This window comes from Myotis myotis, unplaced genomic scaffold, assembly GCF_014108235.1.
Source record: "Myotis myotis isolate mMyoMyo1 unplaced genomic scaffold, mMyoMyo1.p scaffold_m19_p_33, whole genome shotgun sequence".
NCBI classification, from domain to species: Eukaryota; Metazoa; Chordata; class Mammalia; order Chiroptera; family Vespertilionidae; genus Myotis; species Myotis myotis.
In genome coordinates, this window is record NW_023416339.1 from 1,676,271 (window position 1) to 1,745,795 (window position 69,525).

General features: G+C 53.9%; 2 protein-coding genes and 1 non-coding gene across 8 annotated transcripts in view; 2 read left to right on the forward strand and 1 right to left on the reverse strand.

Moving 5' to 3' along the window:
• The first annotated feature begins 3,913 nt into the window (after positions 1-3,913).
• ADGRL1 (adhesion G protein-coupled receptor L1) lies at positions 3,914-47,602 on the forward strand. 6 transcript variants are annotated; one of them, XM_036302742.1, is made up of 24 exons: positions 3,917-4,119; positions 18,133-18,297; positions 21,802-22,015; positions 26,246-26,355; positions 29,844-29,858; positions 33,206-34,006; positions 34,887-35,201; positions 35,935-36,038; positions 36,330-36,515; positions 36,814-36,852; positions 37,035-37,218; positions 37,371-37,493; positions 37,926-38,140; positions 38,436-38,606; positions 39,059-39,268; positions 39,358-39,578; positions 39,719-39,785; positions 40,184-40,275; positions 40,828-40,996; positions 42,466-42,594; positions 42,775-42,871; positions 42,964-43,092; positions 43,265-43,282; positions 43,799-47,602. In XM_036302742.1, the coding sequence occupies exons 2-24, from the start codon at positions 18,228-18,230 to the stop codon at positions 44,539-44,541; spliced, it is 4,422 nt and encodes a 1,473-aa protein (XP_036158635.1). In that variant the 5' UTR covers positions 3,917-4,119; positions 18,133-18,227; the 3' UTR covers positions 44,542-47,602. The 6 variants fall into 6 exon arrangements, with proteins under 6 accessions (XP_036158639.1, XP_036158640.1, XP_036158635.1 ...); XM_036302743.1 differs by lacking the exon at positions 3,917-4,119 and adding an exon at positions 16,258-16,434; XM_036302746.1 differs by lacking the exon at positions 36,814-36,852 and having other exon boundaries at positions 3,914-4,119.
• On the reverse strand, positions 24,912-25,014 carry LOC118652747. The gene has a single exon (XR_004966694.1). It is a non-coding gene; the product is annotated as a U6 spliceosomal RNA (small nuclear RNA).
• A 15,290-nt stretch (positions 47,603-62,892) lies between the features above and the next one.
• ASF1B (anti-silencing function 1B histone chaperone) overlaps positions 62,893-69,525 on the forward strand; it is an 8,202-nt gene continuing 1,569 nt past the window's right edge. The window contains exons 1-3 of the mRNA XM_036302833.1: positions 62,893-63,134; positions 68,865-68,980; positions 69,426-69,525. The exon at positions 69,426-69,525 is cut by the window's right edge and continues 77 nt beyond it. Of these exons, the coding sequence (XP_036158726.1) occupies positions 63,026-63,134; positions 68,865-68,980; positions 69,426-69,525 (325 nt within the window). The 5' untranslated portion in view covers positions 62,893-63,025. The remainder of the gene's footprint in view (positions 63,135-68,864; positions 68,981-69,425) is intronic.

Genomic DNA, 69,525 nt, shown 5'->3' on the forward strand with positions numbered 1-69,525 from the left:
ACCAGGGAGCCCCGCCTGAGGCAAAGGATTCGGAGCAACGGGGAGGGGAGGGTGGAGCCCAGCAGCCGGGATGGTCCGTGTAGGGGATGGGATGGTCAGTGCAGGGGACGAGGCAGTGGGCGAACACAGCGACAGCCAGAAAGCACAGGTGAGCGGAGTGGTGTCTGAGGTGAGGGTGTCAGAGGTGCTAGGTGCACAGCATATAGGGGCCCCAAGACACGGGGGATCCGAACGCGGGGTGTCCTAGGCGCGGAACATCCTGGCTGTGGGGACACCGGGTGCACAGAAGGTGGACGGGACATGGGTATCCAAAGGCTCGAGGCGCTCTGGGCGGGAGAGTCCGGAGACACAAGGTAGGGTGCGCCCTGGAGTAGGGAACAGGGCGTCCGGGGCACGGTACCAACCCGCGCGGTGAGGGGCCCCGGGCGCCCGCGCGCGCGCAAGGACGCGGTAGTTCCAGGAGCCCAGCTGCTGGCGAGGCTTCCACTGCGGCTGCGCAGCCAAGGGTCTGGGCGCAGGGGTGCCGGCTCTTCCGCACCCCAGCTTCTCCCCATCCTTCGCCTCCTGAGCCCCTGGCCCACGAGGTCAGAGACCAGGCTGGCGAACAGATCCCAGTCGCGACCAGGGGTGCTCGGAGAAAGAGGCGGGGCTGGGAGGGGATTTTTCCAAATTGAGCCAGGGGTTCCTTAAAGCATGCCACCTCTTTCCCTCATATAAATAACAGCCATCCCTTCTCGCAGCCTCTGGAGAATGCAAGTTAGAACCACCTCCTAGGCAAGCTCATAGGTTCCTGGGGTCCGCAGGGGGAGGTGGACGGGCTGAGTAGGGATGGAGGGTGGGATGGTGGGGGGAGGCTTAGAGCCAGAGGATGCTGGAGGCGCCCAGTCCCCCACCCCGCCCCCTTTCAGTCCTGCTGGTTTATAGGAAGCTGGCTGTCTGGATGTGGGTGGGTGTCCTGGTTGCCCCTGAAGCACTGTACTCACTCCCCAGCATCCATGAGGCCTTTCATGGATCCTACCAGGTGCTGTTGATATATCTCCAAGTGCGGAATCAAGGCGCCCCAACCTACCCCATAATAGATAGATTTGCTGCCAAACATAGACGGATGGGATCATTTCTGCAAGCATCAACCTTTGTTTCATTCCCATCCGGTCCCTCAGATTCCGCTGTCTGGCCTGGCCACCCAGAATCCAGGCCGGAGCTTTGGAGCCACGGAGGGGGGCATGAAGGTGGCCCATCTACACCCTCCACCTCGAAGTTTGGGGCACAATTGTGACCCAGGTTCCAGGCTATGAGAATCCCTACCCAGTCCTGAAGTTGAAGGCTGTTCATAAAAGAGGGTGGAGGGTGGGGGTTTGCCACAGGGGTTACTCCTGGTCACCCAGCCAGCTTGCAAGTCTAGTGGCTCTGCCTTTCCCTAAGTTCAGCTACCAGGGCATGTTTCTCAGAAGCGATTCTTAGAGGCCATGTTAATACACTTCGGCTTTCTTAGACACTCATAGTTCCCAAGCAATTCTGCCCCAAATTGTGTGTATTTGCTATCCAACCCCTCCCACTGCCTTTTCCACACTCTCCCTATTCCTCCCCTATTATGCAGAACCAAGCTTGGTTGATAATGCATTCTCTTCTCTGGAGACAGACTGGGTTTGTCCTCCTCCCCATCCTTAGCTCACCCCCTTCCTCTGTCATTCAAATCTGGATTTGTCTGCCGGACTCCTCACACCCCACTAATGGCCACCCTGGGTCCGCCAGGATTCAGCCCTTGCTTTGGACTTCGCTTTACTATTTAGGCTTCACTTGGATGGGCTCCTTTCCCCAAGGATCAAAGCCAGGTGTTTGCTCCTCCCCATCCATCAGTCGTCTTTAGTTGCACCCATCTTTCATAAAATGGAGCCAGCAGCCAGACTTCCAGGTCTGTCTCCCCAGACCCTCACCGGATCTTATTGCTCAGGACTTTTGGCTACTCCCCTCTCCAGGACTCTTCTCCCTTCTAATTTCCTCCCAGCCCCCACCGTGCACTGAGTTGTCTATTCTGCTGAAGTGTCTATTTTTGGCCTGGGTCCCGGTTTTATAGCCCCCACTCTGAGTCTTGGCAGTCACTGCGATGGCTCCAGGGATCCAAGCCAGATCGGACTGGAAAGGGGGTGCGGGGCTCCCTCTGCAGCCTCAGCCCAAAACCTGCCCCTCGTCTCACTCAGCCAGATGCCTAGGACCTCGCCGGTTCCTCGCCTTACTTCTTCAAGTCGAGTTAGCTGCAGTGTAGTTGTTAGGCTGTGTAAATCCATACCGGGTTTTTGCTCTTGCCAAGAACCTAAAATTCCCTTTTTTTCCTCTCATCATTCGGCCCCCCACCCCCAAAGTGAGACGTTTGAGGCGTTTCTAGATACTAACCTCCCCCTAACACTTCCCTCTGCTCCAGGTGCTCGGTCAGCTCCAAGCCCTTGTCCCGTCGCCCGGGATCTTCTGCTGGGGTCTTGTCCCGTCCCGGTGACTCCAGTCCTGGCTTTGCGGTCTTTCCTCGCCTTTCACTGTAGGTCTATAGTCCCAGAGTGGCAGCCTCCTCAACGCACGCCGGCGCATTGCCCCTGGATCCTGAAACCGCTTTTACCTTCCCGCTCCGGTGCAGCCAGCGCTCCAGGTCCCTTCTTGCCGGGGTCCAGACTTCCTTTTGCCCCTCCCGCTTGCACGTCGCAGCCAAAAAGCTGGGGGTAGCTTACGCCTCCTCAGCAACCGAACGGCCCCCTCCTGGAGCCCCCTGCAAGCACAGGTCCGGGAACACAACACCAGGTCTTACTCGTTTCCACTGCATTAGGCATGACGCATTACTCCGTCTCCCCGAGGAAGGATCCGGCCCCAAATTTTCGTGCCCTGCGTGCATTTGGCCGTGTCGCAGCTCCCCATCTCCCTGTTCCTCCCGTCTCTGCCTAATCCGACCCGGGTTTTGCATACCCATTCCTGATCCCTCATCTCTCCCCGCGCTGGGCTCTTGGCCTCTCCTTTACTTCCCTGCCTGCATAATCCGCTCCGGGTCGTACTTGCGCCTTTCTCTCCCCAGCCCCCCGCCACCCTCCCCACACACTCCCCGTTCCAACGCTGGGATCCAGCGCCTCGCCTTTCCTCTCACCGCTTTCCCAGGGGGGGCCCGGGAAAGGCGAAGGGGAGAAAACTCCAGCCCGGGCTTTCCGGCCGGCCCTCGGTGCGCCCGGGGAGGTTGCAGAGGCTGGTCCCGGGCTGTGGCTCCGGGCCGGGTTTTGCTTGCTCCCGCCGTCCCCCTCCCCGAGCTGGTGCGCCGGGGAGCGGGGCGAACAGGCGGCTTGTCATTGCTGGTGCCCGGCGCCGGCTCGGTCCGCGCGTCCTGCGGTGCCCACGGGCCCGGCCCGGCGCCCCCCTTCCGGCCGCCCCGGGGGCGCGACGCCGCCGCGCCCGCTTCCAGCCGCGCCCCCGCCAGGCTCCGCGCCGCCCGCCCCCCACCTGAGCCCCCCACGGCCACTGCGGGGAGCCCGAGCCGTCGGCGCGGGAGCTGTTGGCGCTGCGGCGCCCCCGCCCCGCTGTCTGCCGAGGAGGCCCCGGCGGATGGGGCAGCGCGGGACCCGGAGCTGCGCCGCCGGGCGGCGGGGGGCTGCAGGGGCGCCCCTGCTGCCCCGTTAACCCCGCGGCGGCCGCCGCCGCCCCCGTCCGGGGGGGCTGGGAAGTCTCCTGGGCGCACACGTGCCACCTCCGTCGGAGCCGCGAAGCTGCGGGGGAGATGCAGGCCGCGGCCGGCACCGCCTCGGGGGGCTCCGCCTCGCCCCAGCCCCTGGAGCTCTGACGCCGCCCCCGCCCCGCCGCCTCCCTCCGCTGGAGGGGCGCGGACCCGTTCGCCCCCTACCTCGAGCCGCCACCGCCGCGCGGGGCCCGCCTTTGGAGCTCTGTGATCCTCATTTTTTAATTTTTTTTATTTGGTTGGTGGCGGCGGTGCTGGGCCAGAGGAAGGAGGGGACACGGAGGCCGCCCTCGCCCAGCCACCCCTCATCCGTTTCCCCCCCGCCCCGATTCCGGGAGATGTGCCGGGCGGGGGGTCCGGGTTCGCGGAGCCGCAGGAGAGACGCGCAGGGCCCAGCTCAGAGCGGCGCTGGACAGGTGAGTGTTTGCGGGCCCCGGGCAAGAGGGACGCCGCACCTGGGCCAGGTGTGCGGGCCAGGAGGGAGAGGATGGGAACCTGGGTCTGTCTGGGCCGCGAAGGGGGAGGGGATTCTGGAGCCGCTGGTCACCACACCGGCGCCGGAGGGAATCCGGAGCGGCCCGCACCTCACCCCCACCGGCGATGGGCCCGGGGGGAGCGGCCCCCACGGAGCGCCGGGCGCTCCGGGGTGCAGATGGCCGGCCGCGGGGACCCTGCGGGGGGAGGGGACGGCAAGTGTGCCCGCGCGTGGCTGCGTGTGCCCGCGCGCGCACCAGCCTTTGTGGGGAAGCGGCGCGGCGGTGCCTGCGTGTCCCCGGTGCGTGTGCGCGCGGGTGCCTGGCGCCCTGTTTGTGTAGGTGTCTGGGTGGGAGCCGGAGGGTGCGTGTGCGCGCCGCGCGCGGGCCCGGGCCCCGGAGGAGCCTGGCGGAGGGCTAGCACCGCAGGATTTCGGGCCGGGGGTTGTTTTTCTCGGGGAAGCGGAGGCGCGGGGTGTAGGGAGGGGTCTGTCTGGGCGCCGCTGTCGGGAGGAGCGGTGCAGCCGGCAGCGTCGTCTCTCCGTGGTGCTCCGTTGAGCGTGGGAAGCTGTCAGGATGGACCCACTAGGATTCGGGCTTCGAGGACGAGCCCACTCCCGACACCAGGTGTTGGGGTTTCCATCGCCATCCTCCCACCTGAGAGTCCTGGGACTGGAGTCTGGGCCGGAAGGGGGTGGGGAGCGCGGTGTGTGCCCCAGGTGGGGCCAGCAAATGCCTCCCAGCGCGCCCCCCCCCCCCGGCCCCCGCCTAAAGGCAGCACCCGCCTGTACGTGGCCCCGCCAGCATCCCGGTCCCGCTCTCCAGGCTCGGTCAGCACCCGGGCGCATCCTGCCCAGGCCTCGCTGCACCGCACTGGCCGCCTCTTGCCCCCAAGTCCTGGCCGCCGCCTGAGGCAGGGCCCCCTTTCTTCCCGGGTCTGCAGGACCCTGAGCCCGGGCTCGTCTGCCCACATCCAAACATGTGGTGCGAGGGGAGCGGGGGAGGGGCGCAAAATGGCTGCCAAGATGGCTGGTCGCCTCTGCCCGCCTCCCTCCCTCTCCCCTCTCCCTCCATCTCTCTCCCGCTCTCTCTACCTCCTGGCTTGCTCTGCTTCCTCGGCTGCTAAGGAGTCACCGTCCAGAGGGGGTTGGACGATGTGGGCTCAGGTGTGCGGGGCACCTGCGGGGATGTCTGCTCGGGGCCCGCTGACCTCAGATGCTGCTGGGAGAGGCTTCTGGTCTCCCCTCCTCGCTCCTCAGGGGCTGGCGGAGCCTGTAGCCTGACCAGGACCCAACCTCCTCACCCGGGCTGTCACCCGGGCTGTCACCCTGCCCTTCGCGGGTCTCCCAGGCTGGCACCCCGCATTGATCACTGGGTGTCAGGGCGCCCCACAGAGGGACCGGCTGTCACCCTGCCGGCCCAGGGCCAGGGGCTCAGGGCTCCCTCCGGGTGGGCCCGGGTCAGGCCCCAGCTGTGCGGCCAGTTGACTGCTCCTTCCTCCCTACTCCCTTCCTACTAATGTTGAATTTATTACTTAAAAGTGGGATGAAAAGGGGGAGAATAAGAGAAGGAATACAACCTTCATTATCATATCGAGAAAATTATCCGTGATTTTCCTAACTAGCAATTTGCCTGCCATGCTGTTCAGAACTGACTTGCCCATTAATTACAGAGATGAAAAATCATCTGGAAAGAGGAAAAGGGAACTAATTCGATCCCTGGCTGGCGATAATCTCACCCATGCACTGACCCACACGCATGCCTGTGCACATGGCAGTGCCAGCCCCCTTGCTGGCATCCACACCTTCCTCTTCCTCCATCTCAGTGACCTCCTGCAGGGTCTCAGCGCACCCCATGCTTGTCACTCCTGCTCTCCAGTGCCCTGCCAGGCCTGCCCTCCCTCCACTGGGCGCTGGTCCCAAACCCCACTCGTGGAGTGGGGAGTTGGCTTAGGGCTTGATCACTGATGGTGCACTGATGTCTGCCCTTGGGTGTGGATATGGTGCCCAGGATGGGGGGAGGGTGGGGAGCTGGGGACCAGCGCATCTGGGCTGTGGGCCCTGTAGGGAGGAGGTGGAAAGCAGGAGACTCAAAGCCCAGTTCTATTCCCAGCCTGCCCTGGGGAGCCCCTTCTCCTAGGGAGAATCCAAGGAGGACCCCGTGAGTATGTTGGGGAGGGGCTGGCAGGCGCCTGGGCTGCTCCTGAGACTGGTTGCATGAAGGCCTGGGCTTCAGGACAGAAGACCTGTGTGCAGGGCTGTGTGTCACCTGCGTCTTACGTGTCTGCCCTCCCTGCGCGCCCCCGGCTGATGGGAGATGGTGTGGCGCTTCAGCCCCAGCGTGGGCATCTGGAGTTGGGTTTCGGATCCCAGGAAGTTGCATTGCTATGCCCTCGAGTGAGTGCCCTTAATGGGGAATAGGAGTGGGATCCCTGTCCTCCCCCCGATTTGCTGGCCATTGGGAGCTCCATCGGGGTCTCTGCCCCCCTCCTACCTCTCCAGTCAGACGGGTGGCCAAGGACACGGAAGGCTCTGGTTTCTGTGTGGGCTCCTCTCGAGGATCCGATTTCCAGACGCCAGACACTTCCCTCCTCCAGGCCCCTCCGTGGGGAGGTGGAAGGAGTGGCTCCCGAGATGGGGGTTCCCTGGGTCTGGAACCAGACCTGACCGCAGTGACCCTGGAGGTGCGTGCTTGAGCCAGCATCCCTCCTGGGCGGGGTGTTGGCCACCCTAATGAAAGAGAAAAGTGGGGTCCCAGGGAGGGAGAAATCTAGTCCTGTCCGCCGTCCGTCTGTCTGCACCTGTGTACCTGTTCTGTGAGTGATCGGGTGGTGACCTGGCTGAACCAGCGTGGCCACGTGTCATCAAGCTGGTCTGTGTTCATAGGGGTCTCCTGTGTGCTGGTGTTGGGGAGCTTTGCAGAGGGGCTGGCCCTGTGTTTGTGTGTGTGGCTCCACGTGTGAGCAGCTATGTGTATCCTATGTGCACCTGCAGGTAGGTACCCAGGTGTGTGTATCCTGGGCTCCTGGGAATTAGGCCAGGCCGCCTCTTTAGGCAATCTGTGACCGTTTGCCAAGTGCCTCTCCACCAGGTGCCCTGCTGGGAATGCCATGGGGACAGTGGCCTGGTCCTGCCCCATGGAGCTCACAGTCCAGTGACACATAAAGGATTTCAGTCAGTGGCTCATATCATAGGAGTTGGGGAGAAGGCTTGTGTCTCCCCCTTCAGAGCAACCAGGGTCCCACCTGGGGAGGAAAAGCCCCAGACTCGGGCAGCAGCCCCTGCATTCGAGCACTACAGCAATCGCAGGCCTGGGCGTCCTGGGGTCCAACTCCCCAAAATCTTCCCCTTTGCCCCCTCTCTCCTTGCTGCTCCTCCAACGTGCAAAGTATGATTCTACCCCAGGACCTTTGCACTGGCTGTCCTTCCATCTGGGCCCTCACCCAGATATCTGCAAGGCTTTTGCTCCCTCACCTGCTTCAGCGGTCACCTCCCCAGTAAGTTTTACCCCATGCAGCCTGTTTAAAATTGCAGCCTTTCACTCACTCCCTTGACTTTCAATAGCACAGATGGCTTTTCCCACACTCTGTAATTTCCTGATTTGTCCCACCTCTTTGTTTATTGTTTGTCTCCCTGACCAGGATCCCAATGCTCAGGGAGTTTGTTACTTGGTTTTTGTTTCTGGGTCCCAGGTGCCTAGACTACCTGGCCCACAGTAGGTGTTCAAGAAATCTCACCTGAGTGAATGGGAGGTGGCCTCATAATGGACCAGAGACCTCTGGGCAACTCCCTTACTTGTGCATAGCGAGGGTTTCCCATGGCCCTGGACCCCTCAGGGGAATTGAAGGCTGCCTGTCATAGGCCAGGCTAGACCAGCTCTGCACCTGCCCCCTGGCACACCTGAGCAGACTGTCTCCGAGGTGGCTCCATGGTACATGCAGGCGAGGGTGTGTGAGTGGGCAGGTGCTTCCCTGTGGGACTGTGTGTGCTATGGAGTTTAGAGCCCAGAGGAGGATTTTTTTTGGGGGGGGGGGCCTGCCCTTGCCAGGTGTAGGAGCCCCAAGGTCAAAGCCTGAGCAGCCCCTCCCCCACCTCCGGGGGGGGGGCGGTACTGAGCCAGCCTCTCATGAAATGGGACCTGTTTTTTGGGTCTGCTCTGGCCCTGGGGACCTAGCCAAGTAGAGGCCCCTTCCCATCCCCCAACTCCAAAATTTGGGGAAAATAAAAATTTTAATAAATAGATATTGAGGCTAAAAATAACCCTGCCCCCAGCCCCCCAAAGCTAAAAATACCAAGGCCCCTTCCTCAGAGGCTAAGATACCCAGGGCTCCTGTCTGCTGATGGGGAGGTGGTCCAGGCAGGTGAGGGGCCCAAGGCAGTCTCTCAGCCATGGCAGTCCTGACATTGGGGTCACATCATTCTTTGTTGGGGGCTGTCCTGTGCATCATAGGACGTTTAACAGTATCCCTGGCCTCCTCCCATTAAATACCAGTAGCACCCCCCTCCTCCCACACACATGCCCACACCTAACACCCTAAAGACGTCTCCAGACATTGCCAAGTGGCTGAGGGTGGGAGCAAAATTGGTCCCCCTTTCCCCATCACCTCTCCCCCCACCGGGTTGAGAGGCACTGCTCTAGATCAGGGATTCGCAGACTTTCTCTGTGAAGAGCCGAATGTAAGTATTGGAGGCTTTTGTGGGACACTTACCAACTCTTGCCTGTTCTCCTTCTGCCTCTTCTCAACCCTTTAAAAGTGGCAGAACCATTCTTAATTCTCTGGCTGTTCAAAACAGGTTGAAACCGAGCCCTAGGTGGTCAACTCCTGCCATAGATCACCCCCAAACTGCTCTTGGTAATGGAGGTTGGGGCTCCCGGGGGTGCACCCTCAGCAGCAGAGGGGCAGCCTCATTTGGGGTGAGTGCAGTCTCCCTGCCCTCCCCCCTCCCTCCTCTCCTGTGCTCAGTCCCCACTGTCACACGGGTTCCCTCACCAGGACACACACACACACACACACACACACACACACACACACACGGGCTGCTGGCACCCTGGTCCCACCCTTCGTGGTGGGGCCCACAGAGGAGCCTCGCCTGGCCAGCCTGCAGGAAGGATAAAGTGGAGGGAAGGAGAGTGGGAGGGAGGGGCCCACCTTGAGGTCAGAAAGAAGGGGGGTGTCGCAAAGGCAGCAGTTCTCAACCTTTGGGTCGCGACCCCTTTGGGGGTCGAACAACCGTTTCACAGGGGTCGCCTAAGACCATCGGAAAACACATGTATAATTACATATTGTTTTTGTGATTAATCACTATGCTTTAATTATGTTCCATTTGTAACAATGAAATTGGGGGTCACCACAACATGAGGAACTGAATTAAAGGGTCGCGGCATTAGGAAGGTTGAGAACCACTGCTCAAAAGGGAAAAGGAAAGATGTTTCAAGGCTGGGCATGCAAAGAGGAGGCTGGAGGCTGGTCACTGGTGTAAGGGGCCAAAGGACCGAGTGTGTGAGGTTATGCTTCTGTTTGTTCCTGGGGATGAGACCTGTGGAAGGGTTAAGGCCCACGGGACAGGGTCTGAATGCCCAGCATAAGCTACCTTTGGCTGCTGTGTGGAGCACTGCAGAGGGCAGGAAGGGAGGCCAGGAGGCCAGCAGGAAGAGGAGGCAGCCGTCAAGGCAAGGGCTGCAGTGAGGGCCTGGAGACATTAGAGATGGGCTGGTATGAGGTTTTGAAATCTGAGTTGACATGAGTTGGTGGATGCTTGGCCGGAGGGCAGACAAATGGGGGATGGGAGAAACTGCAGGTTTCTGGTTTTGACAGTGGGTAGACTGGAAAGAAGAGGGTGGGAGTGGGGAGCACCCACCACTCTCAGGCCTCCCACCAGCCCCCCCTCCTCCCCCCAGTCTAATCACCCCTCACCGTCAGGAGTCTGTGAACACCTGAGTCAGATGCCATCTCTCTCTACTCAAAACCTCCCTGGCTCCCATCTCACTCAGAAAAAAAACAACACAAAAAAACAAGTCAAGGCCCTGCATGGTCTGCCCTGTAACCTCCCACCCCGCTTTCTTTCCCCTCTTCCCCTCTCACCAGGCGAAGCTACATTCCACATCCTGCCTCAGGGCCTTTGCACATACCATCGCTGCCACTTGGTGGGATGGCTCACCTCCCTGAGACCTCTGCCAAAATGTCACCACCTCAGAGAGGCATTTCCTGTCTATAACCTCCACCTCCATGTCTCCCCTTCAGGCTTATTTTCCCCCAAAGCAATTGTGACTCTGGGTAACTAGTCCCTGAATGGATGACCTGTTCTCTGGGTTTGTTTTGTCTTGGTTCATTAAACAAGTACACCCTCCTGGCCCAGGGCTAGGCATGCAACAGAGCACCAAGCAACCATGATGGTAGTTTCCCTGGAGCAAAAGGTGGAGGCCCAGTGGACTGCAAATGGGGATATAGGGAGAGACCTATGCAGACCCTGTAGGCAGAGCCTGGGGAGGAAAGAGAGTGGGAGGCCCAGCACTGTGTGTGTGTGTGTGTGTGTGTGTGTGTGTGTGTGTGTGTGTGTGAGAGAGAGAGAGAGAGAGAGAGAGAGAGAGAGAGAGAGAGAGAGAGAGATGGGGGTGGGGGTGGGGGGCTGAGAACAGGCACCTTGGGAGGACAGAGTGGAGTAGGTGATGACAAAGTGGCAGGAGATGAGGGCCTGAGACTCTACATTAGGACTGCGAGGCAATGGGGAGCCATGGAGGATTGCAGGCAGGAAGGGACGTGCTTGGGCTTTCATTTTGCAATAGGGTGGAGATTGAATAGAGTGGGAGTGGCAAATAGAGGGGGAGCCCCTGGGGAAAGGGGATACTTTGAACAGTCCCATTCCTTTGCAGCGCAGTGCCACTCAGCAGCCAAAGTTATCTTTTAAAACTTACAAGACAGGCAGACCCCACCCAGTGGTGTTTGCACATAAATAAGATGCATGGCTGGAGTGCGGTGGGATTTTAAAGAGCCAGAACGGGCCCTGGCTGGTTTGGCTCAGTAGATAGAGTATCAGCCTGCGGACTAAAGGGTCCCAGATTCGATTCCGGTCAAGGGCACATGCCCAGGTTGCGGGCTCGATCCCCAGTAGGGGGCGTGCAGGAGGCAGCCAATCAATGATTCTCTCTCATAATTTTTTTTTTTTTAATATATTTTTTATTGATTTTTTACAGAGAGGAAGAGAGAGAGATAGAGAGTTAGAAACATCGATGAGAGAGAAACATCGATCAGCTGCCTCCTGCACATCTCCCACTGGGGATATGCCCGCAACCCAGGTACATGCCCTTGACCGGAATCGAACCCGGGACCTCTCAGTCCGCAGGCCGACGCTCTATCCACTGAGCCAAACCGGTTTCGGCCTCTCTCATAATTGATGTTTCTCTCTTCCCCTCTTCCTTCCTCCCTAAAATCAATAAAAATAATAATAAATAAATAAATAAATAAATAAATAAAAGCCAGAACGGGACGTAGGAGTGCTGGGGCCAGCAGGGCCTCCCTGACCTGGGAGAGGGCCACCAGGCTGGTGCAGGGGGAGAAATGATGGGACTGGACCAGGGAGGTGGCGAAGGGGTGAGGAGAAGTGAACAGACGCTGAAGGGGAGGCCACAGGAGCTGCTGGGGTTGGATGCAGGGGTAAGAGAAGAGGGTTCCGGGATGACTGTACAGTTACTGAGCGCCTGGGAGGATCAGCTGCCTGCTGCTGAAATGTGGGAGGATGGGAAGATGAATGTTCAGCAGGGATCCTGCCTTCCCTGAGCCCACAGTTCCCTTCTGGAAGGAGGGCATGTTCTGGGCACTCTCAGGGCAGTGGTTCTGTCTGTGCGAGGTAGATCTGTTAGCCTGGAATAGGGATGGGGAAATGGTCTCAGAGAGGCCACGAGCCCTGCCCAAGGCAGCACAGCAGATTCAGACCCAGGGCCTGCCCCTTCCCCACTCTATCATGCCTGAAGACTTCCTGGAGGAGGAGGGCCTGTGAGCTGGGCTCTCAGGCGGCTGAGTTTGGGGAGGGCTTAATCTGCCAAGGATGGAACAGGGGATGCTGTGTGGAGCAGGGCACTAAGGGCTGAACACCCCATTGTCATATCCCCCCTCAGGCACTCAGACTCCCACCCACTTGAGCACAGAGGGTTGCTATGGCACCTGCACTCCAGGGCAAGCTGGAGGCGCCCCCTCTGCTCCAGCGTCCCATTCTCCTGTCACCTGACTACCCCATCCCAGGGCACCCGAGGACAGAGCCTGGGCTGCAACACCCACCACTGGGTAGCCCGCTGTACCCCCACTCTTTGATTTGAGACCGATGGGATCAGGTGCTCAGGCACCAGCACTGAGGCAGGTGAGAGGCAGGTGGGCCACCTGCCTGACCTGGTAGCCGGACACGCCTGAGGCCCATTCCCTCCCTCAGCATGAGGGCAGTGAGCCCCATTTCGCTTGGGTTCAGCTGGGGCCACTCAGTCACTGAGGTTCAGGTTGGCGACAGATGCAGATCCAGGCTCACCTGGCCCTGAAGAGAGTGGAACCTCCAGGACTGTCCAGCTCTGAGGACTCTCAGTCACACAAATGCAGTGGGAGCCTGGAGGGGGACTCCTGGCCCCCAGGGTCTCCCCAGTTCTCAGCGCCCAGCCAGCAGGGCCAGCCTGACTTGTTCAAAGCCCCCTTAGCAGTTGGGTCTCCCTGGGACCTCACCTTCCTCATCTGTAAAATGTGGGTTACCCCCCTTTACTCAGTCCTTAGGACGATTAGGTGAGGTACGTGGGCGCGGTGCTCGCACGGCACAGTGCCGGCTGCTATGCCTGGCATCTCGGGTGGCTCAAGCACTGGAGATCCCAGCAGCCCCACCGCCCTGCAGTTTATGAAAGGTTCCCCGAAGTTGCACAGTCCAGGGTCCTGCCCCTGTCTGCCTCCCGCCTCCATGTGTCCTGACCCCTGTGTGACTTTCCTAGGCCGATAGGACAGAGTACCCTAGACTAGGCGGCTTTAATGGCAGAAATGTGTGGTCTGACAGTTCTGGAGGCTGGGAGTCCAAGATCAGGGTGTTGTCAGAGATGGTTCCTTCTGGGCTCTGAGGCTGGAATCGATCCCGGGCCTCTCCCCAGCTTCTGGTGGCTGCCGCAGTCCTTGGTGTCCCTTAGCTTGTAGAACCATCACCCCGACTCTGCCTCCATCTTCACGTGGGCTACTCCCCAGGGACATGTCTGTTTCCTCACCAGCCCTACTGGTTAGGGCCAACCTTAAGGACCTCATTGTAACTTGATTACTTTAAAAAAAATTGATTTCAGAGAGGAAGGGAGAAGGAGAAAGAGAAACATCAATGATGAGAGAGAATCATTGATCGGCTGCCTCCTGCCTACCCCCTAATGGGGATGGAGCCGGCAACTCAGGCCTGTGCCCTGACTGGGAATCCGAACCAGGACCTCCTGGTTCACAGGTCGATATTTAACCACTGAGCCACACCAGCTAGGCTTGATTACTTCTTTTAAATAAGGTCCCATCCTGAGTCCTGGGGGATAGGACTCGAGCATATCTTTCTTTGGGGGGGGGGGGAGGATAAAATTCAATCCAAAATAACCCCCTCTGAAGGTCCCAGGGATGGTCAGGCCTGGGTCTCCAAGGTGGCTCCCACATACCCACGCCTGGCCTCCCACCTAGGTGGGCACAAGGTGTCAGGTGAAAGGTGGGCACAAAGTCAGGCCAGGAAGGGAGGGAACGGGAGCCGCAGTGCCGAGCTCCTGAGCTGGGGCCGGTTCTGGGTGTGCATGGGGCTTCCTGGGCTTCCAGGGAGGAGCCCTCAGGAGCAGCAGGGCAGCCCTTGGGGAACACTTTGTCCCCCTGAAGCATTGGTGCCTCGCCAGTGTGGGCCAGACTTGGCCCAGGTTGCAGGGCACATGCCCCGTCTCCAGCTGCCCCCACTACCATCCTTTGTCACTCATCTTAGTTGATTTGGTAAATATTTGTTTGAGGACCTACTGCATGTCTAGGCGCCAGGAGACGGTCTCAGGAACTTCCATTCTCCTGGGGGTACAAACGCAATCCACGGCTACACAGGTAAAGTCACCTGGGAGAGACGTGCTGCAGGGACACGGCACTCACCATGTGCCAGGTGCGGCCCTAAGCGTTTCACATGAATGAAATCACCTTATCGCTTGGCTATCCTGTGAGGTGTCCCCGTTTTACCAAGAGGGAAACAGGACCTAGGAGGTTACAGGATGCCGGGGACCAGGTGGGCAGGCACAGACTCGGGGTGCTGTGATACAGGGCGCTGGAGGCCCGTCTGCGCCTCTGAGGGGTGCACATCTGAGCTGAGACCTGAGGGGTGTGGAGCTGGAGACACAGGCAAGGCCTTGTGGTGGGAACCGGTGGCGGGAGCATGCGGGGAGGGGGCAGGAGTCAGAGCACGTGTGGCCTCTGGGCCGTGGAACCGGAGCTGGTGCAGGGGTTTAAGCTGGGGAGCGATCTGTCCAGATTGCCTTTGACAAGACCCCTCTGTGGAGACAGCCCAGTGTCCGTCTTTGGATGATGGATAAACAGAAGGTGGTCCATCCAGCGGATATTACTCCGACATAAAGAGGAAGCTGACACGCTGCGACTTGGGTGAACTCGAAAACACAGCGCTGAGTGAGAGAAGTCAGCACAGGGCTGTGTGGTCCTATCGCTATGAAAAGGCCAGAACCGGCAGTACATAGAGACGGAGGGCGGGCTAGTGGTTGTTGGGCTGCGGGGAGGGGGAGACGAAGATTTTGCATAAGAGGCACAGAGTTTCTGTTCGGGGTGATGAAAAAGTTTTGGAAATAGATAATGATGTTGGTGGCACAGCATTGAGAATATAATTAATGTCACTGAATTGTGTGGTTAAAAGAGTGATTTTATGTTATGTGTGTGTGTGTGTGTATGTATGTGTGTGTATATATACATATATATATATCTCCATAATTTTTTTTAAAGTCCCCTCTGTCTGCTGGGGGAGCCTGGAGTGTGGGAGTAAGAGAGGCTGGGGTGCAGGAGGACAGAGGTCAGGGCCATCGGGGCAGACGGCGAGTGCAGGTCTGGAGGGGGCTGCCGAGGATGGATGGGCCTGCAATGTTCTGGAGGCGCAGACCCAGGACTTGCTCCTGAACTGCATGTGGGGAATGAAAGACAGAGGAGCCAAAGGACTTTGACGGAGGTTTTGGCCGAAGGACTGGAGAGGACGGTGGGACGGACCATGCACTGATTGATTTGGGGGCTCTGTTTTGGTCTGGTCAGGCTGAGGGTGTGGTGGAGACTCATGGAGGTGTAGTCCGTGAGGAGGGAGGCAGGGCTGGAGCTCGAATGTGGCAGTGGCCACAGTATAAACGGCTAAAGCCGTGAGGCTGGTTGGGATCCCTGAGAGCGGGTTAAGGACAAGGAAGAGGCCTGAGGACTCCCGCTGGGGCCCCAGAGTCCTGGGGTGCAGCCTAGAGGAGGGAGAGGAGCCACCCCCCTCAGGGATGCTCCCTGGGCCTGACTCATGCCATGCTGTGGACAGCACCCTCAGACGGGTCCCAGCTGAATAAAAATAAATAAATAAATGAATATTCTGTCAGCATTTATTTGCTCTTCCGCCCTGGCCCTGCCCCTGGACCCAGCCCCGCCCCCGGCCCGCCCCCGCTTAATCGGCAGTCCCTTGTCTTCAATCTCTCATCTCCACAGACAGCTGGTCCACCTGATCACTCTGACCCGCGGCCGGAGACAAAGTCCGGCCTTGTTTACGCAGACTGTTGTCCTTACCAGAACCCTGCAGACTCAGACTGCTTAGGGAACTGGGGTCAGGGAGGGGAAAGGTCAAGGTCAAGGTCACACAGCATGTAAATGGCCGTCAGGATCCAGACCCACATGGGTTAGCTGTCCTCAGTCCGGCCTCCCCAGCATTAACCAGCCGCTCACCAGTTCAACTGCTTCAGGGAGGGAGTGTCCATCAGCCTGGGTCAGTGCCCCTCCTGAGGCTGGGAGGTGGGGTGGGGTGAGAAATGAGGTGGTTAGGAATGCCCTTTCCCCAGGGTAACATTGTGAAATGAACAGAAAGTGTCACAGGCCAAGTCTGGTCAGGGTTGTGGGAGGAGACAGTTTTGGGCAGCAGAGGGGAGGTTTCCTGCTACGGGGCAGGGAGGGGGCAGAGAAAGAGCCGCTGTAGGCACGGGCACCGGGACTCAGGGCTGTTCCTGGGAAGTTGCTGTCCCATTTCACAGGAGAGGAGACTGAGGCCTGCCGGGGAAAAGCTGCAGCAGGTATGCGGGATCCTGGGCAGCGTTTCAGGCAGAGGAAACAGCCCAGCCAGGGCTGGGAGGGTTGCGGGGAGAAGCGGCTGGAGCACCGTAGGAACGGAAGGTTGGAGAACCTGGTGGCCCAGATCACCCCCAGCCTCGACCCTGGTGAGGAATGGAGACCCCAGCGGAGAGCAGAGGGATCTGCGTCATTAAATGATCCCTCAGCACTGAGTGGAGGGCAGGGGGAGGCCAGGACAAGGTCCGGTGCGTCAGGGTAGTGGCTTGTTTCCGGTGGTGGCCTCGAGGGCCAGAAGTGGGCGGATTGGTGAGACCCTTGGCAGGCAGAGCCCACAGGATTGCTGACGGAGTTCATGAAGGGGAGGGGAGAGGCAGATTCTTAGGTTTGGGTCTGAGATTCAAACAGATATTTGCCACTGTGTCGGGCCTGTGCTAGAAGCTGGGGGTGGGGATGAGCGAAACAACACACGGATCCCTGCCTGTGCAGGGGCCATTCCGTGCGAGCTTGGAGATCATTACTTGTGAACAAAGGCCCACAGGAGGTGAGGGAGGGGAGGGAGTGGCCATGTGGATAACGGGCGGGCAGAAGGTGGACGCCGAGGAAGGGAGGCCCTGGGCAGGGCTTGGTGAGGTGGAGGAATCGCAGGAGGCAGGGGTGGCGGCACAGAGAAGGGGTCCGAGACCCAGCCGGGTCAGTCAGCAGGCTTTCGTTTGGGGGAAACAGGAGCTGGGCTCTGCTGAGAGAGCCCAGACTGGAAGTAAGAGCCTGGGGAAGTACTGGGTGGTTGATGGTGTTGAGACCGTGGGGCAGGCTGGGATGACAGCGGGAGACGGAGCGGGGGTTCCTACGTCACAGGGCTGGTGAAAACATGGGTGCTGGCCCTCCCCAGAGAACGTGTTTCCAGCAAGTTCCTGGCCAGGCTGGCGCTGCTGGGCCCGGGCCACACGTGGCAAACTGGGTGTAGATACAGCAAAGGGCCGAGGGGGATGTGGGCAGGCAACCTGAAGAGCATCCACGGGAAACCAAGGCAGCCGGAGTGGGAAGGAGTGACTGCAAGGAGGAAATAAAGGGTCAGAACCGAACGCTGTGGGGGGGCCGCTATAGGGCCGGGCACACGACCCTCAACCCTTCCTGACCCTCCGGGCCCTGAAGGGGCTGCACTCCCCTCTCCCCACCTGTCTGTCTCCAACTAACCCTCCCCCCGCCCCCCGAGTCCCCTGGAAATAGTTGTCCCTGGCCCCCAATTTGTGGTCCCAGCAGCTACCAGAGTGAGAGAGACAGGAAGTAGGGGGCTGGGGGCGGGCCTGGATTCCTGCCCGTGATCCTGAGGGGGAGGCTGCACGTGGAGCCGGGATGCCTGGTCCCCAACCTGGATGCTCTGCTGGCTGAGGAAGCTTGGCTGGGGGACCGATGGGCAGGGTGGGATTTCAGAACGGGGAGGAGGCCTCCAGAGGGCCCCTTTCCCCAGGAAGTAGGGTCTGAGGCCTGTCTGGTGCCATCCCAACACCTGTCACCAAGGGGGCTGTTCTGTCTGCTGGGGTCAGGGTGAAAGCAGTGTGAGCCCCGGCAGCTTCTGGCCGGAGGATGCGGCTTCTGTCGGTGGAAGTGCTGGACGCGGACGGGCCCCTCACGGGCCTGCAAGCCCCTTCTCCACGGCCTGCGGAGGGATGGCCCCCCCTCACTCTCCCTGTCCTCCCCAGGCTGGTGGGCCAGGCTGTGGTGCCCGCCCGGTGATGCAGGGCAGGGACCCCTGCACAAGCCACTGAGAGCTCCGAAGACGTCCCCGGCCGCTGCCATGGCCCGCCTGGCCGCCGTGCTGTGGAGCCTCTGCATCACCGCCGTCCTGGTCACCTCGGCCACCCAAGGTAGGTGCTGCTGGGCCGCGCCTCCGCCGCACAGCCGGGAGAGCGGGTGGAGCACTGAAATACCTCCGGACGACTTGGTACAGCCCCTACCCCACCCGCACCTCAGGAACCAGGCCAGAGTGAGGCTTGGTGGTGACACACCGGCAGCAACACCGAGGGGGCCCTGGCCCCTCACCTCCAACACCCAGGGGTCCCAGAGCCTGGGAGACAGCCGGTGGCACCCTGGGACCGGGACCGGCCTTCCTGGTGATCTGAGGCTCGTGTGTGTGGTACCTGTGATTACATCTGGAAGAGGCTTCATTAAAGCATGCCCATTGACATGTATTTAAAAACAACTAATGACTCAGCTCGGCCCTGTGCCGGCCACGGGATCCTGTGCATGTCACCATTAGTGCCCCGAGCGTGCCCGTCCACCTCACCAGTTACTCAGCTCTGGTCCCCATGGCGGGCAAGGGCAGAGCAAGGAGGGAGGCAGGGAGAAGGGGCCTGCTGCCCTTGGCCTTGCTCTTGCCTGGGGCACACCCCCTGCCCACCCCTCCCAGCCCTGTCTGGAGGGCACTGGCAGGGGACACTGCCTCCCAGTGCCCCATCACATAGCCCCACCTTTAGAGAGCCATACACGGAGGGGCTTCGTTCAGCCATGCCCAGGGCCTTGGCATTGCTCTGGCCAGCTGGTAGCCTCTGCTTGCCCAGTGCCCATGTTCTCTGCCCATCTGGGTCCTGCCCCGTGGTCCCAGCTGGTACAGGAGGGGCTGCTTCCACCCCCTGGACCCATCTGAGCCAACCCTCCACCCCCGGCCTGCCTCCCAGACCCAAGAAGGGCTAAAATTAGCCATGGAAGCAGATGGTACTAGAGGAACACATGTAAAACTTCCCCCCAAGTGGGACAACTCCCCCCAGAAAACCCCAGGGCCTGGCTGCCATTCTCCATGGGTCCCCAGCCAACAGTGGAAGGACCCGATCTTTGGAAGGAGGCCTGCTTAGCTCTGCTGCCATTGTGCACTGGTGCCTTCTCTTCATCTGCAAATGACAGTGGCCCCCACACTGCAGCCTCTGGGCCACTCTGTGCATCCCCGCGTCCCTCCGGCACCAGCAAGACCTGGCTGGGACGTGTCTGGGAAGGTGGCTGCCTCAGCAGGCGTGGGCCCTGCCAAGCCCACTCTGTCCCGCAGAGACGGGCTGCCTTAATCATCCTAGTAGCAACAGTAATTAGCACCCTGTTGCCTCACTGCTGCATCCACTGCGCCCCTCCCTCAGCCTGGCTGTGTGAGGTGGGAGCTGTCAGCTCCCGAGGGAGGGGAACAGGCACAGAGGTGGTCAGTGACTGGACGAAGCCACCGGCCAGGGAGTGGTGGTGCTGGGATTGAAACCCATCAGCCCAAGCTCTCAGTCCCCACACGGCACAGGATGGGGACTGACATGTGACGATGCTGGGCCTGCTCACGGTGTGCTCTTTCGTTTTCACACACCTGGGAGGGTTTCCCAGGTGATAAAGAGGAGGACCCTTCTGGTGGCGCCCTCACCATTGACAGTACCGTGCTCAGCACTTCCTTCACAAACATTCCTAGCACAGAATCCTCACCGCGCAGCCCTGGGCTATGGTGCCCATTTTACAGATTGGGAAACTGAGGCCTGGGGAGGCTCTAGGGGTGGCTGTCCAAAGGAGCGTGCATCAGAATTGCTGGTGGATGCGTAGTTCCAAAGGCTCCTGGCTTTCCCCCGAGATCCTGATTCAGCAGGCCTGGGGGGAGGTGGCCATAGTTTGCATTCGGAACGACCAGCTGCCCTGTGGTTCTGGTGCTGCTGATCCCTGGGCTGCAGCACGAGAAGACCTGGGGCTCGGGACACGCCTGGCCTGTCTTCTGGGAGGTGCCGAAGTCAGACTCTATGGTTTCTTCCAGAATATGAGTTTCTACCCCGCCCCCATGCCTCTTCTCCTTGTGTGGGGTGGTGTGAATTTAGGGCAGCACCCAAGATCACCCTCACTTTGGACACTAACTGCAATCAGGGGTCCCTTAGACCAGCGGTCGCCAACCAGTGGTCCGCGGACCACTGGTGGTCTGTGAGGTCCGAAAGGTTGGTGACCGCTGCCTTAGACCATCCTCAAGTTTGATGGTTTGCCAGAAGAACTCAGAATTCAGAAATGCTGTTAAACTTCAGTTACAGTTTATCACGGTGAATTGATGCAGATTAAAATCACCCAGGAGAAGGGGGGCGTGGGGCAGCAGCCCTCAGGCAAGCTTCATGCACGGAGCTTGCAGTTGTCCCCTCTCCCTCTCGGAGTCGTGGGCAGTGTTAACTCTCCTGGCAATGCTGGGCGGCAGCACACCTGTGCATTGCCAGCCTGGGGAGTCCCCCGAGCCTTGGTATTCACCATCTTTACTGGGGCTCTGATCACCCACCTGGCTGACCTTAATCTCCAGTCCCTCCAGAGGTCAACTGATACTTCATGACCCAAAGCTCCCACCCAAACCACATTGTTAGGTTACTAGGTTGTTAGTGCTGCTGTAACAAAGTACCACAGATGGGCGCTTACACAACAGAAATTTATTTCCTCACAGTACTAGGGGCTGGAAGTCCAAAAATTAAGGCGTTGGCAGGGTTAGTTCCTTCTAAGGGCTGCAAGGGAAGGATTTGTTCCAGGCCCCTGTCCTTGGCTTGTAGATGGCCATCTCCTCCCTCTGTCCCCACATGGACCTCCCTCTGGTGTGTCTGTGTCCAAATTCCTTCTATTTTTATTGGATGAAATTCATGCACAGGTAGGGTCCCTAGGCCTGGCCTTCCTTCGTTCCTGTGCCGCCCCCTGGTGGTCAGCGCATGTCATAGCAAGCAATGGAACTCCCGTAGTGGTCTGCAAACTGCGGCTCACGAGCCACATGCGTGAGCCACTTGCGGCTCTTTGGCCTCTTGAGTGTGGCTCTTCCTAAGCCTTAGGAGGACCCTAATTAAGTTAATAACAATGTACCTACCTGTATAGTTTAAGTTTAAAAAAATTGGCTTTCAAAAGAAATTTCAATCGTTGTACTGTTGATATTTGGCTGCCGACCACTGCCCTAGGGGACACTTGGCATAGTAGGCTTTTATATATATAGATTAGTGCCCATCTTATTGCCTCCTTTTAACTTGGTTATCTCTGTAAAGACCCTGTCTCCAAATTTGGTTACATTCTGAGGTCCTATGGGTTAGGACTTCAGCATAGGAATTTGGGGGAGGGGGCACAATTCAACCCCTAACAGTTAGCACAGACGATCTGGCATGGCCCAAGGCCCCCAGGTGAACAGACACTCTTATCAGGCTGAACATTCAAAAGGCTTGGAGGGCCCTCCCAGGTCCTGAGGCAAAGGCCAAATTCTTTTTGAGCAGGTTAATGACTTGCAAAGCCCATTTTACAGATGAATAAAGCTGTGCCTGTGTCCCAGGTCCAGCTAAGCTGGAGATGGCACCTCCTCTGCGGGTCTTCACTGCCTTCCCTGTGCCCTGAGCATGATGTGCCCCCTCCCACAGGCCTGAGCCGGGCTGGACTCCCATTCGGGCTGATGCGCCGGGAGCTGGCATGCGAAGGCTACCCCATCGAGCTGCGGTGCCCAGGCAGTGATGTCATCATGGTGGAAAACGCCAATTACGGACGCACAGATGACAAGATCTGCGACGCTGACCCTTTCCAGATGGAGAACGTGCAGTGCTACCTGCCGGATGCCTTCAAGATCATGTCGCAGAGGTGAGGGCCCCACCGGGCTCTCAGAGGCAGGGTGGCGGCAGTTCCCGGAGTCCCTGAATCCAGTGCCTGTCCTCCGTGCACCCCGGGACAGTGCACCCTGTTCACCCTCCGTCTTCCTTTATGATTTCCACACACGTTTACCGAGCACCTTCCGGGTGCCATGTGAACAGCCCCCCCCCCCCCCCTCAGCTTGTCTCCCCTACACTCATGAGCCTGATGCCTCCAGAAGCTCACACCAAGATTATAGGGAGGCGGTGAGGGCTTGCAATGTAAAAGCAATGGCAGGACAGGGTGAAGGTGTTCTGGGAGCTGAGGCAGAACCCAGAGCCTGGTCCGGCTTCCCTGAGGAGGTGGCATCTGAATACAGATAAGTGCATGTGAGAGAGAGAATGTGAGTGCCCGTGTGCAACTGTGAGAGGGGGGTATGCCAGGCAGAGCACTGAGTGTTCAAAGCTGCAGAAACCTCTCACACCCATAGCCAGTGCACCTCCAGCTGCTCAGTGCTTCTTTCAAATTAGACTGATTTGACCACTGTTTCCAGGTCCATGCCCCGCCCCTTACCTGCTCCCTCCACAGCAGCCAGAGGGCGTCTGTGAGCACCTGAATCTGGAAACATCCCTGTTCTGCTCATAATCCTACCTCATTCCCGGCTCACAAAAGCCCAAGCCTTCCCTCTGCCTGCAAGGCCCTGCTCACTCTGCCCTTTCCTCTCCAGCCCTCACCTCCTGCGCGCTCCCCCTCTCACCCACCTGCTCCTCACACCTCGGGCATCTTCCCCGAGGGCTCCTGTGGGCCTCCTCATCGGCTGTTCGCCGCTGGGCTCCTCCTCCCTCCTCCCGCTCACTCAGGGGATTTCCACCTACCTATCCTCCTCCAGGGCTGCCCGACCACCCTCTGAAACCACAGCTCCCACTTCTCTGCTTTGTTTCTCTCCCACCCGGACTTCCATCTGCAGTCCCATCAGATATTTTGCCTCTTTATGTGGTTTCTGTCTTCCCTCACTGGGCTGTCAGCCCCACAGGGACAGGGAACTGTATCACTGCTGTGTCCGCAGCAGCAGGCACTCACTGAATTTTTTCCGAATGCCTGTGAGAATGCAGGATTCACTCCGAGCCCAGGGCATAGAACTGGAAAAGGGAAGGAGGGCTAGGGCCAGCAGCTCCTTGAATGCTGGCAGAGGGTTCTAGAATATGTCATTGGGCAGGGGCCCTGAGAGTTTGGGGCACACAGGACAGGTGTGGGCAGATGGTTCAGCCTGGTTGGCCAGGCTGGAGCTGCCTCATCCCCTCCCTCGCACCTTTTCTCTCCCCAGCACCCACCCCCCTCTAATAATCTTGCCTCCTTTTCCCCTCCCAGTCTCCCCTGCATGGGTGGTGACGGTCCAGCCTCCCAGTCTTCGCTTGGGCAGTGCCCCCTTCTCCTTGGAACCTTTCTCCCTCCCTCCTGCTCTCCAGATTCTGCCTGAGGGTTCATTCAGCACTGGCACCGGGGTTGGTGGCGTCTCCCAGCACCCAGCACAGCGACTGGCCCAGTGCCAATGGGTTGTCAGGTCCAGAGGGGGGAACACCGAGCAGGATGGCCACCGGGGCTGCGAGTGTCCTGAGGCCGCTGCTCCACTGTCTTAAAACCTGGAGGTGTGCCCTAGCCGGTTTGGCTCAGTGGATAGAGTATCGGCCTGCGGACTGAAAGGTCCCGGGTTCGATTCAGGTCCAGGGCACATGCCCAGGTTTCAGGCTCGATCCCCAGTAGGGGGCGTCCGGGAAGCAGCCAATCAATGATTCTCTCGTCATTGATGTTTCTATCTCTCTTTCCCTCTCCTTCCCTCTCTGAAATCAATAAAAATATATATATATTTTAAAAATCTGGAGGTGCTTTTTAAAAATTTTTATTTTATTTTATTTTAATCCTCACCCAAGGATATCTTTCCATTGATTTTTAGAGAGAGTGGGGGAGAGAGGCAGACAGAAGTATCGATGTGAGAGAAACACATGGATTGGTTGCCTCCTGCACATGCCCCAACCAGGGCTCAGGCTGGGGAGGAGCCTGCAACCTATGTACATGCCCTTGACCAAAATCGAATCTGGGACCCTTCAGTCTACAGGCCAATGCTCTGTCCACTGACCCAGACTGGCTAGGGCAACCTGGAGGTGCTTTGTATCAGTTAGGGTACAGCTCACTGCTCTGACAGAGACACCCCAGAATAAACACAGTGAGGAGCTGACGAGACCATCAGCACCCGCTTCCCTGTTTGGTGCCTCCTGCATCCATCTCATCCCCCCTCGCTGGAAGGCCAGCGGCTTTCCCTTTTCTTCTCTATATGGAAGTGAAATTCACATAACATAAAAATCACTATTGAAGTGAAATATTCAGTGGCATTTAGTATGTTTACAAGTTGTGCAACCACCATCCCTACCTAGTTCCAGAACATTTTCATCACCCCAGGAGGAAACCCCGTACCCATTAGCGGCCACTCTCCATCCCCCTCCTCCTGGCAGCTGATCTCCTCTCTGTCTCTGGATCTGCCAATTCCGGACGTTTCGTGCATGTGGAGTCGTGAGGCGTGGCCTTTTGTGCCGGGCTTCTCTCATGCAGCATCTTCTGAAGTTCATACACATTGTGGCCTGTCAGCGCTTCAGTCCTTTTTATGGCTGAGGACTATTTTGTTGTAAAGATGGACCACATTTTGTTCATCCATTCGGGTATGATATTTGGGTTGTTTAAGCACTTGCTTTCGGTTCTTTTGGGAATATAACAAGGGATGGAGTTTCTGGGCCATAGGTAACTCTCCTTAACCTTCTGAGGCCAATGTGCTGTTTTTATTTATTGTGGAAAGTGTTTCAGATGTCCCCCTTTTATCCATTGACCCTCCCCCCAGGCCTTCACTACACTATTGTCTAAAAATATGGAACGCCTCGTGAATTTGCATGTCAGCCTTGCACAGGGGCCGTGCTCATCTCTGTACCGTACAATTTTAGTATATGTGCTGCTAAAGCGAGCACCAGTGTCTGTTTTTCTTGTTGTTGTTGTTTTTAATATATTTTTATTGATTTCAGAGAGGGAGGGAGAAAGAAACATCATTGATGAAGAGAATCATGGATCGGCTGCCTCCTGCACGCCCCCTAGTGGGGATCGAGCCTGCGACCCAGGCATGTGCCCTCGACTGGAATCGAACCCGGGACCCCTCTGTCCCCAGGCCGACGCTCTATCCACAGAGCCAAACCGGCCAGGGCACCAGTGTCTGTTTTTATTTATTTATTTATTAATATATTTTTATTGATTTCAGAGAGGAAGGGTGAGGGAAAGAGAGACAGACAGAAACATCAATGATGAGAGAGAAGGATTGATTGGCTGCCTCCTGCATGCCCCACACTAGCGATCAAGCCTTCAACCTGGGCATGTGCCTCGACCGGGAATAGAACCGTGACCTCCTGGTTCATAGGTCAATGTTCTACCACTGAGCCACGCTGGCCAGGCCAATGTTCTGTGTGTTTTTTCTTCTTTTTCTTTTTTTACTCCACCCCACCCCCTGCCGCTCAAGGCCCGCTACCACTGTGCGCCTGGCCCCAATGTTCTATTTTTAAAGAAGGGTTTTGAGGGGGTGGGTATGAGCAGATCCTCATTAGTTAAGGGCAGGACTGAAGAGAGAAGACACAGGCGCCCCCCTGCCCCATATCTGTCAGGGAGTCCCCCAAAACTGCTTCCTGTGCACCCACGATCAGGTCAATGTCCTGCGGGCTGAGACCTGGGCTGCTCCAGGACACAGAGACCCTGACTGGGGACAGACAGCAGAGAAACATCTTTCATTATTACTTTTTAATATGTTTTTATTAATTTCAGAGAGGAAGGTGAGAGGGAGAGAGAGAGAAACATCAGTGATGAGAGAGAATCACTGAACTCTTCCGTGAACAAAGGAGGGGCTTCACAGTCAACTGAGGGAAAATGCCAAGGATGCCATAGCACCAGTGCTGGATGGAAGCCATGAGGGGTGGCTCGGCAAGCAGTTTATAGGGCCCTGCCCCGGTCCCAGCCCTGCGCTTCCTGCCATGCTGGGGTGGAGAGTAGAAGAAACCCTATCTAGTGGAAGAGAGAGCTGGCAGGAAGCGGAAAACAATATCCACGAAAGGCTTTGGTCTCCATGGTTCCTTCCAAATTTGGGGGTACCCATTCTTCTCCTTGCCCTGGAGCCCCCAGTTCTAGGCCTGTCTTCCCATCTCCGTCTTTCCTCCACAGGTGTAATAACCGCACCCAGTGCGTGGTGGTTGCCGGCTCCGACGCCTTTCCTGACCCCTGTCCTGGGACCTACAAGTACCTGGAGGTGCAGTACGACTGTGTCCCCTACAGTGAGTCCTCTTGTTCCTCATGCGAACCGGGCCCTTCCCCTACCCAGAGTGAGCGAGGAGGAGACACCTTGACTCGCCACACACACGCACATGCACGCGCACGCACGCACGCACGCACGCACGCACAAGGGGCCAAGTTGGGGCCAGGTGCGTGGGGGACAGTTGGGCCTGTTCCCTCCCTCCCACACTCCCTTTTTCTAGTCACCCTTGTCCACGCCCTAGCTCCCCCGCCCCCGCCTTTTCCCCAGCCACCACCAAAAACTGTCCTTTCCTCAGGGCCCCTTCTCCAGCCCTTGTCACCCTGGCCCCCTGGCCCTGCTGCTTCAGGTGCCCGGGCTCCTTTACACATTCCTAGGCCACACCCCACTCTGCTTGGCACACTTACATCTCTCCCTCAACCCCACTGCCTTGTCATCCCTCTGCCCCCCTCTTCTCTCATCCCTCCCCTTCCTGGCCCCCCCTTCCCCCACCACACACACACCTGCCCTTCCCTCTCACTCACCACACTTCTCTCTGAGCTCCCTCTCCTTCCTCTTCACCCCTCGCTGCCCCCTCCTGCCCTTTCCCCGTCCTGGAAGCTGGACTTTATGTCCACGGAGAGACAGACCACTGCTGAGGCCTCGTGTTGGGTTCGGTGTGAAGGGCTGGGGCGTCTTGTCTTCCACGGAGTCCCATCTCCTGGTCGGTTTGCCCATCACCAGAATAGCACTTCCTGTTTGCCAGGGAAGTGCCGCCATGGTGCACGGAGGGAGGCTCCCAGGCGGACCTGGGGAGCCAGAGGCCTGGCTTTCTTACACCTGGTGAAGGGCAGCTGACAAAGACAGGGTCTCTCCTCCTCAGCACCCACCTTAGCATCCTCCTCCTCACTCCCTCCACCTCCCCTTTCCTTCCCCAACCCCCAGCTTCACTGAGCCAGGAGGTAGGCTCCAGGCAGAGGGGGGCGGAGGCAGGGCCACCAGAGTGTGTGCGTGTGGGGGGCAGGGGTGTGTGGGGGGCAGGGATGGGGAACGGGGGGCCCTGTGACTCTCCCGCCTCTCCCCCTCCCACTCCAGCCTTCTCCCCAACCTTTGATTTCTCCTCGCAGGTGATGATCTACACTGGGAACAGCATCGCTTATGTGCTTCCATCACTTTCTGCTTTTACTCCTCACCCTTTCCTTTCAGCGACCAGGCCTCCAGCCACCGCCCGAGGGGGACGCCTGACTGATCCCTGAAGCGTTCCCACAGCACTGGGGACACTGCCCGCCCCGGGGCTGGGGGCAGGGAAGGAAGGCAGGAGGTGGGGAGCTTAGCACACAGGAAATCGGGCTGGTCCGAAGCTTGGCCAGGCTCTTGAATTTTTCTGGCTCTGAAACTTGAGCAAGTGACTTCGTTTCTCTGGGCCGCCATCAGGGGCGGGGAGAGCGAAGCAGCCGGCCCAGGGCCCGCCTCAGAGCCTGCTCCCAGGGGCAGAGGCGAATCCTCACCGCCCAGTGCCCAGGCCCACGCCTGGCTCAGGATGTGCTCAGTAGTGGTCCGAGTGCCCTTTCCAGCCGGCTGACCCTGAATACTCATCTGTGATGGGGGAAGGGACCAAACCCCTCCTGAGACACTGCAGGAAGAGGGAACATGGACAAAGCTCGGGCCCTGAGTCACAGATGTGCAGGAAGTGATACCCGCTTTTGCCAGCGTGTGGCCTCATCCTTGTTGCTTCCCCTCACCGAGCCTCAGTTTCCCCATCTATAGACCGGGTTCTCAAAAGACTGCCCAGGAAGTGCCTAGCACAGTCCCTGGCACCAAGTGAGTGCTGGGCACTTGGTAGTCATTGTTTCCGCTGTAACTACCAGTTATTGTTATTGCTGTTGGTGATCAGAATGAACCCAACAACTGATGATGCACCCAGCTCCTCCTGAGGCAGATGGGATGCAGGGCAGAGAAAAACCCCTTGGTCCAAGTGGAGTCCAAAGTGGATGCCACACAGGTAGAGAAGCAGGAGGAAAGCTTAGAGGGCCTTGGGAGGAAAGGGGTGGGGAGACCTCCTGGAGCAGACCCCCAGGTGGGCAGGAGCATGACCCACAAAGGCCAGGAGGTAGGCAGGTCAGCCCAGGGGATGGGCGGCCCCCAGGCTGATGGGAGAGAGCTAGCCTGAACTCGGGGGGAGATAGGACACACACAGTGGTTGTGGGGGGGGGGCGGGGGGGCCACCTGTGTCCTAGGCATGCAGACTCGTTAGCTCCTGGTCCCAGAGGAAGGGGGCTGGGTTAACAGGAGGATTGAAGCCAGACAGGGAGGCCGGACACTCGTCCCCAAACGTTTGCTGAGCACCTCCTGTGTTCCAGGCCCTGGGTGAGGCGCTGGGTGAGGGATGCAGCCATCCCTCCCCTGTGGAACTCCCTGCTTCTCCAGAGAGGAGCTAGGAGAGCCAGGCCCTGGCAGAGGTTCCTGAGGGGCCAGGGCACCGAGCCTGAGGCTTCAGAGGCTGGGGTGATCCCAGTGCTGGTGCAGGCCGGCGGGGGGTGGGAGGGGAGTGTGGGGGCTACCGTGGGGCTGGGGCAGTGGGTGTGTGGGGTCCCCGCCAGACACACATTGGACAGGCACGACTAACACTGGATTTGCCTTGCAGCTGTGCACAGTCTAACCATGCCCCTTCCTCCCCCAGGTACCGCCGGCCCACCAGGCAGCGGGTGGCGTGGAGCTCCTGGCTCCGGGGCCCCCAGGGGGGTTGTTGGGCAGAGAAACTGAGTCTCGGGGGAGCGTGTCTGTGCCACCTGCTGTCCTGCCCTGTGTGATGTCTCCCCACCCCAGCCTCTTCCCTCTCTACCTCTGTCTCCCACCCCAGCTCTCTGAGGCCCAAGGGGGCTCTGCTTGTCTGCCTCTCCGTCATTCTGTGTCCAACTCTGCCACCCTCTCTGTGTTGGCTCTTTCTGGGTGGTGAGGGTTGGGGGGGACCCAGCTGCTCCCAGGTGGGGCCAGCACAGACTGGAAGGAGTTTAGCCTGTTCTCTCAGTTCCGGGCACCCAGGCCCGGGAGGAACCGGGCTTCCTTCCCTGGGCCCCTGGTTCTGGCAGGAGGGCAGCAGACAGGGCGAGGGGGGACCAGAGTGTCCCCCCACTCCCTCCCCGGTGCCCCCCTAACCAGAGCCTGCCTCCCAGCTGGACTCCCCCCTCCCATGAGGGTGCCCACGCACATCTGAAGGCATGGTCCTCCTGCCTACCTGTCTTCCCCTCCCCCGTGTCTCTCTCGTTCTCTGTCCTGCGTGTTTTCCCCTCCCTGTGGTTGTCTCCCTCATGACCTCTTGCCCCAACCCTACCCCAGAGGAAGGGACTTGGGGGGTGGGGGCTGAGCTGATGCAACATTTGGGGTTGGGGAACCAGGAGTAAGGAAAGAAAGGAAAAGGGGACATGTTGCCAAAAAAGAAACAAAAGCAATTTAATCTCTTTTTTTTTCTCTTTTTTCTTGCACATTTTTTTTTCAATTTGTTTTCTCTCTCTCTTCCGATGCTTAAAGTAGAAGTGGAGCAGAAAGGTAAACGCACTGTTACCAATGCTAACCCCTAACTCACACTTTGTTTTACCTGTACCATACTTATGTGACCGCCCTCCCCTCCTGGCCCCTTCTTCTCCCACCCCCACTGGGTCCAGTTGATAGCTCCCGCCCCAGGTGTCCTCCCAGTGGGGCCAGCCCTGGCCCAGCCATGGGTGACTCCACCCTCCAGACACCCGAGGAAGCTCCTCTGAGTACGCGGGCAGGACCTTCCTCTCTCTCTCTCTCTCTCTCTCTCTCTCTCTCTCTCTCTCTCTCTCTCTCCCTCTTTGCCTCTCTGTCTTTCCCTGTCCCTCCTTCCTAGTTCCTGGCCCTTGCTAGGGGACCTGGCCTTCTCTCATACTTCTTTTGCTCCTTCAGGAGAAGTTTGTAAGCATCCTGGGTGGGTGGGGACTCCCTTTCCTGGTTCCAGACTGGGGGCGGGGTAGGGGGGCACCAGGTGAACCGTCTCTTCTCTTCCTGCCCCAACTTTGGTAACTTATGCCCTGTTGGGGGAGGCGGGATGGAGGGGACACCTTTGTTTTCCTTTTGGAGAGCAGATTCATCCTGTCCCTCAGGCTCCTGGTGGCTTAAGTTCCTTCTGGTTTGGTGTTTCCAAGGCCCAGAGCTGTTTTGGAGCACAGAGCACAAGTCTCCCCCACCCCTATCCCCCAACCTCGGCCAGTTGGGGGCCCACCCCTGGGGAGGGGTATGAACTGTCCTCAACCCTGGGAGGGCAGCCTGTCAAATGTGGGGGTAAGGGGGTGGGGGTGGGCCTGGTGGGGGGGGGATCGAGGGATGGGGGAGCATTTTTCTCTGGTTCTGAAACACTTGCGAAGCTGCAGTCAGGGTTTCTTCTGGGCTGTTGTGGTTAGAGGACCAGGGAGAGGGGGCGGGGACAGGATAGGCCAGGGACTTCCAGGAGCACCGTAATTTCTTGCCGGGGTTTAACCTCAGCTGGGGGAGCAGGAGAACTCTGTGGTGGAGAGGGCTGTCTGTCACGGAGGGGAGGGCAGGAGTTGGGGATGGTTGCTTTCTCCCCTGAAAGTTTTGGGGAACTGACAGCTCTGAGGCTGGCAGCAGGGGAGGGGCTGGGTGAGATGCCTTTCCGTAGAGCTTTTGTCGTGAAATTACGGTGGTCTGTGGAGCCTCCCATTCGAGGCGGGTGGAGTGGGTCCCTCCAAGCTGCTCCACTTCCCGCTGTCTCCCTCCCCCATCTCAGAGAGGCCCGGGCAGCCAGCCCATGGTCTGCCCCAAACACCCTGCCACTCCGAGTCTCTTTCCGGGAGTCTCTCCCACCCAGCACCAGACACTCTTCTTGCAGGTCCGGTGGTGGTTTGGATATGCAGCCCTGGATCTTTTCTCTTCAAGAGGCGGGGAGGGAAAAGGAGGTGTTGGGAGCTTGGTGCTAGGGAGGGGTCCTTGCTGGCAAAGGCCCCAGGCCCTTTCTCATCTTCTCCCCCTTCCCCAGGGTAACCTCTAACCACACTTTCCTCCTCCACACCCTTCTGACCAGGTCATGTTCTGAGACCTCCCACCGCCCCCCTCACACACACAGCTGGCAGGAGCCCCCCTGGCTTGGGGAGAGGGGAGACCTTGGCACAGAGGAAACTGGTGGAGGGACAGGCCCACACCTCAGGGCACCAGGGACAGGGAGATAGTGAAGCCCCAGGGCCCAAGCCAGGATCCTCTGGTCCCTGCCCACCTCTGTGCCCTGGGTGCCCCTTCTCCTAAAACAGGGCATGCTCCTGGCTGCTTTGTGCCTGGGGAGCCTTGGGCTGCCTCCCAAGCCAGGACCAGGTCCCAGCCCTTCCTGTCTCCCTTGGGGCCATCTGCTTTGGTGACAAGCCAAGCAGAAGCAGAGAATTCACTGCAAGCCCTCACTCTGGCCAGTCTGTGGGTTCTGCTAGCAGGGAGTTGAGAGGGAGGCCCAGCCATCCTGGATGGAGGGGCCTCTGACTGTCATCACGCTGGGAGGAGGAGGGGAGTCTGGCCATGCTGACCATGAGAGTCCAGATCGCCACTGGGTCAGCAGGGGAGCCTAGGAGTAGGTAGCCCTGGGACATGATGGGGTAGGGTGGGCAGGCCAGTGGGGGCCAACGAGATGCAGTTGAGGTTTTCCTCCTTTTCAGGGAATGGGGGGGTGGGGCGGGGCCCCCCACCTTTCTGACATCAACGCTGCCTTGGTCCCTCCTCCCGAGCCGGGGATGGTTGCAGGTAAATCTGGGTCCGGGGCAGGGGAGGTGGGGGGGGGGGGCCTGGCTGGGGTGGGCTGGGTCTTTATCCTAGCACTTGGTTCCCTCCCTTGCCCACTCTGAGCTGGACCTGGGAGTGCCCCCCTGAGGGACCCTCAGTCGGGCCTGGGCCTTGGAGTGAATTCTCTGCTCACCCCCTCTCTCCTCTGCCAGCACTAACCTTTCTTCCCAGGTGGTCTCCAGCGTGCCTCCCTTGGAGCCAGGACCTCTGCTGAGGGCCCTACCTTGTCTCTCTTCCCTCCACACAGCTTTCCTTCCCCCCTCCCCAACTCTCCTGGGGAGTCCCCTCCCTCCCCATGTCCCACCCCCATCCCTGTGCACCAGTGTCAGTGTCTGCTGCTGAACAAACCCCATGAGAGACCCTGCCGGCTGGGGGCAGGGCTGGGCATCGTAGGGGAGCGGCTGGACTTTTCCAAAAACCCTTCCTGATTGTGTGGGTCCTGGGGGAGGGCACAGGCTGCATCAGGAACCTTGGGTGCTTCCCCTTCCCTGGAATGGGGGGATGCTCCTGACACCCACAGTGGGTACAGAAACATCACTACCTTGCAATTTTTGCAGGAGGAAGAAAGGGGAGTAAAAAAAAAAATCTTTCCTTGTATGGGTGAAGGATGGGACCCTCCACTCTAGCTCTTCCTTGGGAGGTGGAGATGATGGCCAAGAGGCAGGGCACTGAGTCCCTGGAACTTGAAAGCTGCCAGGCAGCAGCTGCAGTGAGGTCTTTCCGCCATGCTTAAGGCACACGAGAAAGTCTCTGGGAGGGCTCTTGCCAAACCCCTTATCCCCAGCCTGTGGGGTCTCTAGCAGCCAGAAAAAGAAAGAGGGGTACCACCTTCTCCCACTAACCCTGCTCTTAATGGCCTCCAGGGTTGACATCTCCAGGGAGAGGGGCAGCTGGGCGGGCAGGGATCCCAGCCCGGAAACCCCCTTCCCATCACCAGCCCTACCAAGCAACCGTGACTGCAGCAGCAGGAGGGGACAGTCTGGCTTCCCCCTGGCCTTGTGACCAACTGCCTCTCTTTCCCCTTTCTCTCTCCTCCCCTCCCTCATCCCTGCACCTCCTCTCCTGTGTCCTCTCCTCCCACCCACCCTGCCCAGTCTTCGTGTGCCCAGGGACCCTGCAGAAGGTGCTGGAGCCCACCTCCACGCACGAGTCGGAGCACCAGTCTGGTGCGTGGTGCAAGGATCCACTGCAGGCGGGGGACCGCATCTACGTCATGCCCTGGATCCCCTACCGCACGGACACGTTGACCGAGTATGCCTCCTGGGAGGACTACGTGGCAGCGCGCCACACCACCACCTACCGCCTGCCCAACCGCGTAGATGGCACCGGCTTTGTGGTCTACGACGGCGCTGTCTTCTACAACAAGGAGCGCACACGCAACATTGTCAAATACGACCTGCGCACACGCATCAAGAGCGGGGAGACAGTCATCAACACTGCCAACTACCATGACACCTCGCCCTACCGCTGGGGAGGCAAGACTGACATCGATCTGGCCGTGGACGAGAATGGGCTGTGGGTCATCTATGCCACTGAGGGCAACAACGGGCGGCTGGTGGTGAGCCAGCTCAACCCCTATACGCTGCGCTTCGAGGGCACGTGGGAAACAGGATACGACAAGCGCTCGGCGTCCAACGCCTTCATGGTGTGCGGTGTCCTCTACGTGCTGCGCTCGGTCTATGTGGATGACGACAGTGAGGCAGCTGGCAACCGCGTGGACTATGCCTTCAACACCAACGCTAACCGCGAGGAGCCGGTCAGCCTGGCCTTCCCCAACCCCTACCAGTTCGTCTCCTCTGTGGACTACAACCCGCGTGACAACCAGCTCTACGTCTGGAACAACTACTTCGTGGTGCGCTATAGCCTGGAGTTTGGGCCTCCGGACCCCAGTGCCGGTGAGGATGGCTCCCGTTCACTGCCCCAGGCCTCACCCCCAGTCCCAGGGTGGGGGGCACACTTGGAGTTCTTAGGGACCTGGAGGTGGGTTGGGGGAGACCTTGAATGGAGTTACACAGCTCATGTTCTAAGCATTTAATTCATCTAATAACCCTCGTAGTCACAGGGATTGTCACTACCCCGTTTACAGATGAGGAAACTAAGCCCTGGGGGTTGGGGGTTAGTTTATGTACTTCGAGGATTTGGACTCAGAACTCTGGGCACCTAACCCCCGAATGCACTGCTTCTCCCAGTGGCCTGTGCACTTTTAGCCATGGAACCCTTATCAACCAAAATCTTGAGTGGAAGCCCAGAGACAGAACGAGGCTGAGCTGCTGCTGCTGTTGATGGGGTGGGGCCTCTCTGTAGTCTCATTTGCCCCCTCAGCTGCCCTGAGCCATCTCTGAGCAGCCCCAGGGGTCCAGGAAGCCTAATCTCATCCAGCTCCCTTTGCATAATGGGAAACTGAGGGCCTCCCACCCGAGGGGAGGGACCTGGCCAGGTTACAGGCCAGAGTGAGAGTAACCGAGGATGGGAGGTGGCCATGTTCCCTGCCTTCATGGCCTGTCCTCTCCAGTTGTTCTTTCAGACCTCAGGGTGCACAGGAGTGAATTCTTAACCCCTTTGGCTGCTTTACATGGTCCTACAGAAGTGAGGGATCTCTGTGGGCAGAGAGAATGCCAGGGGAGAGCCCCTTCCAGACCCAGTGGGGACCAGGACACCTTTCTACTTCATTGGCAAGAAAAACACTAAGATGCCAGGGATCCAAGTACCCAGGCATGCTGTGGCAAGGCCCCGAACATGGGGGTGACTCTGTCTCCTGTCTCCTCTCCATTCCAGGCCCAGCCACTTCCCCGCCCCTCAGCACGACCACCACAGTCCGGCCCACACCCCTCACCAGCACGGCCTCACCTGCAGCCACCACCCCACTCCGCCGGGCACCTCTCACCACACACCCGGTGGGTGCCATCAACCAGCTGGGACCTGACCTGCCTCCAGCCACAGCCCCAGCCCCCAGTACCCGGCGGCCCCCAGCCCCTAATCTGCACGTGTCTCCAGAGCTCTTCTGTGAACCGCGAGAGGTGCGGCGGGTCCAGTGGCCGGCCACCCAGCAGGGCATGCTGGTGGAGAGGCCCTGCCCCAAGGGGACGCGAGGTGAGTGCAGAGGCCTCGGTCACTTCCACTGTGGCTGGTTTGTGGGGTGGCTATTGCTGGTCTGGGCAGGGAAGAGACAGGACATGCCCACCACTCAGCACAGGTGCACTTACCTGTCCATCTCCCCTGCCAGAGCCTGGGTTTTATATGGCAGGGGTACCTGATATCTGCCACTGTGTCCCCAGACTCCAACAGAGCTCCCAGGGCATAGTAGTAGCTCAGTACCCTCCCCCACCCCAAACCCTGTCCCCTCCTGCAGTACTGAGCACCCGCCGCATGAAAAGCACTAGGTAGACCCTGCAGGGAGCCCACAGAGGTGACTTGGGTGTGTCCCAGTCTCAGGCTAAGGCGGACCAGCCCTGGCAACAGCTGATGGCAGGGTAGACGGCAGTTGAAGTGCCAGAGGGGTGAGCCATGACCATGTGCTCCAGGGATCCGAGGGAAGGGTCAGAAGAGGCTTTGTGGAGAGGAGGCTTCCAAGACGGGCTTTGTAAAAGGTTCTATTCCTGTAGGCAAAGATGGAAGGGGAGCCAAGAGGGAGAGCTTGGGAAGTCAGGGGTGACTTATGTCACCTCAGAGTGACACCTCTCTTGACTGTCTGGCCTGCTTCATGTCTGGTCTTCCATGTTCCCCTCACCTACTTGCCCTCTCTGTCATCTCCTTTCCCCCTGCTTTGGCCCCTTTTCTCCTTCCTTGTGGCTCCCTTCTCTGTCCTGTCTGTCTGTCCCTGCAGGAATTGCCTCCTTCCAGTGTCTACCAGCCCTGGGGCTTTGGAACCCCCGGGGCCCTGACCTCAGCAACTGCACCTCCCCCTGGGTCAACCAGGTGGCCCAGAAGGTACCAGTAGCAGCTGCTCCTCTCAGGCACCTGTGCACACTGGGCTCTGGGTGGCTGGGTGCAGGGTGCAGTGGAGCAATGGGACACAGAGGGAGACAAATGGGCGGCAGGTCTGGGAGGCAGGAATGTGGGTCCACTCTCTAGCGTACAGAGTAGGGGAGAGGGCAACCTGGGAGAAGGGGCCGCAGAGAGCAATGAGAAGGGCTGAGCAGGCCGGGCATGTGCAAAGGGACCATGGGGAAGCAAGATGATCCTTGACAGAGCTGGGTCCCCCACTTCTGCCTCATTCAGATCAAGAGCGGGGAGAATGCAGCCAACATTGCCAGTGAGCTGGCCCGCCACACCCGGGGCTCCATTTATGCGGGAGACGTGTCTTCCTCCGTGAAGCTGATGGAACAGCTGCTGGACATCCTGGATGCCCAGCTGCAGGCTCTGCGGCCCATTGAGCGCGAGTCGGCCGGCAAGAACTATAACAAGGTGGGGCCTGGCAGCAGGGCCAATGGGGGGCTCTGTCCTGGAGCCTCAGGAAGGTTCTGGCCTAGTACCTAAGAGCTGGGCTGCCATCCATGATGGTCAGAGGAAGGAAGGACAGAATCCAGGCCTGTTGATCTCCCTCCTGGGATACCTTGGAGGGTCCTGGGGGTTGGGGGATCCCTTAGGAACAACTCTTACTCATGGCCCAGCACCAGGTTGGTGGCAGACACAGAAGAGTGAGAGTGTTGGAATGAGTAGGGCAGGAGGCCAGGCCTGACAGTGCCTCCATCCCTTTCCTTAGATGCACAAGCGGGAGAGAACCTGCAAGGACTACATTAAGGTGAGGCCCAGAGGGCTTCTACTGTCTGAGGCGGGTGGGGCAGGCCCCAGGAGGCACTGGGGGGTGGAGATTGAGTGGAGGGGATACAGAGGCCATCCTGAGGAACTGGAGGATGTGGGGCGACTCATGGCGCCACCCCCAACCTTTCCCCCTCCCCCCAACCCCTCTCCCTGCTCATTTAGGCTGTGGTGGAGACGGTGGACAACCTGCTGCGGCCAGAGGCTCTTGAGTCCTGGAAGGACATGAATGCCACAGAGCAGGTGCATACAGCCACCATGCTCCTGGACGTACTGGAGGAGGGTGCCTTCCTGCTGGCCGACAATGTCAGGGAGCCGGCCCGATTTCTGGCTGCCAAACAGAATGTGGGTGAGTGCTATAGTCTCACCGAGGCAAGTTCAAGTGCAAACCTTGAACTGTGGGGCCCACCTGTTCCAGAGACCACCCTGGCCCTTGACCTTTGGCCCCTGGACTGGGCACAGATTCCAATCCCGTATGCCCTGCCATCCTCTGTCCCACAGTCCTGGAGGTCACGGTTCTGAACACAGAGGGCCAAGTGCAGGAGCTGGTGTTCCCCCAGGAGTACCCGAGCGAAAACTCCATCCAGCTGTCAGCCAACACCATCAAGCAGAACAGCCGCAATGGTCAGTGCCCCTTCTCTTCTCCTTCCTTGTGGCTCCCTGAAGTCCTCTGCTCAAGCTGGGGGAATATAACTCATGGGGTCTCCCAAAGCCCCGGAGGGCCAGGACACTTCAGTCTGCAGGGCTCACTTTGGTGCAGCAGCAGTTGATACTCAGAGCTCAGGGAGGACTGTCCCATTTGAGACTAAGGCACAGGAAGGTTAGGGATTTGCTCAAGATCACACCACAAGTGAGAGGTGCCCAGGGACCCAGCTGCTGTGTGTTCCGGCCTGCTGCCCTGTTGTTTGGCACTGCCTGCAACCGAGCAGTTGTCCCAGGGCAGGGTTCTCTGAGCCCCACTCGCGTGGGCTTCGGCCTGGTAAAGACAGGTCCCAGTGGCCGGAGCTGCACCAGCCAAGGGCTGATGGCAAACCCCACTACACCTGTCCTCCCCAGGGGTGGTCAAAGTTGTCTTCATCCTCTACAACAACCTGGGTCTTTTCCTGTCCACTGAGAACGCCACAGTGAAGCTGGCGAGCGAAACGGGCACGGGCAGCCCAGGGGGCACCTCCCTGGTGGTGAACTCACAGGTCATTGCAGCCTCCATCAATAAGGAGTCCAGTCGTGTCTTCCTCATGGACCCTGTCATCTTTACTGTGGCCCACCTGGAGGTGAGCTGAGGCATCCCCTACCCTCCATGAGGGTCCCAGCATCTTTTGTGTTCCCATGCTGCATATCCTCCCACTGCCTGCTCATCCACCCAGGAGCAAGTCTGCACCCCTCCCTAGGCCATGCACCCCCTCGCAGCCCCCACCTCAACCGCTTAGGTCATTTGTCCCCAGAGATACCAAACTGCCACCTGGAGCTCCAAGCACTTCTCCATGCTTGCTGCTATCCCTGTGGCTGGGTGTGAGGGCTGGAGAGGGACTCCCCAGATCTGACTCCCCGGCCACCACCACACAACAGGCCAAGAACCACTTCAATGCTAACTGCTCCTTCTGGAACTACTCGGAGCGCTCCATGCTGGGCTACTGGTCGACCCAGGGCTGCCGCCTGGTGGAGTCCAACAAGACCCACACCACATGTGCCTGCAGCCACCTCACCAACTTTGCCGTGCTCATGGCTCACCGTGAGATCGTAAGCTGGCTGGCGCTCCGCTGCGCTCTCCTGGCGGGCCCACTCTCTGGCCCAGCTTTGCATGGCATCATAGAGTGAAGCATGGGCAGTGCCAGGGAAGACCAGCTTCATGGGCAGGGGGGCTACCAGTCTTGCCCAGGGGATGAGGCTACACATCTGGTTCTCTCTGGTCATAGTCCCACCTTCTCCCAAGGCCCACTTGAGAAGCAAGTTGGTGTCACCTTTGTCATCTCTCCACATGCCTTCCAGGGCATGAGGAAGTGAGCACGCCACCTGCAGAGCGGTGGGGCCAGCAAGTTGGCCGGGGTAGCGGGGGCAGTAGGCCAGGGGGGTGGGGGCTGCACCAGCAGTACTTGTGGCCTGCAGCCTTGCCCCCAGCTGGCACTTAGCTGAGCCCAGGGTGAGCCCGGCTGTGGGCAGGGGTGCTGAGTGTACCCTCTGCTGTCCCCCAGTACCAGGGCCGCATCAACGAGCTGCTGCTGTCAGTCATCACCTGGGTAGGCATCGTGATCTCCCTGGTCTGCTTGGCCATCTGCATCTCCACCTTCTGCTTCCTGCGGGGACTGCAGACTGACCGCAATACCATCCACAAGAACCTGTGCATCAACCTCTTCTTGGCTGAGCTGCTCTTCCTGGTTGGCATAGACAAGACTCAGTATGAGGTGGGCCAGGCACAAGGTAGGGGGTGGGGGAAGGCAGGAGAGGCCACCTTGGCTGGCAGCCCCTCATTTGTGGTGCCCTCGCCCCCCAGATTGCCTGCCCCATCTTCGCTGGCCTGCTGCACTACTTTTTCCTGGCTGCCTTCTCCTGGCTGTGCCTGGAGGGTGTGCACCTTTATCTGCTGCTGGTAGAGGTGTTTGAGAGCGAGTACTCCCGCACCAAGTACTACTACCTAGGTGGCTACTGCTTCCCAGCCCTGGTGGTAGGCATCGCAGCTGCCATTGACTACCGCAGCTATGGCACCGAGAAGGCGTGAGTGCCTCCCCCTACCCCCATCTCTCCTCTTGCCTGGTTCCCTGCTCAACAGCAGGACCCTTGGGGCACTGGGCTCCTGGGGTCAGAGGGAGGGGCCCCCCTCTGCCTCTATCTACCTGGCCCTGCTTCCTTTATAGTTGCTGGCTCCGAGTGGATAATTATTTCATCTGGAGCTTCATTGGGCCCGTCTCCTTTGTTATTGTGGTAAGCTGGAAGGTGGTACCCCAGTACTGCGTCTCCATCCTTTATCCAGGCTAGCCTTGTCCCCGTGCAATCCCAGTCTCCCCAAGCCCTTGAAAACCATGGGAACTGAACAGCCAACTAAGAGGATGAGAGCACAGCGGGTCTGTAGAGCTCCAGCATTGAGGTTCACCCATCTAGGAGCTGGAATTTGAGCCCCTGCTCTATGGCAGGCTGTGGGCCCCGTCTTTCCAGTAGTGGGAACCCTGTTAACCGACAGTTACACCAGTCAGTGAGCACCTGGGGCAGGTATACCTGTAGAAGAGGCCCGGAAGAAGGAGGTCCAGGCTGAGACTTGGCCAGAAATTCACACCACAGGCAAAGCAACCCCAGCACAGCCCCTCCCCTTGTCCTGCCCCCAGGTGAACCTGGTGTTCCTCATGGTGACCCTGCACAAGATGATCCGGAGCTCATCTGTGCTCAAGCCTGACTCGAGTCGCCTAGACAACATTAAGTGAGCACCCCCTCCCTGCACCCCTGCCACAAAAACTCCACACTGGCCCGGCCTCTCCCAGGACTTTGTAAAATGTAGTGCTGTCACTCTGTTGTCACACAATGTGATTTAAGGACAAAGATGGTGTTTTATTGTGCTCGTTATATATCTACCTAATGTGTATTAAAAAACCTGGCACTAGCACATTCAACCTGTGGTTTGGGGGACATAACTGAATAACTGCTTAGGGCAAGACTGAATTCAAAAGTGAGTCTATTTCAGGGCAAGTTAAAGAGAAATAGGCAGCAAAAGATAATTTAAGGGTCTAGAAATAGGGCCAAAAGGATGAAAGATGCAGGGAATGACTGACCATTCACAAACCCCAACCCCCGACTTCTGCTTGCCCCTCAGGCCCAGGGTAGGTGGAAGTGTCGCTGGGCAGGCCATTATCCTGAGGCCTACTCACTTAGGTGGGTCTTTGCAGAGAGCGTCCAGGCCCAAGGAGGCCAACAGGGGAAGCATCACCACTAGCGGGTCTTTGATGTCCCTGTCTTCCCTCCCCACCCACCCCAGATCCTGGGCCCTGGGGGCCATCGCGCTGCTCTTCCTGCTGGGCCTCACCTGGGCTTTCGGCCTCCTCTTCATCAATAAGGAGTCGGTAGTCATGGCCTATCTCTTTACCACCTTCAACGCCTTCCAGGGGGTCTTCATCTTCGTCTTTCACTGCGCCTTACAGAAGAAGGTGAGGTCAGGGAGGAGGCCCAGGTAGCCTGACTTCTGTAGGGACCCGTGTCTGCTGCAAGGGGAGCATGGGCTCAGCGTCCGGGAGGATTTAGCCAGGGGTGAAGAAGGATCTGGAAAAGAGCAGGATAGAGGACTGGAAGAGCAAGAAAGCAGGGTGGATTTGGGACATGGTGATGGCCTCTTCCCAGGGTGTGGGGCACCAAGCAGGCATGCAAAATGGAGATGATCCTGGGCCCCATCCAGACAAATGTTTCCTACTTAAATAGTTATGAGATGAACTATGAGTTTTGTGGTGATAGAAAGTTTCCTTTTTAAATAAAACATGTTAAAATCTAAATCAGGGGTCCTCAAACTTTTTAAACAGGGGGCCAGTTCACTGTCCCTCGGACCGTTGGAGGGCCGGACTATAGTTTAAAAAAAAACTATGAACAAATTCTTATGCACACTGCACATATCTTATTTTGAAGTAAAAAAACAAAACGGGAACAAATACAATATTTGTATTTGCAGGTGGCCCGCGGGCCGTAGTTTGAGGGCCCCTGATCTAAATCTTAAGAAAGTAAATGAAGGTGATAACAGAAGCAGAGGAATGTGGAGAGGGCATACAGGACTCAAGCCATGGAAACTGAGCCAAGGCATTTGTGTACTTGGTCCTGAAGGCAGTGTGGGGCCCTGTCAGTGTTAGTCTCGGGAGACAGTGAGGTGGGTAAGGCTAAGGTTGGGGATGGAGATACCAATCAGAGTCCTGCAAGTTTGACTGTATCCTTCCTCCTCTTAAAACTGGCAGCCCCCATTGGACACACAGGGACAGTGACATCCTTATAGGAACCTCCAGGCACGCAAGGTCCAACCAGAGCCCCCTCTGTTCCCTTTCTTCCAGCAGTGCCCTCTGCCCTCTCAGACACCTAGACATGGACCGTCCTCATGGCTTGTTCCCTGCTCCTCCCCAGATATCACAGGGCCTGCTGTCTGTTTCTCTCAAGTCTTTGCCGAAATGTCTGCTTCTCAGTGAGGCCTCTCCTGATGATTTGAAATCTGCAAACCACCACCACCCCCCCACACCCCCCAGCACTGCCTAACCCCTCCCCAGCCATAGGTCCTTCGCAGCACCTAACACCATAGACATCCTACATTATGTACTGATGTTTGCATCTATGTTATGTCTCTGTCTACTAAAATAGCAGCTCTGAAAGGTAGGGCTTTATGTCTCATTTGTTCTGATTATCCCCGGAGCCTAAACAGTGCCTGACACATAGAGGATATGCATTAAAGAGCTGTTGAGTCATTGAATGGATAAGAAACTGGTGGAGGTGAAGAACGGAAGATGGGCCTGAGCAAGGAAAGAGAGTCTACCTGGCTGGCTGCTGGGGGACAGAACAGGTTTCTGGTGCCTGCTTGTAGCTTGGTCTCTGGACTCCTCTGAGTGGGGGCGCCTGCGACCAGCTGCCTGTTCTCCTCGCCCCCCAGGTGCACAAGGAGTACAGCAAGTGCCTGCGACACTCCTACTGCTGCATCCGCTCCCCGCCCGGGGGGGCTCATGGCTCGCTTAAGACCTCAGCCATGCGGAGCAACACCCGCTACTACACAGGGACCCAGGTATCTGAGCTGGGGCGGGCACTAGGCAGGCTCCCTGGGCTGAGTGTTAGACCCAGGAGCCCAGAGGCAGGGCAGTGCTTTGCCCAGGTCCTTGGTGGTGTTCATCAGGCGAGTGGTCTCAGAAAGTTTCTGGAGGGTGGGCAGCTTGAGGGTCCCCTTATGTCTGGGCTGTGTCCCCAGAGCCGAATCCGGAGGATGTGGAATGACACCGTGAGGAAACAGACAGAATCTTCCTTCATGGCGGGTGACATCAACAGTACCCCTACCCTGAACCGAGGTGAGACAGCATCCCTCGCCCCTGGCTCCAGTCCCTTGAGATTCCTGGCCTGTGTCTCCAAGCCGCCCTGTTACTTCTGACCTCCTGGGCAGGTACCATGGGGAACCACCTGCTGACCAACCCCGTGCTTCAGCCTCGTGGCGGCACCAGCCCCTACAACACCCTCATCGCCGAGTCAGTGGGCTTCAATCCCTCCTCACCCCCTGTCTTCAACTCCCCAGGTAAGAATACTCTAGTTCTGGGAGAGGGCAACAGCCCAGGTCAGGGAGTGTGGGGTCTGCATCCTGAGGGGTTTTCACTTGGGGTGCCCTCATGCCTCCTGAACTGAGCCTGGACTCAGCATTCCAAGCCCATTCACCTTCTTTCTTTTCCCTCCTGGCCTGGCACCTGCAGGGAGCTACCGGGAACCCAGTAAGTGAGACTTTCCTGGTAACATTTCCGAGGCTGGGAGGGGAACGAGACAGTGGCCTCCTTGGATGGCCTCACTTATTTAGGGAGGAGAACTCATAGAGTGCGTCCCCGTCTCGCCCCAACACACACGCACAAGCATATGCATGCAGTCTCTGGTTTGGCAGCTGGTTGGTGGTGTATTTGGGCTTCAGGTGGGGAATGAAGATGAGGGTCAAGCACAAGTTTCCCTCCCAGCCAGGGGCTCAGAATCTTAGCAGTGTGAGACTTCCTCATCCCAGTCTTCTCACACCACTAAGATTCTGAGTCCCTGGCTGGGAGGGAAACCTGGGAAAACTGGTCTCCACCCCCTCTTCCACCAACCTGCATGATGGGTGGCCCCACTGCCAATGAGGAAAAGAGGGAATGGAAGACCCCAGTCCCCAGGGGCAGGGGTAAAACCAGGCAGCCCCACCTCACATGGCCTGGATCCTTCCCAATGCCTGCCCCTCCCCCTGAGCAGCCCCCTTCTGCCTGCAGAGCACCCCTTGGGAGGCCGGGAAGCCTGCGGCATGGACACACTGCCCCTCAACGGCAACTTCAACAACAGTTACTCCTTGCGAAGTGGGGATTTCCCTCCCGGGGATGGGGCACCTGAGCCACCCCGAGGCCGGAACCTGGCAGATGCTGCCGCCTTTGAGAAGATGATCATCTCAGAGCTGGTGCACAACAACCTGCGGGGTGGCAGCAGCGGGGCCAAAGGCCCTCCACCACCTGAGCCCCCGGTGCCACCTGTGCCGGGGGGTGGCAGTGAGGAAGAGGCTGGTGGGCCCGGGGGTGCTGACCGGGCGGAGATTGAACTTCTCTACAAGGCCCTGGAGGAGCCACTGCTGCTGCCCCGGGCCCAGTCGGTGCTGTACCAGAGCGATCTGGACGAGTCAGAGAGCTGCACAGCAGAGGACGGGGCCACCAGCCGGCCCCTCTCCTCCCCTCCGGGCCGGGACTCCCTCTATGCCAGTGGGGCCAACCTTCGGGACTCGCCCTCCTACCCGGACAGCAGCCCTGAGGGGCCCAGTGAGGCCCTGCCCCCACCCCCGCCCGCGCCCCCTGTCCCCCCTGAAATCTATTACACCTCGCGCCCACCAGCCTTGGTGGCCCGAAACCCCCTGCAGGGCTACTACCAGGTGCGGCGGCCCAGCCACGAAGGCTATTTGGCAGCCCCAGGCCTTGAGGGGCCAGGGCCTGATGGGGATGGGCAGATGCAGCTGGTCACCAGCCTCTGAGGGACCTCATGGACCGGGGGCTGGTAGCCCAGGCCAGGGAGGGAACCCTGAGTAGGGCTCTGAGGGGATAGGGAGACTGAAGGAGGCAGTGGCTGGTGGGCCACTCTCCAGGCATCCCTGGTCTGAGGGCCCTCGAGGCCTCTTGGGGGCCCTGCTGTGGGGACCTGAGGTGCAGGGTTCACAGATAGGGTTTCCCACCAGCCACACGCACCAGCTTACTTTGGGGGAAGTGCCATGAGGAGGAACCCAGAGGTCCCAAGGGGAATAAGGAAGGAGAAATTGGAAGGGTACATCTCACTCTTGACTTCCCCCTCCCCGCTGCTCTTCCTATCTGCTGGAGAGAAATGAGGGCTTTGGTGTCCCTGGACCAAAGGCCTTGCTAGATGGAACTTATCAATCTGCACCTCTTTCTGTAGTCAGAAATGCTGGGCTGCACCAGGAGGGAGCAATGGGGGCAGAAGGACAGATGGACAGGTTCCTCCTGCACTACAGTTCCCTGCTCCCTAGAGACTGGGGCCTCTGGCCCAGGAGATAAGCCCCAGGGCAAGAGGAATGGGCATTTGTGGCTGGTGGTGTAAAGGTTGAATTTTCTCTGAAGCTCCTTCCCTCTGCTCTTAGTCCCTGCCTCCCCAGCAAACCTGTCCCCTTTGCCCTCCTCAAGTGCACCCACTGACCCCCTCCCTTGGGGTGACTCCTGATGAAGCACAACTCCCTGAAGGGCCCCCAGCCCACAGGGGTGGCCATATTTGGGCAGTTCCAATCCTGTGGGCTTGGCTATCTGGGGAGCAGATTTTGGGTCTGGATCTCCCTGGGGAGTGGGTCCTGGGTTTGGATCTTTCCCTAGGGGCCCTCTTTCCCTTCCTCTTTCCTCCTCTCCCACTGCTGTAAATATTTCAAAGAAATGGAAAAGACAAAAAAAAAAGAAAGAAAATCTCATCACTTGAAGCCACCAGGAGCCTGCGGCCCAGCCGGCCCGGGCTTTCTCCGGAGCAGAGCTATACCGCTGGGCCTTGCAGCCTGGACTTCTCCGTGTACGTGTGCATCCCCAGCCAGGTGGGCGGCCACCAGAGCAGCTTTTTACAATCCAGAGACAGAAAAAAATCTAGAAGCAACAGCGAAACAAAGAACCTGTTTCCTTCCAGGCACCTATTTCTGTTGCCTCCCTCCCTGCTCCGCCTGACCCTGGCATCAGTCAGCCCTCCTGGGGCGTGTACCTCACTGCCTGCCCCAGGACCGGGGACCTGTCTACCCCTTCCCTCCCCACTGGCCCAGGGGAGGCACCCCTCACACCCAAAGATGCTTTTGCCAAGATGGCTGTGCTGTCCCTTTGAGTTCCTGCCTCTTGTACATTGCTTCTGGAACTCTGGGCTGGGGATGAGCGGCTGATTTCCTGCCTAGAGAGGTTGATGGGGGAGGAAAATGAGGACAGCAGGGTTTGATGTGACTGAGGAGGGAGGACCAGGAATGATGAGGTGGTCTTGTTTGGGTGGGAGTGGGGGTGGTATAGGGTGCAAAGGTGAAATATCACCTTCCCTACCCTACACCCTCCAACAGAGGAGGCAAAGCAAGATACCAGGGCCTCCAGTCAGGACACCCATGTTCTGGGGGCTCAACCCTAAACCTGTAGGCCCTAAAGAAGTGTCAGGCTTGGAATGTCTCCTGAGTACCTCTTCTGGTCCCCTCTCTAGCCTGTCACCCTGGCCCTCCAGAACACACACATACACACACACTCTGGGGGTAGCATAGTCCCATTGCCACACTAACACAGCCCCATAATTGCCATTTCCTCAGGGGTGGCTCTCCACCTCTGCTCTGACCCCCTCCTTGTCTTTTTTGCCCCTTCCTCTTTTCTCACAAGTGCCATGAGTTTTCAAACATCTTTGGGTCTCAGTCTGCTGCTACCATGAACTTTTTGGGTTAAAGGGGAAGGGCTCTAGGGAGAAACTAGAGAAAAGGGACAGGTAGGTGGCTGGAGGGGCCCTTTTTGCTGCTAGAAAGCCCCTCCCTTCTGGGGAGCTGAGGCTGGCTTGTCCCCGTCAGGGGAGAAGGGGTCAGACCAAAGATGGTGGTTTGTCCTGTGTGGGAGTACATGTGTGGGGAGAAGGCAGTGTTGGGTTCCATCTCTAGCTTCTCCTGGCAGGGAGGCTTAACCCTGTTCACCAGAAGACCATGGGTGAGTCTGGACCCAGAGAAGTAAGAGTGGGGATGATCTCGTCCAGATGGCTCTGTGAGGAGGATGGGAACCAGCTATGTGACCTGCCTTGGTTTCAAGAGGGGCAATTAGAGGTCTGCAAAGAGCTGGCAGGAGACACAGGTAAATGGAGGAGTTGGCCTGACACCAAGAGGACTTGAAAAGTTAGCAGGGTGGGAGAGTTTCCAGGGGAACTGGAGGCATGCAAGGAGTCCTCCATCCTCTCCCTGCCCAGCCCTCCTTTTATCTCCAGACACGGACAATCAAGGGGAGAGAGGGTAAGTGGGTCCCTTGGTTCCCATTCCAGCCAGGTTCACCAAGGTGAATTCCTAGGCCTCAAAGCTGTGTGGCAGGGCCCCCTGGTGGGGCTGAACACCACTGCAGCACAGTGCAAAACACCACCCAGAGCCCAGGTGTCCATCCCCGCACCCCAACCAGACCTGGTGCCTTGACTCCCCCCACCCCAGCTGGGACAGTATAGAGAAGAAAGGGTCTTGGTTTCCTCTCCTATTTCCTTCCTTGATTCATTTGCTTCTCAATCTTGTTAATTTTTATCTGGGGTGGTTTTGTTTTGTGGGTGTGTTTTTTTTGTTTCCCTTGCCTTCCTTACTGTGTTTCCACCTCTTTGCATTTTTTTTTTGCTGTCTCTATGTTCCTCTTCTCTCAATTTCTCTGTCCATTCGGGCCTCCCCTCCTCCATGCCCCCAGTCCCTCCTTGGTCTCCTTTTCGATATGCCAAACCAATTTTGGGTCGAGTGCATTTAACGAGAACAAAACAAAAGGCTCATAACAACAAGAACGTTTCAGAAAAAAAGTTTTAAAAAATTGTTGAGTCAAAAAAACAATAAAGAAAATAAGAATTTCTTGGAATGATGAGTGGTGTGACTCATTGAGGGGTGAAAACTGGTGAGTGAATCTGCACTGAGCACCCACCTGAGGCTCTGACACTGAAGAGCCTGCACTGTAACATTTAGAACCCATGGCAGAGGCCTGGAGTCACAGAACCAGAACCTACTCAAAACTTGGTAGGTTCTTGGGCCTGGCTGAGCAGCAATTCGGGTACAGTTTTTCGTTGAACACTCTAGGGTGGGTAAAGGTTATTAAAACTCCACTTTAAAGACAGGGAAACTGAGGCTTACAATATCTGCGTGCACACCCTAGTCTCTGGGCCAGGCAACTGTGCCATGTGTCTAGAGAAGCCCTTCCTGGCCCGGACATACTAATATGTCCACAGGCTTTATTAGAGCAAAACGGAATTTTACACTGTGCCTGTCTGATTCCTAGACCTCCCCCTCCCACACACTACTGAAATGGCGCTTTTTCTAAAATGACAACACAATGGATTTGCAGCATGTGTATTCTCAAATAGAAATGCCAGTGCATAGAGAAAGGACCACTCAAACAGTGAAAGTATCTCCATGCTCCTCTGCCCTCAACACCACACTTCCCCGTTTCTCCTCCCATCTCCCCAGCCACTCCTTCCCAGTCCTGGTGGCTGGTGCCTTCTCATCTCTTGACCGCTTAATGTTGGCAAGGCCAGGAGCTCAGCCTTAGACCTTTTCCCTACCTACCTTGGGAGAGCTTGTCCCATCTCATGGTTTTAAATGCTATCTATATGCTGAGGAGTCCTGAACATAGAGCTCTAGTCTAAACTACCTCGAGCTCCAGATTTACATTCATCCAACATCCCAATCCACATCTACCCCTGGGTGTCTGTTAGGATCTCAAACTTAATCTGTCCTAAACCAGATTAAGTTCCTGACCACCACTCCCCAGCTCCTCCCAAATGCTTTCCCACTTCAATGGCAAGTCCATCCCAAGACTCAAGCTAAAACTCTTGCAGCTTCTCTTGAACTCATCTCTTTGTTTCATACTCCACATCTATTCTGACAGTAAATGCATCAGCAGCTCTAACATTAAAATATCCAGCATTAACTAGTTCTCACCACTTTGGTTCAAGCCAACCCTGTCTTTCACTAGGACTACTGCAGCAGGCTCCTTACTAGCTCTCTTGTCCCCCTTCAGGCTTTTCTCAACACAGAAACCACAGAGATCTTGGTAAGCATATTTTGTCCTTCCTTGGTTCAAAACTATTCAATGGCCTCTTCTCTCACCCAGACGAAAGACCAACAGCACAATTGCTGACAAGGCCCTACAGAGCTCATTCCCATGGCTCCCCTCCTTCCTTCCACGCCAGCCACACTTGGCTTCTCATCTGCAAACATGCAGGCACTCCTGCCTGCCTCAGGGCCTTTGCACTGGCTGTTCTAGCAGAGCTTTTGCAAATCAGAGCTTCCCAGCAGGCTTTTCCATTTAAACTGCTATTGGCCATTCCAGAATTTCCTAAACCTGGTCTTGCTTTATCTCTCATAGTTCTCCCATCTCACAAAACTATCCTTCTTGCTTGTTTACTCTCTGCCTCCCCAATTAGAAGGTAATATGGAATGGTGTTTTTTTAATGCTGTTCCAGTTTCTAGCATAGCATCTGGCACACAGGTGATCAATACATATTTGTTAAATAATAAAAAGCTGACTTGAACATAAGAACCAGAGTGAACCTGAGATGAGAGCTAAGAATGATGGGAGTTGTGAATGGGAGTTTCTATCTCTCAGTTCCCACACCTCTCTCACCATGTGATACTAAGTTTTTAATTCAACATGGCCCTGAAACCTAACTTCAATATTTTAGCGGTGTCCAACCCAAGAAAAGGCAAAATCTGTTCCTATGCTGGAAAAGGAACTGATTCTACTGGATCTACTGAGAGAGTCCCTGTGAGCCAATTCAGGAGCTTTATGGGTAATTAATAAACTATATATGGTTTTGACCTCATGGTCTGATTTTGAAATAAAATCCTGGCCTAAGATAACAACACGGCCTGTTCTTCTGCCATTGTGTCCTTTACTTTCTCCAGCCCTACACATGCTTACCCACTACATAAACAGAAGAAATCTGCTGGGCTGGACAACTGATGACCCTCAGGTAGTTGTTAGTGGCATGGATTTGCACATACATAGGAATAACTTTTATATTGAGATTTATCATTTCAAAGCTCTTTTCTACATTTCACCTTACTTATTACAAGGTATATATTATTATCCTTATTGATCAGATGAGAAAACTGAGGTTAAAGTGATTACATGACTTACTTAAATAAGATTACTAAGCAAGTTTACAGTGCACCCTCTAGACCAGCGGTTCTCAACCTTGGCTGCACATTAGAATCACCTGGGAATCTTTTTAAAATCCTGATTTCTGGGCCTCATCCTCAGGAAATTCTGTTTCTTTGTTACTAATGTTGTGGCCCCACTCTATAACAAAGAAACAGAATTTCTGGAGGATGAGGCCCAGAAATCAGGATTTTAAAAAGATTCCCAGGTGATTCTAATGTGCAGCCAAGGTTGAGAACGACTGCTCTAGATACTTTACATATGCTATCCAATTTAATGTTTTCAATGCCCCAGTGAGGCAGGTGTTACTTAGCCCCATTTATAGCTGCAGAAACTGAAGCCCAGAAAAGTTAGAGAATATCCCCACAATAGTTAGAGAATATACCCACACTCACTCAGCTAATAAACAGTGCTGCACCAGGCCTCCATCTTGGTCTTCAGATCCCAGGGCTGCCTCTAGGGCTATGTGCATGCAGCTGCAGTTGCCCACTTCTCATCACTGCCCACCAACCCCACTTGGCACACAATAAAGGAGGCTGACAATCTGGCTCCCAGAGTCAGAGGAAATGCCCACTGACTACACCTGATGGTCTCTATGTAGCTAGTAGTAGGACTGTCCAGGGTGGACCCCCGGGAATCAAGCCAAAGGGAAGGCCTTAATTCAGAGCAACAGAAGAGTCTTTTCAGATCCCCAAAGGACTGAGAGCACTGGAGCCTCTGGCCTTGAGAAACCTCCTCTCTCACACAAACTCTTGGGAAAGCCTTGGGGAGCTGGGCTGAGGATGGACCTCTATCCCCACAACATTTCAAGCTTAGTCGGGTCCTCTCTTACCCTTTCAAACATGGCAGTCATGGAAACCAGCAGTGATGACAGGCACCTGCTGGCTTTTCCCTTCCTATTTATATCAATCACTTTTCACTTAATCTGGACTCTCCTTGACCAAAACCCTAATAACTGCTAGTCTTTTCTATCTGTCCTGTCCTACTGTCTTCCACCAGCCTCTGCCTCTGACCAAACAATCCCCGTTTCTCACAACTGAAGTCCTCACTTTAAGCCAGTAGTTCTCAACCTTCTGGCCATTTAAATATAGTTCCTCATGTTGTGACCCAACCATAAAATTATTTTCGTTGCTACTTCATAACTGTAATGTTGCTACTGTTATGAATCGTAATATAAATATCTGATACACAGGATGGTCTTAGGCAACCCCTGTGAAAGGGTCATTTGACCGCCAAAGGGGTCACAACCCACAGGTTGAGAACCGCTGCTTAAGCCAACCAGTCCTCTCCTGGGAATCAATCCTAAGGAATCACACATGGGCATGAAGACTCAGCAGCAAGAAGATTCACTGGAGTCAGGCTTTTAAGAGTGAAACATAAGGAATAATCTAAAATTTCAGTATAAAAATAGTTACATAAATGATGTACATCAATACAAACAGAATAAATAAATAAATAATACAAACAGAATACCATGTAACAATTAAAAATGAGGATGTAGCCCTACCCAGTTTGGCTCAGTGGTAAGACTGTTGGCCTGCAGACTAAAGGGTCTCGGGTCCAATTCTGGTCAAGGGCATGTAACCTCAGTTGCAGGCTCGATCCCCGGCCCTGGAAAGGTGCATGTTCAGGAGGCAGCCAAGTGTCTCTCTCATGTCTCTCCCCTCCTTTCTATTCTCTCTAGAAATCAATGGAAAGATACCCTCGGGTGAGGGTTAACAAAACAAAACAAAAGATGTAAAAGAACATTAAATGACATGGAAATATATTCATAATACTAAGTGTAAAAAGGATATAAAAGACTGCCCCAGTTTAAAAAACATATATGCAAAAAGTGTGTATACATATATAAAATTGTGTGTGCACAATATATGCAGAATATAAAGTTATACAATGAGAGATTAACAGTTTACCAGTAGTGGATAAATTTTTAAAATACATTTTTATTGATTTTTATAATGTATTTTTATTGATTTCAGAGAGGAAAAGAGAAGGAGAGGGAGAGGGAGAGGGAGAGAGAGAATCATTGATCAGCTGCCTCCTGCACAGCCCACACACTGGAGATGAAGCCGGCAACCTGGGCATATGCCCTGACCAGGGATGGAACTGTGACCAGCCAGGCGTGACTTTTAGAGACAGAGGAAAGGAGAGGGAGAGAGAGAGAGAGATAGAAACATCAATGTGAGCCCAACTGGTCTGGCTCAGCAGTTGAGTACTGACCCAGGTTGCAGACTCAATCACCAAGAGGGGGCGTGCAGGAGGCAGCCAGCCGATCGATGATGCTCCTCTCTCATCAATGTTTCTATCTCTCTAACCCTCTCCTTTCCTCTCTCTAAAAATCATTAAAAAAAAAAAGAAAGAAAGAAAGTGGTGAACCCTAGTTGGTTTGGCTCAATGGATAGAGCATCAGCTTGTGGACTGAACAATCCCAGGTTTAATTCTGGTCAAGAGCTTGGTTGTAGGCTCCTCCCCTGCCCAGGCCCCAGTTGGGCTCGTGCAGGAGGCAACCAACTGATGTGTTTCTCTCACATGGATGTTTCTCTCTGTCTTTCCCTTTCTCTTCCACTCTCTCTAAAAATCAATGGAGAATTAAAAAAAAAAAAAAAGTGGTGAGTACTTAAAAAAAAATCAATGAGAAACATCAACAGGGATCAGCTGCATATGTCGACCTCCTGCATAGGTCAACGCTCAACCACTGACCACTGAGCCACACTGGCATGGCAGTGCTGTAATGGGTAATTTTTACTTTCTTGCAACTCTGTTGTTTTTGCTTTAAACATATATTACTTTTGTAATAGGAAAAAGTATTTGAAGACCAAGAATAACCAATATAAATGGAAGAAGAAAAGAACAAGGTGGGGAACTAGCCCTGCCAAGATTGGTTATGGTATGATAATACTTAAGATGTGTTGGCACAGGAAGAGAAAAACAGGCCAATGAAGAGACTTGTGACTAGATGGAAACTTGCTCTAGACAGAGGTTATTAAGTCACTAAGAAAAGAATAGATTAGTCTAGAGGAGCTCAAATTTTGTAGTATAGGGATTCCATTATCCTCTTAAAAATTAACAAGGATGGGGTGGAGGGGATGACTAGGCAAAGCCCCAAAGATTTCAGGTCTGTGAAAGAAACTCTGTATGAGACTATATACATGTCATACATTTGTCCAAACCCACAGAATGTACAAAACAAGAGTGAACCCTAATGTAAACTATGGACCTCATACTCTGAATATGATGTGTCCACACAATTTATCAATTGTAACAAATGTACCACCCTGCTGGGGAAGTTAAAGGAGGAGGCTATGCATGGGGGGTTAGGAGGTGGGCTGTGGATATAGGGGAAATCTCTGTAACTTACTCTTAACTTTGCTGTGAACCTAAAGCTGCTCTTAAAAAATTAAGTTTTTTAAAAAAATTAATGAGAAACCTAAAGAGTTATTGTTTATAGGCACAGGGTTTATTTCTATTTATATTGACTGATCTGGAAATTAAAACTGATTTAAAAATTAAATACTTAACTAACTTAAATTAGTTAATAAGTTTATTAAATGTTAACATAACCTACAATTAAAATATATTTATTTATTTACTTATAAACAAAGCAGTGAAAAGAATGGCATTATTTTACATTTTTGTAAAGCTCCTACTAGCTTAATGGAAGACAGCTGGGTTCTCACATAGGCTACTGCAATCTGTTACAATATGCTGTTTTGGTTGAAGAATATGAAGAAAATCCAGCCTTACATTGATAAATAGTTGTAAATGGGAGAAGTATTATAGCCTTTTCAGCTAATTGAGGGTATTCTACCCTGTTACTACACCAAAACTCAAGTGGCGGTGTATTAAAGTTAGTTACAATGTGGAACAGGAAACTGTATCAATTTAGTGCATTACATTGAAACATATTTGTCATGCAGTTTTAATTGAGCTTTCCCCTATCATGCTTTTGTAACATCATACATTGGTCTTTGAGAAAATACTGATCTACTGAGTTATTATATTTCACTACATAATATTTTTAAAGTCATTATTTGCAAATATCATCATTGGTTTCATCAAAAAGCTTTTAAATACTGAAAAGTTGCCAGATTCATGGTAGTGAATAAAATATTCCCAAATATCTAAGTTTTGCTTGAAAGCTTGAATTTTATCATGGGCAACCATAAGTTGTCCTTGCAGTGACCAGCTCACTTCATTCATTTCTGAGAAAATATCTGCCAAATATCCTAATCTGAGTAACCATAGTCTGTCATTCTTTCAAGTAAAAATGATGCTCCATGAAAAAAGTTGCCAGTTTTTCTCCACTCAAACAACTGTAAAAGTGTATTACCTAAACTGCCATCATTCTTCCATGCACTAGAAGTGCTCTACGCAAACTTCCTATGCCACCATACTGAATATTAAAAAGACCTGCTGCAGAGCTAAAGCTTTAACACAATTACTACTTTTCACTGCTTCTTCAAAGGTATTCTTAAGTGAAAGTATTTTGTTTAACATTGAATGTGTGGGGGTGAGGAATACAATAACAAGTACTGCTAGCGTTTGGTGACATTGCATTGATTCCTGCTAAGGTGCCAGCAGCTTTTACCCACCATTGCTTTTATACCAATAATGCACATAACACAGCACAAATGACAAAGGCAAATAACTCCTTTAAATTATTATGAAAAGAGTTTATATTCTGGACCCCCTAAAAGACTCTTGGGGATCCACAGAAGGTCACATTTTGAGAACCACTGGATTAGTCAATAAATGGAACTGGGACAACTGGTTATCCATGTGAAAAAAATAAAAACAAAGTCCAGGCAGATTTTTTTTAAAAGCTAAATATGAAAAGTAAAACTTCCAGAAGAAAACACAGTAGGATACCTTATTAATCTCAAGGTAAGATTTCTTAAGCAAGGCACAAAACCCCCCACAAAATATATGTTGATAATTCTGATGACATTAAAATCTACACTGCCAAAACTGGTTTGGCTCAGTGGATAGAGCGTCGGCCTGCGGACTGAAAGGTCCCAGGTTCGATTCCGGTCAAGGGCATGTACCTGGGTTGCGGGCATATCCCCAGTGGGAGATGTGCAGGAGGCAGCTGATCGATGTTTCTCTCTCATCGATGTTTCTAACTCTCCATCTCTCTCCCTTCCTCTCTGTAAAAAATCAATAAAATATATTAAAAAAAAAAAACTACACTAATAAAAGAGAAACATGCAAATTGGTGTCACTCTGCTATGCCCACCAGCCAATCAGGATGTGTATGCAAATTAACCCAACAAAGATGGTGGTTAATTTGCATATGCAGGCATGGAGCGAAGACTGAAGACGACTAAACACTGAAGATGACTGAACACTGAAGAGGCTTGGCTTCTCTGCTGCAGTTGGAGTGGAGACGCCTCGAGGCTTGGCTTCTCCGCTGCAGCCAGAGCAAAGGCCTGGGTCCCGGGTGCCGGAGGAAAACTGGTGCCGGCAGCCAGGGAAAGGAAGGCCTATTGCATGAATCAATTCATGCATCGGGCCTCTAGTAATAATAATAAATTCTGAACATCAAAAGTAACCTGAAATTTGCCTTTTCATAAAAATCTCAGATGTGAGAAGAACTCCTGAACTGAGTAAGATGATGACAACCCAGTAGGAAAATGGGCAAAGATATGAACAGGCAATTAACAGAAGGCAATCAATCAATAAGCATATGAAAATAGCTCAACCTCACAATAATCAAGGTAATGCAAACTGAAACCACTACTTCACATCCATCAAAAGACAAAAATGTAAAAATCTGATAAAATCAAGTGCTGATGAGGACACTGAGCAATAACAACACTGGTGAGGGGGAGTGAAAACTGGGATGGTCATCTTGAAGAGCAAATTGTCAACTTTTAGTAAAGGTGAATACTCCCATAACCCATAAGCCAGCAATTTAACTCCTAGGTAAGTACCCTAGAGAAACTCCTGCATGTGTACACAAGGAGACATACATAACTATGAACACTGTAACACTGTGCAATAGAAATCTGAAACACCTAAATATCAAGGGGTGACTGTCCAACAAAACTTTCTATGATCATGAAAGTGTTCTCTATCCATGCTGTCCAATGCAGTAGCCACTAGCCACAGGTGACTATTAAACGTATGAAATTTGGTTAGTGTGAATGGGAAAATAAATGTTTCAGCTGCAGGTAGCTAGTGGCTACATCAGAAAGCACAGATTTCTAGCAGTAAAAATAAATGAATTAGAGCTACATACATGTGTCAACATAGATAAATCTCAAAGCATTATATTGGACGAAAAAAGCAAGTTTGTAAGTTAGGGCAGGGACTAGAATGAAGCAAGTGATGTGTCTAGGGTGAAAATTTTAGGAGGCACTCACCCTCAAGATCATGTAAGTACATGTTGGACACGTAAGTGACCCTGGGAGTGAGCATGTCAAATTTGGTACCCTATGTGCCTTGCTTGCCTTACCCTAGATCCAGCGCTGTCAGGATATACATCCAGTATGATATTGTGTCAAGGTTCCCCAAGATCACCTCCAGGTTCAATGATTCTTTAGGAAGACTCACAGAATTTAGCATGAAAGAATACAAAGCAAAATTAGCCAAGGGAAAAGACACATGGGGTGAAGTCTGGAAGAAACCGGGGCAAGCTTCCTCAAGTCCTCTCCTAGTGGAGTCACATGGGACACACTTAGTTCCTGCAGTAGAGCTGTGGCAACTTGTGTGAAATGTTGTCGACCAGGGAAGCTCATTAGAAACTCAGTGCTAAAATATTTATTGGGGTCTGATCAAGTACCAACATTTCAAGCTCCAGAAAGAAAGCAGGTGTTTAACGTAAACCACAATGTAAAACCACAATGTACAATGTAAGGCACCACAAGCCACTCTTATTATTTAAGGACTAGAGGTTCAGTCCACGGATTCGTGCAGCAGTGGGGTCCCTCAGCCTGGCCTGTACCCTCTTGCAATCTGGGACCCCTTGGGGGATATCGGAGAGCCGGTTTGGGCCCAATCCCCACAGGCCAGGCAGAGGGACCCCACCCGGTGCATGTATCCGTGCACCAGGCCTCTAGTATGCATATAAGATCTTTGGTTAATCTCTTCCTGCCCTCCCCTCTCCTCCCTCCCTTCTGAGATTCATCAGTCTGTTCCATGTTTCCATGCCTGTGGTTTCCGCTCTTGCGTTGTTTGCCCCCTGGTGGTCAATGCACGTCATAGCTACTGGTCAGCCAGTCAAACGGTTGGATGGTTGCTTAGGCTTTTATATATATAGACTAGTGGGAACCCTCCTAAAATCCAAGTTCCTAGACACCAGCCAAGGACCAACACTGCCCATAGGCCTTTCCAAGAATAGTAGTGTTAGGTCTGTTAGGTTAACTTTTTTTTTTTAATGTATTTTTATTGATTTCAGAGAGGAAGGGAGAGGGAGAGAGAGAGAGAGAAACATCAATGATGAGAGATTCATGGATCAGCTGCCTCCTGCACACCCCCTACTGGGGATCAAGTCCACAACCCAGGAATGTGCCCCAACAGGGAATCAAACCATGACCTCCTGGTTCATAGGTCAACCCTCAACCACTGAGCTACACCAGCTGGACAGGTTAACTCTTTTTTGTACTTATATCATTTATATAAAACTAGAGGCTTGGTGCACGAATTTGTGCACAGGCAGGGTCCTTGGCCTGGTCAGTGATTGGAGCCAATCGGGGCCACCTCACCCAGTCCCAAACAGGGCCGACTGGGGCCAGCCAGCAGGGGGAGGGACCATGGAGGTTGACTGGCCGTGGGAGGTTGGCTGTGGGAGTGCATTGACCACCAGGGGGCAGCTCCTGCATTGAGCGTCTGCTCCCTGGTGGTCAGTGCACATCATAGCAACCAGTCAACTGGTCATAACGGTCACTTAGGCTTTTATGTATACAGATTATAGAACATGATATACAATACTATATATTGTTTAAAGATACATGCATATAAAGATATACAACATGCACAGAAAAATAAACACCAAATCTAGGGTTGTAGTTACATTGGAGGGAAAGGAGTAGGTTTGAGGCAGGGGCCTTTCATTGCATCCCTAATGTTTTACTTCTTAATCTGGGCAATGAGTAAAAGTGTATTTTGTTTGAGCACTTCTTATAGTTTTTCAAGTGTGTGCACCTGAAATATTACATAAGAATGAAGACTTAACTACTTATTACTATGTAGTACTAACAGCTCATGTTTTTTGTTTTTGTTTTTAGCTCATGTTTATTGTTTTTCACATTCCAGGTATTATGCTAAGCCTTTTATCTGGATTTATTCTTTTTTTAAAAATCTACTGAAGATTTTGTGTGAGGCCCTATCCTAATCTCCAAAAATACATTGAGAGGTCAATGTGAGGCAGGTTAAGATCTCTGTCCACAGCCAGTTTTTAATCTATTAAGGGATGACGAACGATAACAAGCACAACTCAAAACCAACATTAAGTACAGATTCTGAGATAATAAAGCAGGGTGATGTGATTAAGGAAGAGCTACTTTAACTAGGGTGGTCCAGGAAGGCTTGAGAGGGACATTTGAGTTGAACCATAAATGATGAGAATGAGACAACCATACAATTATCTGAAGGAAGCAGATTCCAGACAGAGGGAACAGCAAGTGCAAAGCCCTGCAGCAGGAATAAGCTTGTGCTGAAAGACAAGCCAGCAGGGCTTGAAAGTGGTGACAAGAGGGAGTCTGTTAGATGAGGCCTGCAGAGGTCAACTGAGGTCACCCTGCAGGGCCTCCTAAGCCACAGTAAAGATCTTAGGTTTCATTCTAAGTATGATAAGCCTTTGAAGGTTTTAAGCAGAGTAATGACATGATCTGGTTTACAAATGAGTATTATTCAGCCAGCTATATGCAGCCATTTTCTTTATTAGCACCACCCAGTTGAGCTTTCCCGGGGGCTATGAAAAGGGTGAGACTGGGGATAAAGGAAAACAGTTCCACAATGAAAAATGAAAACTACAAAGTTGGAATGAATAGATGTTTAATTAAATATCTAGAAAATGTAACATTATGGCAACTTCATTCATCATTAAATTTAGTATTCATAAACAATCAAATTACATTTGGAAATAATTTGAAAATTAGATTTTCCTGAGTCACAAAAATTTCCAAATAGGCTCAATGATTGCCAAGAAATCACAGCCATCACAAATGTGAATTTTCTTGCAGCCAAGTAATCTCAAAGGCAAAAAATTTTTTTCATTTTTTAATGCAAAAAAACACTGTTTTAAATTAATGTGAAATGTATGCCATAGCCCATGTGGCTCAATGGTCACAGGTTCCATTCCCACATACCTGGGTTGCAGGTTCAATCCCTGGTTCCAGTTGCCATGCCTGTGGGAAGCAACCAGTCGATGTGTCTCTCACATCCACTACTTACTTTCTTTCACCCTCGCTAAAAATCAATGGAAAAATATCCTCAGGTGAGGATTAACAACAACAAAAAAAAATTGATGTGACATGTAGATACAAAAATATATGTAGCCTTAAGACTCTAGGGGGGGCCCAGAGGTGGCTGGATAAGATATGCTAGTAAGGTGGATCAGTGCTATTCAGGTCTATACTCTGTGTATGAACACTGTCCAGGGCAGCGGACCACGGGTCAGCGACCACTGGTCCAGGGGACCGTGGAAAGGCTTCTCTGAGAAGAGGATATTTAAACAGCAAGACATAAATGACAAGAAGGCACCAACCATCCCAAGAACTAGGAGAAGAGAATCTAGTTAGAAGTTCTGAGGTGGGAGTGCTATGTCAGATTTTTTTTTTTTAATATATTTTATTGATTTTTTACAGAGAGGAAGGGAGAGAGATAGAGAGTTAGAAACATCGATGAGAGAGAAACATCGATCAGCTGCCTCCTGCACATTTCCCACTGGGGATGTGCCCGCAACCCAGGTACATGCCCTTGACCGGAATCGAACCTGGGACCTTTCAGTCCGCAGGCCGACGCTCTATCCACTGAGCCAAACCGGTTTCGGTGCTATGTCAGATTTTTAAGGAACAAAGAGAGGGTCAATTTGGCTGGCCTGAAGTTGGGGCTTGTGGGTTGTAGGAAATAAAGCATGTAGAGTCTTAAAGACAATACAGTAGTGCCCCTTTAGCAGAGGCAGACAGTTCCAAGATCCCCAGAGGATGCCTAAAACTATGAATATATATCCCTAAATATACTGTTATTTCCTATACACACATGCCATTGATAGTTTAATTTCTAAATCAGGCACAGTCAGAAATTAACAATAACTAATAATAAAACAGAATAATTATAACGATTACTTTAATAAATGTTATGTGATTGGGGGGGTCTCTCTGATACGCTAGATCAGTGATTTTCAACATTTTTCATCTCATGGCACACAAACTAAAATTCTGCAGTAGACCAAAAAATATATGTTTTGTTGATCTGACAAAAAAAATATATAGGTATAATTTTGATTCATTTGCATCAGATGACTATTGTTGTGTTGGCTGTTGTCATTTTTTTATTTGACAATCTAAGGGAAAAGCAGTCAGTGCCCCCTGACTAAATAGTCAGGTATTACGTGTTTATTTTTTACATTTTTATTGATTTTAGAGAGAGAGAGTAAAAGAGGAACATCAACGTGAGAATGAAACATTGATCAGTTGGTTGCCTTCCGCACACTCTGACCAGGGATTGAACCTGCAACCTGAGTATGTGCCCTGACAGGCAATCGAACCTATGACCCTTCAGTGCATGGGACGATGCCCAACCAACAGAGCCACACCATCCAGGGGGAGATTTCACTTTTCATCATGATAATCAGAACAGTGCACTATTTAAAACATGAATTGTTTATTTCTGGAATTTTCCATTTCATATTTTCGTACCAAGATTGAGGCAGGTAACTGAAAAGCAAAGCTGTGCATGGGGGCAGTGGAGCCAAAGGGGTGATTGTGTTCTCATCCTGAGAAAAATAGAAAATCACTCGAATTATAAGCAGGAGAGTGATTAATCCAATTTGATCTTTGCTGTCCAATAATACAATAGCCACTTGCCATAAGGGCTCATGAGCAGCTGAATATAGCTACTTCCATTGTTAAACAGAACTTTCCATGTCACTTAATTTTAGTTAACTAACATTTCAATTTAAAAACCAATATGCAATTGAGCTCATGGAACACTTTTCATGGGAAGGCTTGGCATGAGAATTTACATTTTCAACTGTAAATGTTATAAAACTTAAAGCCAGACCAACTATTTCTGATGAAAATGTAGCTGTAGCCCTAACCGGTTTGGCTCAGTGGATAGAGCGTCGGCCTGCGGACTGAAGGGTCCCAGGTTCGATTCCGGTCAAGGGCATGTACCTTGGCTGTGGGCACATCCCCAGTAGGGAGTGTGCAGGAGGCAGCTGATCGATGTTTCTAACACTCTATCCCTCTCCCTTCCTCTCTGTAAAAAAACAATAAAATATATTTTTAAAAAGAAAAGAAAATGTAGCTGTAAAAAGAATGGGAGTTCACAGACCTTGTGCAGAGTAAAATAACGTAAGTTACCTCATTTGTATTTTTTATACCCACCACCTCTGAAATATTTTGGTTATTCTGGATTAAATACAACATTTTTTTAAGTCCTCGGGAGCAATGACCTCTTTTCCCTTAAATTGTCAGGATATTTTTTCCATTGAGTTTTAGAGAGAGTGGAGGGGAAGAGGGAGTGAGAGAGACACATCCATTGATTGTTGCCTCCCGCACAGGCCCCAACCGGGTCGGGGATCCAATCTGCAACGGGGGTACATGCCTCGGACCAGGAATCGAATCCAGGGCCCTTCAGGTGCGCCGACCTACGCTCTAACCACTCATCCACCCACCCACCCACCATGTGTTTTGATGTTTTTTAAACTTTTTAAAAACGTAATTACTAAACAAATTAAGATTAAGTATGTGGCATGAGTTATTTCCATTGGTCGCGTGTGGGAGCAGAGAGCGCGGGTGCGGAGGCGCCAGGAGTCTTCCTGGCAGGGGCAACGGTGGCCCGCATGGCATGGAAATGGAGAGAAGTTTATAGATGTATTATGAAGTCACAAATCAGTGACTTCATAATTGTTTTTGTGATTAATCACTATGCTTAAACATCAATGATGAGACCCTTCACTCCAGCAGAGGCTGGACTCGAACTCCTACTTACAGCGGTGTGCACCTGACACGACTCCCAGCGGCCCACGAGGAGGCGAGGGAGGGATTCGAACTGGGCTGACAGCCAGGTCCCGGGCCCCAGCGCCGCAGTACCGCTGCTCCATGTGCTTTCAGGGGTGAGTCACAACGTTCACAACGGACTCCGCCGCCGCTGGGCCTACGGGGCCAGGAGCCCCTCAGAGAAGCTCCTGGTTAACGCTCACCTGTTGACAGGCGCCGAGGCTGCAAACACCCCTTCTTTCTCTTCACACCCGGCTCCACCGCGCCGGCGGGACGACTTCCGCTCCTTTCTCACGAATCCCAAGCCAAGTCTTCCTCTCCTCCCGCCCCGCGAGACTTCTCAGCCAATAACCTCTCAAAAATTCTGCTTTATCACCGCCCATTCTCACCTGCCAATCCCCGCGGACTCGAGCACCGCCCTTCCCGCCCTCTTAAGCGAGCGCCGCGCGCCACCGCTCGGCAGTTGGCGGCGCTGCTCCCCTTGAGATGCGTCTCCCGGAAGGGTTATGCGAAGGGCGGGCCACGCTGGTGCGGGAACCCTCAGGATTGGCCGACAAGAGCCTGGTGCTCTGACTCCGCCTACCCCCGCCTTCGTTCTCTGAGTCTTGAGACGCTGGGGATTGGTTCCCGGCGGATATCCAAAGAAGCCAAGAGGTGATCCCGCCTCCCTCGCACAGCCCGGAGAGGGAGCTCCGCGGATTGGTCCAGAGAGTCTCGACGCACGCCTCCGGCGCTCCAGGATTGGCTAAGAGGGTGCTCACGCCGCCGGGGAGCGTTTACGGTGATTGGTCGGAGGGTGCGGCCAGCTATTTGAAGGAGGCGCGCGGAGAGTATACGCACTTCAGTCTACGGACCGAGTCGGCGGGAGGCTCTGTGGGCAACGCTGTCCCGCTGATTCTACAGGATCCAGGCGTGGGCTCGGACCCAGCCTCGGCTTCAGTCGCGGCCCGGCGAGGCGATGGCCAAGGTATCGGTGCTGAACGTGGCGGTGCTGGAGAATCCGAGCCCTTTCCACAGCCCTTTCCGGTTCGAGATCAGCTTCGAGTGCAATGAGGCTCTGGCGGACGGTGAGGCTGGGCCTGTGTGGACACTGCCCCCTCCCCCCGGGTCCCGTGGCCTACCCGACTTTCCCGTAGAGACCCTCGCGGCCAACCTCGACCTCCTCTGTGAAATAACCCCCCAATTCCGATCTTACCCCCCTCTTTCCTCTCCAGCTCTAACCTCTGCGTGGAGGCTACCTCTTACCCCCACCCCACCCCACCCCCGACCACGGATACGCACGTTTCCCACGGGGGAGACCTCATCCTCCCATCCTCCCAAACCACACTTTTTCCTGCGGAGCTTCTGGGTTCCCGTTTTCTATATGGAAGCTTCAGCCGCCATTCTTTAACCTGCGGAGACCCTCAGCCACCCCGTCTTCTATTTCTGTATAGAAGATTTTTATATTAACGTTACAGGCACTCAGACTTCTCCACCTAGCTCTTCTTTGGCGAGACACTCCCACCGCACTTTTTTCCTAGGGAGACTCCAGCCCCCAGCCCCCTCCCATTGCCTGTGGAAACCTTAACCTCCTCCCCCAGTTTCCCTGTAAGAGGCCTCTCTCCCAGGCACCTTCCCAACTTTCCCAGTGGAACCCCTCCTATCACCCTTTATCCCTGTGTAGAAAGACCCTCGCCCTGTGACACGACCTCACTCACCCCATCTCCCCGTTTGTCACACAATAATCCCCTCCCCAACCTCTGATACTTAAAATACCCCACCAATTTCTCCGTGTTTTCTATCCCAACACACATGCCCTAGAACAGTGATGGTGAACCTATGACACGCGTGTCAGAGGTGACATGCGGACTCATTTTTTGGGTTGATTTTTCTTTGTTAAATGGCATTTAAATATATAAAATAGATATCAAAAACATAAATGTTTAAAAAAAAAAACAAAAAAAAAAACATAAATCTTTGTTTTACTGCGGTTGCAAATATCAAAAAATTTCTTTATGTGACACAGCACCAGAGTTAAGTTAGGGTTTTTCAAAATGCTGACACGCTGAGCTCAAAAGGTTCACCATCACTGCCCTAGAACCTGGCTTCCCTCCTCCTCCGCCTGGCCCCAATCCTCTCCTTGAGCTCCAACCGGCCTAGGTTCCAGCTCCGGTCTTTGAGGATAACTTAGTCTCCCAGCTCCCATTCTTCACTCTTCCCTGACAGTGGGCTTTAATGAGCACACTCAAATTTGAAGAGTGGGCTAGCCAGGCAAGCATCCAAGCATGTCAAACATATAAAGGAGGCATGTGGTCCGTTGGCCGCGCGTTTGACATGCTTGCACAGTTCCCACTGCGCGCACCAGGTTCCAGCTGACCTACAGCCGCAATTCTTTTAGCACTTTTGTTGGTCTGACCCCAAATCTGGAGGTTAGGTCGGGTAGGGTGGGCCGAACCATGTTGGTATCCAGCTTCAAACAGTCAGCTAGGAGGTCACAGCCCTTTGGGCATCTTTTCCAAGGTACCTTCATAGATGTACTTATTCATCTGTGTGACATAAAGGTAGACATGGCTCTCATCTCACAGATGAGAAGATGGAAGCCACAGAAAATGAAAGACCTTTCAAGGAAAGGTCTATAAAAATCTAAAAATTTAAGGTCACCCAGGAAGTCTTGCCACCACTTTCAGGAGGAAGTACAGGCTTACCTCTGTTTTATTGCACTTCACAGATGTTGCATTTTTTACAAATTGAAGATAAGACTCACCAGCAAAAAGATCACTACTCATTTTATTATGGTGGGGCAGAACTGAACCCACAGTATCTCTGAGGTACGGCTGTACTCCATCCAACCACATCATCACTTGGTGGTTAAAACGCGAAGAGGCAGCAGCTGAAGAGTGGAGACCTGGGAGGCCAGGGTGTACTAATCAGCACCTCTAGGTGGTAGTTGGGCAGTTTGCTTGCAAAGCCAGCCACTTGGGTTAGTTTAGGGTTGGAGATGTTTGTGTGCTGGGCCAATGGATCAGTCTCTCCCTAGTTTCTCTTCTTTTTAAATTATGTCGTTTACTTGTGGCTAACTATAGAATAAGTCCAGTTAAATCCTTTCTGTAACAAGGCAGGGTGTAAATAAATTAAGTGTAGAATGTCACTGTGTAATAAGATTTTGTTTTAAAGCCAAGAGGAGATATAAGGAGCTAATAGGTTAAGGGATTCACAGTTCCCAAATGGCAGGAGATCAGGTTTCAGTTAGCCTGCTTGTCTCCTTGCATTTAAAAGTAACTGTGTGGTCATTATCTAGTATTTGTATTCTTAGGAAGCCCCTGCCTGTTATTTAATAATCTGTTTATAGAATCCGAGTTGAGGTCCAAAGTCAACCTGCTGGTCATTATATTTTACTAGAGAGAAGCAGACTGACTTCTCCAAGGTCACATAGCTGGTTGGTAGAATAATTGACATTTTAGGGCTTGTTCTGAGTCCAGGGTTCTTTTTTTTTTTCTTTTTTTAATTGATTTCATAGAGCAGTGGTTCTCAACCTGTGGGTCGCGACCCCTTTGGGGGTCGAACGACCCTTTCACAGGGGTCGCCTAAGACCATCAGAAAACACATATATAATTACATATTGTTTTTGTGATTAATCACTATGCTTTAATTATGTTCAATTTGTAACAATGAAATTGGGGGTCACTACAACATGAGGAACTGTATTAAAGGGTTTCGGCATTAGGAAGGTTGAGAACCATTGCCATAAAGGAAGGGAGAGGGAAAGAGAAACATCAGTGATGAGAGAGAATCATCGATTTGCTGCCTCCTGCACACCCCCTACTGGGGATCGAGCCCTCAACCCAGGCATGTGCCTTTGACCAGAACTGAACCTAGGACCCTTCACTCCACAGGCTGATGCTCCATCCACTGAGCTAAACCAGCCAAAGCCTGAGTCCAGGGTTCTTTATCTTTACTAAAACCTGGGAGAGAATGCATCCTCTATTTTAGAAGTGAAACATAAATAGAACTGATCATAGAACTTTTTCTACCATCAGGACTCTCAAAAGAGAGCAAAGCAGGTACTATTATTAATTACACCAAGACAATAAAACTTTTGCCCAGAGAAACTCAAGTTGGGAAGTAACTCTGGCCTGAAAATCCAGGCTGTGGTTCTTACCCTTAGGGCTCTAACCTATCAAACTTGATTTCTGCCTCTTCCCACAGAGCAAAAGGAATTTGATTTCTGCCTGCCTCCCCCCAAAATAGAGTGGACCTGCCTTAGAAGCCTCAGATACTGAGGAAATCTCAGTCTTGTTATGTTGACACTAGCAACTACAGATCTGACAAGACACCTTTTGCTCTCTTTCGTCCTCAGCGTGTGGAAATAGATGCTTCCAAAACACGGGTCCACGTTAAACACATTAGGTTTGTCCTTCTGCCCCCTTCAATTGAGAAATTCAACAGGCACTGCTGGAATAAGTCATGGGGCCAGATGATCTGACCCACAGCTATGGTCAGGCCAAAGTTCATCTTTATTATGAATAAAAATAAAATGACAAACAGAAAAAGACCTACTGGATACATTTTTTTTAAGGCAGGAAACAGGTTCCTCAGCTATTTCAACTACACGTCTTTTATCATGCCTTTGGTTTTGGTTTCGTTTTCATAGATAGTGGAGGAGCATCTTGTGCAGTGGTTAGATCATAAAGTTAGAGTGTAAAGACAAAATGAAATGTAGTCAAATTATCTTTGAAATTGCACCTTCGGCGTGGCTCAGATGTTGAGCATCGACCCATGAATTAAAAGGTCACCAGTTCAAGTCCCCATCAGGGCACATGCCAGGTTTCGTGCTCCATCCCCAGTGGGTGGCACACAGGAGGCAGCCGCTTGATGATGTCTTTCTCTCACTGATGTTCTAGCTCTCTATCCTTCTCCCTTCCTCTCTCTAAAAAAAATTCAATAAAAACATATTTAAAAGTAAAAAATTGCCCTGAAGGTTAAGTACGCATGTTACATGTATATAATGGTGTCCTGTGTTTTATAGGAGTGAGTTTGTGCTGTATTGGTGACTGATATTCCATATCTAATTCTAAAGAACGGTTATATTAAAAAATGATGCCACTTAAGTATGGCACTTAAAACACTTCAACTTTAAGATGATTCCAATGTATAGGTTCTCTTCTTGTCCTGTAGATGATTTTATCGGCTCCTCCAACTTTTGAGTTAATATTTTTCTCATCACCCATTAATTATTTGGTTAATTTCTGCGGTATTGAGGGATCTATTGTGGCCTGCTTGCCTGGCCACCCATTCAGTGTGTTTTCTCTTCCAGTCAGCACCCACACAGTCTTTGTTCAGATTTGCCTAACAGTATTGAACATCAAGTGCCTTTGGTGTGCCCTGAGCCTGCTCTCTCTCCGTCTTCTTTTTATCTCTCCTCCCCAGCACATTAGTTAAATGCACACACATGTGATTCCAACTGGTGATGGGGGAGAGACCAGAAGGAAAGATAGGAAAGATACCAAAATCTAGACCTGTGTGAGAAAGGTGAGAACAGCTAGCTGATTTTCTCTTGGTTCCAAACATGTCTAGTTATGTCACCACTTGTAACAAAAATAGATCAATAAACTTAATCCTCCCTGCAAATAATAATAGATACTAGAGTTTGAACCCCAGTGAGTCTGGAGTGGGCGGGTGTCATTGTATCTCAAATCTGAGAGAGTCCCTGAGTAGGCCCGGGTGAAACTGCAAAGGGACAGGAAGCCAGTGTATCGAGGAAGAGCTTGGGGCTCAGATGACCAGCCTCCGTAGTTGTGGCCCGGCATCAGTGTGCTTCCGAAGTTGGATGCACTTGCAGGACACTGGACCAGGGAACAGGGCAGCTTCCAAGAGCATTTGCTTCCTGTGAAAATCACAGCTTGTGAAACTTCCCCCAGTTGCTGGAGTGGTAGGTTGTGTAATTTCAGAGAACCTAAAATAAGTTCCAGGTCTCCTGCCAAGCTTCCCTGTACTAACGTGACCTTGCCCCTGGTACACTTGGATCTCTTGCAAGAGGCAGTGGTCACTGGGAATTTCCTGTGATTGATGGGCAAGGTCTCCTTAAGCACTTTTCCTTTAATCTTGCCGGAACAGACTGAGGGATGGGGTCCCCTCTACTGGATCGGATACAAGAGAGTTGGAGTTAAGAGGATCACCTATGATGCCGTATTTGTTGATTGAGTCATGGGTCACCCAGTGGCCAATAAACAGGCATGACTTGGTGCTGGATCTAAAAGACCTGGGGGCCTGGCTGACTCCCACAGCAGCCTTGTCTTCTCCCTCCTGCCGGCTGGCTGTCCTGCTGTATTGGAATCTGCCGCCCTGCCCCAGTTGTCGAGGGATCTACTTAGTTTTGTGGCACCGGTCCCTGTGTGTGAAAGAGGATGCTGCTTCCTATCCCAGTACCCAGTGGGCAGGGCCCTGAAATGGCCCAACTCCCTGCTGTTCCCTCCTCAGCACGCCTCTGTCACGTGGGTCTTAATTCAGCCTCTGCCATACGGTTTGCCCTCAGGCTCTGAGAGGCCTGAGTTTCCCTGGAGGTGCAGAGTCAAGGTCGCCTGGCAAAGCTCAGCCCATAGGAGAAATTTCCCACTCCCACTGGAAGTCAGTTTCCTGCCTGCCCAAGTGTTCAGGACTGCAGTGCCTGGCACATAGTGCCCAGGGATGTCAGGTGTTGTTGAGAATATGAATCTTGCACCATATTTTAAGGGTCTCTCCAAAACTGACATGAGAAGACCCTTTCTCTGCCTTCTTGCTGTCACGTTATTTCAATTCCCTAACACCCTATGTCCTTGCAGACCTAGAGTGGAAGATAATTTATGTTGGCTCAGCTGAGAGTGAGGAGTTTGATCAAATCCTAGACTCAGTGCTGGTCGGCCCTATCCCAGCAGGGAGACACATGTTCGTCTTTCAGGTAAGAAAGGAGGCCTTAGGCTTTGACACCTAGAAACATCCGCTTCTACCCAAAAGCACACAGTGTGGTTTAGTGGCCTAAAGATCAGGTTCAAATTCTCGCTCTGTTCTCAAGAGCTGTCTGACTTCTCAACGGTACTTCAAACACCTCTCTTTCCTCCATCTCTGTGTCATGACTGTTACCATGAACCACGGATTCGCAGTTGATCCTCATTATTCACAGGAGTTACATTCTGTAAACCTGCTGTGAACAGTGTATTAGTGAATACTGAACCATGGCCCCATAGGACATACAGGGCTAGGTTCCTATATCTCACATTTTTGTCAACCAGTCAACACATAACCTTGTTTTAGGTGTGTTTAAATACCTCATTTGGTATTATTGTTGATTCATTGACATTGAATTCAGAGCTGACCGTTCTAAGCTCAGGATGTGTTTTCCCTAGGCCGATGCTCCCAACCCATCCCTCATCCCTGAGAGCGACGCCATTGGTGTGACCGTGGTCCTCATCACCTGCACCTATCATGGGCAGGAGTTCATCCGTG

Coding starts and splice junctions, on each gene's coding strand:
- ADGRL1 (XM_036302742.1), top strand. CDS start 18,228: ATGGCCCGCCTGGCCGCCGTGCTGTGGAGCCTCTGCATCACCGCCGTC. Junction 36,516..36,813: donor CCGGCAAGAACTATAACAAG/GTGGGGCCTGGC, acceptor CCCTTTCCTTAG/ATGCACAAGCGGGAGAGAAC. Junction 37,219..37,370: donor GGCTGCCAAACAGAATGTGG/GTGAGTGCTATA, acceptor TCTGTCCCACAG/TCCTGGAGGTCACGGTTCTG.